The sequence below is a fragment of the Pelecanus crispus genome, chromosome 2 (assembly GCF_030463565.1).
Source record: "Pelecanus crispus isolate bPelCri1 chromosome 2, bPelCri1.pri, whole genome shotgun sequence".
In the NCBI taxonomy this organism is placed as follows: Eukaryota; Metazoa; Chordata; class Aves; order Pelecaniformes; family Pelecanidae; genus Pelecanus; species Pelecanus crispus.
In genome coordinates this window covers 35,668,759-35,740,847 of record NC_134644.1, presented here as the reverse complement: position 1 = coordinate 35,740,847, position 72,089 = coordinate 35,668,759, and the positions used below count along the sequence as shown (strand labels likewise).

The 72,089-nt window shown below is 40.2% G+C and overlaps 1 protein-coding gene across 1 annotated transcript; it reads right to left on the bottom strand.

Annotated features, from left to right (window-relative positions):
* Window positions 1–22,193: 22,193 nt before the first annotated feature.
* Window positions 22,194–64,273, bottom strand: ITGB8 (integrin subunit beta 8). The gene is made up of 14 exons (XM_075705600.1): window positions 64,144–64,273; window positions 49,749–49,834; window positions 46,913–47,087; window positions 43,924–44,170; window positions 41,972–42,137; window positions 39,094–39,252; window positions 34,017–34,112; window positions 33,833–33,922; window positions 31,056–31,190; window positions 27,674–28,079; window positions 25,411–25,636; window positions 23,699–23,802; window positions 22,410–22,573; window positions 22,194–22,316 (listed from the first exon to the last, which is right to left on the bottom strand). Exons 1-14 carry the CDS (start codon window positions 64,271–64,273, stop codon window positions 22,194–22,196), a joined length of 2,307 nt encoding a protein of 768 aa, XP_075561715.1.
* Window positions 64,274–72,089: the final 7,816 nt, after the last annotated feature.

Sequence of the window (72,089 nt, the reverse complement as noted above, 5' to 3'; positions counted from 1 at the left end):
AAGTGGGGATGATTTCTATAAGTCATAGCATGGAAGGATATGACATATGAAGTTTGCTTCCAGTGAGATACGTTACTAGTTACCCAAGTAGTATTTCAAGAAAAAAGCAGTCATATAAGTCTGATATTCAACCTTGGTAGAACAATAATACTACACAGCAACAGCAGCAGCACCCTTTTGATAGGCTTTACTGGCAGACTATTGCTCATATGGGACCTCTCCTCCCCAACTCCATTTTCAGCTGTGATTTTGACTGTTTTTTCATGGGGACATATAAACGCAGTGACAGCTGCAAAGTGGATGGGCACCATTGTTTGCCCAAATCAACCACAAAAAAAAAGCTTAAGAACTGCTGATTTAACTTTTATTGTGGTTTTCTAAAAAATAACTATAAAAAAAAAGCAGGAGAAAGAGAGATTTGCACAATCACATCATTTTTCAGCTGGCCACTTGCCTTTAATAACTTCTGAAAGATGACAGCAACCTACAGTTCTAAGATTTATCCTGGTTTGGGATGGAATAAAATGGTACCTGGGGACACAAGACATGGAAACAACAGCATTCCCTTACCCTTCTAAAAGCTGGCTGTTGCTGTCCTGTTGGCACACGAACCTGCCAATTGGCCATGCATTGCTTCAACCTCTGGTCTGCCAACCAAATAAACAGGGACATGAGAAGGGTGCTGGGGTTATCAGGGAAAGATGGAGAGGCTTCTGGTGGATGGAGAGCAACCAGACTTCATCGGATCCACGACTCATGCTTTTTAAACTTGTTTTAAAGTCTGAAAGGCACAATCAGATGCCTAGTTTCAGATGCACATCAAAAAAAGAGGAAATAAGTAAGTAACGATACCTGTGAAGTCTGTAGAAGCACAAAGCCACGATGGAAAGGCTGAGAGTAGCTCCATGTGGAAACGGTGGCATGTGGCCAGTTCCAAATCCCAGGGATGCCGCTCTCACAGCAAAGCAAATTCTTTAATAGGCATAATTCAAAAACAGAAGAATAAACAGTATTTGTATGAATAGCTGACCAGTTCATGTGTGGAGGAGGGATCCCCTTGATAGGGAAGAGGAGTAGTACTCCTGAGACCTAAAACCGTTGGATGAAACTGAAAAAAAGCCTGTACTTTAATATTATCAAAGACTCCTACACAAACCCAAGGCATAAGCATAAAGGAAGAGCTTGCTTTTCTGTAAGGAGAAGTCCTGGCACACGACCAGTCTCTAGCGCACAAGCCGGCTCTCCTATAGAAGGCATATGAGTTAGGCATCCTAATTCATTCTCCTCAGAGTGTATAAAATGCAGAAAAAGAGGCAAAGAGGAGTATGAAACACTAATAGAGAGGGCAGTGGCTGACTTGTGTGGGCGCTGCTGCTGCTGAGCAGAAGGGCCATGATGATGGGGCACTGGTCGCAGTGCCCAAATCCTGAGCTGGGCCCGGGATTCCCCTGTGGGGCTCCTCCTGATCTGGCTCTTGCTGGTCCTGGCCCCTGGCACTGTTATGCCACTCTCATCCCCCTCCTGCTTTATGAACCAGCTGCTACAGAAAGTGGGGAGGAAAGAATGACAGGGCAGAGAGATCCAGCCGGGGGGGTTTTGGCTGTGTGGGTCCTACCCGGCCCTCTACCCTCCTGCCCCCCCGCTGCTCTGCACGCCTCTGTGCCTGTCTGGGTGGCCCTACCCAAATGATGGAGAGTGGATTCCCACCCTGTCACTCTGGGACGCCCACCAAATGCCCCCAAACTAATGCTCCTCCTGTCCACGGCATCCCAAACAGATCATCCTGACTTCGATGGATGCCTGGGGTGGGGACTGTTTTTTTGTTTGGGGCTTGTGTTGCCCACGGCACAATGGGTGAGCAAAGAGGATCTTGGTTGCTCCTGCAGCATAACTAATAATCCTACTTTGAATGGAGTTAAAGGTACATGTGGAGTTCTTTGGACCTACTGAATCCACAGGCAAAATCAGCAGTTTTTTGGTGTGTCTGAAATTGAAGCTTTGTGGATAAAAGCCTTCCATTCTGTACATTCAGTGCTTATTTCTCATAAAGCATTTAAAGCAATTGTCAAGAGAATAGGGCCCATAGAATAAATATACTGTAGGCCCCTAATTTATTCTCAGAGCTTTACTGATGCCGCAACCCACAAACAGCAACAGATCCCTTTGTGTGAATGAAAGCTTATATTCGGTTACAACCATCTGTTTACAGTGCATAGCTTTGAGGCCTGATTCATTATGGCATAAGTCCAGTTTTATAAATGGCATTTAGAGTAACATTAGAATGATGTTGGATGAATCTGGCTTTTTAATGTTTTAATAGTTTGCTTTTCCTTAACTATCAGAGTTATTACGTGTTGAAAAAGTAACAGCTGAATGTAACTTTCATGGCTATGAGTCCACTAGAAGAAATGCACCACAGATCTCCTACCACTGCCTAAGAAAAGGACTGTGACTGTGGACTAAGAGTTGGGATATGTTATAAAACAGAAGTGCTGGGCAATATATTTGGGATAGTTAATATTTTTCATGGTGTGCTAATCTGTCATGTGAAGACTTAAATGTGTGATAGCTTTGTGGGATGTAAATACGGCATCCATAGGAAGTTCATGAGTGCATCTGTACTGGCAAGCTGGTGTCTTTCATGTTTTGCTCTGAAGCCGTGTTCTCCTGGTTACCCAGACAGCACATGTCCACCTGAAACAAGTCAACCGGCTCCTGAGGAGGGGAGACAGCCTTACTCATGGCACACTGCTGTTGCCTTTCCTGCAATGACAAAATGACAGGTCTGTGCTACTCAGCTTAGATGTGAACAACCCATGTGTCCTGGCTGGAGGCACAAAGGGCTCTTCTGACACTGGTGACAAAATAGCGCAAAGGAAACCGGGATGAGCTGTCCCTAAGTTGGCTACCTTCCTGAACTGAGTTTCTTAACCTGATGAAAGCACAGTGTTATTGACATAAGAGATCTGCTATTGATTTAAGTCCTGTCAGATATCACCCTTCCCTTTTACTATCCTGATGCAAAGTGAACAACGCAAACATCAGAACCTGCACCTTGCTGATATGGAGAGCACTGGTGTCAGGAGCAGTTTGCGTCTGTTATTCCCAGGTTAATACATAACCTGTTGCAGGATTAAGTTGTAAGAAAAAAAAGTTAAAAGTGTTCTTTTTTTTTTTTTTTTTTAAGAAATACCATCCCACCTCCAGGTATCTTCTGGGATCTTAAACTTCCTCCTATTCATTAAAGAAAGGAAATATCATAGACTGCAACCATGTGGTTTGCTATCATCATGACCTGCTGATAAAGATGTGGGTCAGTGGTCACCTCTTTAAGTCGTGCCCTTGCAGATCTGCCCAAGGAAGTATACTTTGACCCATTAGCCAGGAGTACTTGCAAAGAGACCAAGTTTTGTCAGATGTAGCTGTTGCACTCATGCTTGAAAATGTGGGAAAATGTAAGACAGTAAGTTGGTGTCATGTGTTTCTATAAATATATAATATATACTTTAAACATTGTGAAGTTAATTGCAACTCTGTTTTTTGTTAATTTCAATTCCTACAGGTATATATTGTATTATAGCTTGAATTTCAAGGAAGATTAAATCAATATGCATTGGTTTAGAATTTATTTTAAAGAACTTTTTATTGGAGCTATAGAAATACATCCTTTACAAATCAAGCTAATAGTGCAGATTATTGGAAATATTCAGTTTGTGTCTTAATCCAGACTTCTACCTTTCTCCTTGTTTGTTAAAAAAGTTAAAAAGCAATCTTAAAGCACCAGAGAAGGCACAGATGCAAAAGTTAAGTTAGACTCAATACTACTTTTCTTTAGCGTCACTCTTGACATTTTTATTACATAAAACGGGAAATTAACACCAGATTGAGGAATCTGCATTCTTTTTTTTTGCGTTTAAAATATCAACATTACTGTAGTTTCATTTTAGACTGTCAATCAGTCTATTTTTTTTGACAGGAAAAGAAAACCATTCATAAAAATACATATATATCTAGTGTCTTTTCCTTTTTCTTCCTATGAAATAAATCTACCTTCACTGCTGTAGTATCAGAGTGCCTTCCTAAAGTTATCATGAGTGGCATTACATTTTGCCTTGTTTATAGGATCTCTCTGTTATATTCCTCTGTTTATTATTTAAAATAGCTTGGAGCCTGCAATTTGATTCTGAAATGCAATAAAATACTTGACAGTGGATTAAGCTTTCTCATAATCATACTTTTCCCTGCCAAACTCTATTTTTTTATAAACTATCAGTCAGCAGTTAAGGGCTTAAGTCTCTCCCTCAGTTATAGCCATCCATGCAGTTGTTTTCACCTCAAAAATTTATGAGAAGAGTTTTCCCCTTAGGATCCCAATTTAATAAGAAAAATGTTACTGCTTCATCCCAATAGTTTGGGCAATATTATAGACGCCCAGAGCAGGAAAGCCAAACAAACAAAAAAGCAGAAAACATTTCTGTATGACCCTGAGCAACACGCATACCCATTTTATGGTTTCTATTGTATCGGTTCAAGGTTTTTACATGGAAAACTCGACTGGTTTTTCCTAGTCTGCTCAGTGTGTGTTAGCAATGACTTGTGGCCATACAACTCTGAGCTACAATCTCCTAATATCTTAATAGGGTCACGCCTGCTTGGTGTCTCAGTGAGAAACATCCAAGGAAAGTGAGGGTTTGGGAGGAGGTGGCGCTGGGGTCCCTGCCCCTGGCAGAGCAGTGGGGACAGAGCTGAAGAGACACGAACCAAGCACTTGCCACCAGCACCGAGGTGCCGTGCTCTCTGCTCAGCTGCCAGGCGGCTAAAGCTGGTGTGTTACCGATATATTCATCTTGTGGCATTGCAATCTCTCTAGTTACATTCTTGCAGCAATTCAGCCAGGAGAGCCTCTCTTTATAGCACGCCCTCCTCCAGCACAGCAGCGTTAGGCTGCGTTAGGCAGCTGCGGTGTTTCAAGATGAACGCGGCTGAGCTCAGCCCATGGAGACAGTCACGTCTCAGGATAACCCTGACACAAGCTTCGCTGTCGCTATTCCACTGCAGACAGAATACGGCTTAACAGTAAGTTACTAAGAGTAAATTTTAACTTAGAGTTTGTAAATACGCTTCAGGATCTTCTGGGCTGAACATGTTGCAGTTGGAAACAAGACGTTGCTGTAGTGTAAAAGCAGTCCACGCTGTGTTCCCTTCTGTGCTGCAAAGCAGAGGCACTTGCTTGTTGGGCATGAGGAAAGCGATGAGATGCTAGAATATGGGATACAGCATCTCTCCCCACTCCCCAGCACTTCCCAGTGTGCCTTGTGAGGGGCTACCCGAGTAAAGCACGGGCATGTGCGTGTGTAATCTCATCCCCTCCTCTCCCTGCCCTCTCCCCCTGCCTCCAAAGGCAAATCACACCTGATTTCACACCCACCGCAAACACTCTGGCAGGCAGACAGGGCGAGGACTGGTTCAGAATGGCTGTAGGGTTCAATTTTCAGGTTTTCATAGTCATAAGTGAATAATTCTGCATAATGACTTATGCATATCTAGAAAAACGGCATAGATGCCGGCTGTGTTTATTTTATAATATTTTATCTTGCCAGCTCTGTGGATACAGTCTGTACCTGGCCTTGGACACTGATCTTGTGTACACGTGAGGCTTTCCTTGGGAAAGTCACGGGAGCTATTCTCCCTGTGGAGCCAGCCCCGGCAAGATAAGGCCTAAGCACATTTTGTCCTGTGGTGTTATTTTCCTGTGCCTTGTGGCAGCCTCCAATTCTGCCCAATGTTGACACTGTATAGAAAATTTTCTATGCTGGTACTCCATGCTTTGCTGACATATGGTGGATGTTAGCCTGTTGTGAAGTTTCTCATACGTGTGCAATATATCCCCTTTAAAATCCCTATAAATTAACAATACTCTTCACTGTTTCGAAACTGAAGTGAACCAAGTTATGCTTTGCAACTTGGTGGATATGGATGGTGTTACGCTGGTGTAATGGACAAACTTCAGCTTAATGTTGGAAGGGGAAGATTGTGAGAAGGGACATTTTCCATAGGAAATGTGAGACTGGACTATATAAGGAACATTTGGCACTTCTCTGATATGTCATATATATTCCACAAGCTTTTCAAACCCAACTCATGAGTGGGAAGAGAGCATGAATTACAGCACAATTGCATAATATTTGGTCTAATATTGCTGCGTGACACTTTTGGCCTGAAGCAATCCTGTGAATTTGTATTGCAGATTACCCGTGGTCTTTCTCAAGAAATCTAATTAGACTTCAAAGATGTTCCCACTAAATCGAACTCCATAACTGCAACAACAGGAATGACATCAGAACCTTTGGAAAGGAAAAAGATGAATACTGCAAGAAGAAAAAAATGTAGGAAAAAAGCTTTTAGGAGGCTATTGACCATGGGCCAAACCATGCCCTTAGTTATGTATATGCTATTCCCATTGAAGCTAAGGGGATTTGTATATGCCTCAGAGCAGAATATGGTCCCTTGCTTTAGATGGCAAAACCCTTCCATGGCCAGATGAGAAATACACATTCAAAAATCAACATATGCTATAAATTTCACTGTATTGAGTTTCCTTATATAGCTATGTCTTCAGTGAAGAAGATCTGTCTGCTTTGTATAGGAGTTTGAAAATTGCAGCTTTTCCTTCCCAGCGGATTCTTAGTAAACCGTTGCTAGCAGTACCGCTTACCACTTGCATACAGTGCATACTCTTGAAGTAAATGCATTTAATACAGAAAGGAACAATAATGTCTTCTTGGGAGTTAACCAGGCTCCACATTTATCACAGGCTCACAGACCTATTCAGTTTGGAAGGGACCTTGCGAGGTGTCTAGTCCAACCTCCTGCTCAAGGGACAGTCAACACTGCATCAGACCAGTTTGCTCAGGACTTTGTCCAGCTGGGTTTTGAAAACACTGAAGGACAGACACCCCACAGCTTCTCTGAGCAACCTCTTCCAATGCTTAATTGCCCTCCGAATGAACGTTTTTCCTTAGATCCAGTCTCAATCTCCTGTTTCACCTTATGTCTGTTACCCCACCATGGACCTTGGTGAAGAGGCTAGCTCCGTCTTCTTGACAACCTCCCCATAGGCCCTGACAGGCTGCTTTTTGGTCCCCTGAAGTCATCTCTTCTCCAGGCTGAACAAGCCTAGATCCCTTGGCCTCTTCTCACTGGGCAAGTGCTGCAACCCCAATCATCTCAGTGGCCCTCTGCTGAACTTGCTCAAGGTTCTCAATGTCTTTCTTGTATTAAGGCCCCAAAAGTGGATGCAATATCTAGCTGTGGTCTAATGAGTGCTAAGTAAAGGGGGACAATCACTTCCATGATTTTACTCGCTACACCTCTGTTAATACAGCCCAGGATGCTCTTCCTGGTTTGCTTTGGTGCCAGGGCTCCCTGCTGTCTCACCTTCAGCTTGTGTCCACCAGGACTCCCAGATCCTTTCCAGCAGAGCTGCTCCCCAGCCAGGCAGACCCTGATGTGGATCAGTGCAAGGGGTTAGTCTGCCCCAGGTGCAGGACTTGGCATTTGCCCTTGCTGAATTTCATGAGGCTCCTCTTGGCCCATTCCTCCAGCCTGTCAAGTTGTCTACCTTAACCCAAATATTCACCCCATGTGGAAAAGCCTTAGAGATTCATACTGTGGAAAATATCTTAATAGATTTCTGCCGTGCTGACTCTTACTTTCAGAGTTATCCCAGTAGTCTTTTCTTGTTTTTTAATTTTCCACTTCTTGGGATTCAACAAACATAGGAGTGCATTTGGGCCTGTGCTGTGCCAAAAGTTGGGGGAATCTCTGCCAAAATTTTTAAGTTCAGAACTTTAGACTTTGAACAAAGCTTAGGAGTGAAATAATGATTTCCCATCCCCAAAAGACCATTTTTAAGGTGCTAGTCACTACAGTAGAGGGCATGATAATCCTTGTTTTAACTGTTTTCAGATGCACCCTTGTTTCAGTCTCATTTTAATTATTGTCTTAGAAACAATCCTTCCCGTTGCCATAGTTGTGTCTAATTAAAAATCCAGCTTATAATTCAGCGAGCCTCACTTACCAAATGACCTGGTTATCAGATGATATCATTTACAGGAAGACAGTGTAGGGCCCATATATAAAAACTTCATCTTCTATGTGACTCAGACGTAATCCCTTAACTCTGGCCCCCAAACCTTGAAAGCTTCTCAGATTTCTAGACCCTTTCTCTAAGATCTACCGAGTTTGAATTTAAGTTACCCAACCCCAGATTAAAGTTGGGGTTTTTTGTTTCCCCTTCCTCTGTCCCTCAAATATACTTTCGCAGAATTTCTGAAGATAGGAAGGGATAGATCCCAAAGGTTGCAGAATCAGTGCACAGGAAACCAGGCTTAGACACTGAAGAAGCTGTGCTATGAAGCAGGGGGAATGGACAGAGAAATTTAGCCAGGAGGCAGCAGATTTGCTGAGCAATTTTTGTGATTTTATAGGTACCTTCCCCATTGTGGGAAGTTGTGGACTGGCTAGTACATAGAAAAGCTAAAAAGAAGTAATAAGCTGAGCTAGGAGCTAAAGAACTTAGTTCTGTTACAGGAAAATTAGAAGTATTGCAATCCTTTCAGTTGTAAATCTTATCATCTCCTTAAATAAAATTTGTGTCCACATCCCTCTTACAACTCTGCAGCTCATAGGACTAATTCAATACCACATTTAAGAAATTTTCCCTTTTCAAGAAGTCTCTGTATAGAGCGAAGGTGCTAATTAGCCAATCAAATAGCCAACCAAAGGCATTCAAGGACAGCATCCCTGTCCGGGAAGAGTTGGGGGGGGGTGAGTGGGAGGACAGCCAGCCACAGGTATAAAACCAGAGGCAAGTCAAGGATGCCTTCCTCTGTTAAGGCCAGTTCTAGCATGGAGTGAGTAGGAGTCTAGAAGTAAGTGGCTGGACAGGATTTTTTTTGCTCTTGTAGAGACATAAGAGCAGAAGAGGTTGGTGGCTCTCTGTTTTTTGTGCTATGGGAGGTTAGTGGAAGAAGGAGCAGCTGGCAAAAGAGGCTGCTTTAGGAATTGTTCTTGCACCTATTCAGAAAGGTGAAATGAAGGAAGAACACTAGACGTACTTTTCCTGCAGGGAGAGAGGGAGACTTATATGAGTGCTTCCCCTGTGGGAAAGCCAGCATACGTGTGTATGGATGTCAGGGTACGATAGCTGATTCAGAGGAAAGTGGGCTAAGGGAGATATTCATTGAGGACACATTGAGGTTGCTGAACAGTTCAGTCTTCAAAAAAGCAATTTACTTCTGCTGAGACCTAGGCTGACAGAGGAGATGTCCAGGAATGTCATACCAGCAAGTGAAAGGAAACATGACTACAGTAACAGGTTTCTCTTAGCTGGATTATATATATGTGCCCTCTCCTAATACGAATGCCCTTCTGGAATTAGGATGTCCAGCAGGAAAGGAAGAAGGGGAAGATGCTTTCATCCAGCAAACAGATGTATGGGGGTTCAGACATACAGATGAACATAAAATTTGCCTACTTAGTGCAAAGCTGGTAAAACTCAGAGGCAGTGGGTTGCAGCTGGTAATATTCAGATGAGCATTAACCACATAAAGAAGATGGAAGGTAGGAAATTCTGGAAGCAAAAAATTTTTGCTCTGAAAAAAAGCTGGAGACCAGGACTTTGGTGGGAACTTTCTCTGAAATATTCACTGTGCCGTGTGCAGGACTGGAGAGAGTAGTAGAAAGGCAGAGCTGTAATGCTAGAAGAGTGGTATCTGGAGGAGATTTCTGCTTCACTAGGAATGGTGCTACTTGCAGACTAAGCAGAAGCTATCAAGAAGAGAGAGATTCTGCTTGAACCAAAGGGAAAGCAAACTGCTAGCATTTGCATTCAAGATAGCCGTGTGATCAGCTTTCCTTCATTTAGTGGTTTCAGAGCTGAACATGGTAGGATGGTAATTCAGTATAAGACCTCAGTAAGGAGAAAGACCTGATAATTCTGTATTAAGTGAAGTCATACAAATGTTAGGAAGTATTATAAAAGGAATAGGAAAAGACTCACATCAGTATATCCCTATGTAAATAGGTGGTTCATCTACATTTTGAGTCTTGAAAATAGCTCTACTCCCTCATCCTTAAGGAAGGAAAGGAGGATGCCAGTGATAGGAGAGAATCAGAGAAGGGCAGCAAAGATGATCAAAGATTAGGAAAGGCTTCGGTATAAACAATGACCATGTATGTTTGGACTCTGCAGTCTGGGAAAGGTGACTTGGGGAGATGTGACAAATTCTAGAGAAGAGAGTGACTGGGATTCAATATCCGCTCTGTTTCAATGTAGGAGCTATGGGCCACCAAGCAAAGTGCTGGGTTCAAAGCAAAAGGAAGCAGTTCTTCATGCAGCAGTTCCAACCTTGGTGGACTTTTTTTTTAAAGTATGTTCAATGGCACATACCTGAAAGTGAGGGTTACTGATTAAACAGACTAATCAGATGTAGGAAATTCCCTAATCTGAAAAATGATTGGAGGCTGGGGGACACTCAGGGAAGTAGTATACACTTGGAGGGTGTTTGTGCTTCCCATGGCAGCTTGTCTCCACTGCTGGAGATAGCTATGCTGGGCTAGATGGACTCTGGGTCTGAAAAAGTCTGGCTAGTCTCATGGGTGACTGGTATAAAAAGTAAATACTCTTGTCAGAACATGGTTCTGGTGCTGCGAGAGCACTTGTCACTTCTGTATCCCTGAGGTAAGGAAGGCACAGTGGCGCTCACCTTCCTTGTGAATACTGTAAATTAAATCCTATTTTAATGTCTTGTAGGGAGGCACCCTGGGGAAGTGAGGTATCTGAAAACTATCATTTCAAAGGACATCTCAAAAAGATTCTAATTTAAAAAAAAAAAAAAAGATTCTTCAAGCAAGTTCCTCATACAATTATCCTTAGCATTAGCAAGATTTTGGGTATGCTATACTGCTGACTTCAGGAGTAGCTGTGTATAAATTGACTATAAATTTTATATCCAATAAAACTTCAATAACCCAGGTGTTGTAATCATAGCAAAATTATAATACTGTCTTCTTTGCCAAAGCTTGCTCAAGAATAACAATTCCCTTATCTCACTCGTTCAAAGGACATTGCAGACTTCACTTTGTTGGCAAGCACCTGCATTGGCCTAGAGAAGCAGTAGTAACTAGTAAGTAGGGAGTAAAATTTGGCAAGGTAAAAGCACTTGAATTCTAAATGAACTAGGTCACCAAATGTATCAGCTTAAATGATAGCAATTAAACTCAGTAACACACTTTCCTCCAAGACATTTCAAGTGATGTTGACAGCCATTTGATTTCCTGGGTAGTACAGGAATTCACAGTGAATTATACATTGCATTATTTTCAGGTACTTCAAATCCAAACTATTTTTTTTTGGTGAGTGAAAAGGGGATAAATAGAAAATGTAATAATACTCTACAATAGTTGCTTACATAAATGCTTTGTGATCCAAGAGGGAACATCAGCTAAGACAATAAATAAAGCTTCTTATGTTTTGGCTTGCCAAATGGGTCCTGTAAGATATAGGTTTTTTTGAAGAAGGAATATAACGCATGTTACATTAACATTCCTAATCTGTTATATATCTGATCTCAAAGGGGACCTTATGGACTTGATATTCAAAGATGCTCAGCGTGTTCACTCCTAACAGGTCTTCAGCTGAACCGCAAGGGCCCAGCTATTTCACAGAATTGAACCTTGGACAAAATAGTTGAAACAAAAGTTAGCTTTGGGTGGTTTTGTTTGGGTTTTGGGGTTTTTTTGTTTGTTTGTTTTGGTTTGGTTTTTTTTCTGGAAAGTAATCTACTTGGTTTTCATTTTAGGCAGCATGAAACACTCTCAAGCTGTCATATGACAATAAAACTTCCTTCTGAGAATGCCACTCTTTTGGTTTGCAAAGTGATCTGACACTTTACCTTATCTTTCTTCTAATCTAATGATTCTTTCCTTTTTAAAAAGCAAGACCTCACTTTCAAAGGCATGAGGAATAAACTAGCTAAAGAAATATTAATTTATTATTTTTAACATTGTGATTAGAACCTATTCGTGAACCAAGAATCCCTGTGTAAGGTGCTGTGTCTGTCTTCCATGATTTAGGTTTAATGTGCAAGGCAGCGGCCAAAAAAGATAAAAGCACAAAGACTGAAGGAGGTGAACATTGGGGAACACTTCAAGACATGGTTTCAACATGATAGCAGCCTAGCCATTAACAGAAACTGGGATATTGTCCTGCTTTCGGCTGGGATAGAGTTAATTTTCTTCCTAGTAGCAGGCATAGTGCTGTGTTTTGGATTTAGTATGAGAAGAATTCTGATAACTCACTGATGTTTTAGTTGTTGCTGAGTACTGCTTATGCTAGTCAAGGACTTTGCAGCTTCCCATGCTCTGCCAGGTAAACAAGAAAACTGGGAGGGGGCACAGCCAGAATAGTTGATCCAAACTGATGAAAGGGCTATTCCATACCATATGACGTCATGCTCAGTATATAAACTGGGGGGAGCTGGCCGGGTAGAGTGATCGCTGCTCGGGAACTGTCTGGGTATCGGTCGGCGGGTGGTGAGCAATTGCATTGTGCATCACTTGCTTTGTATATTATTATTATATTGTTATTATTATCATTACTATTTTACTTTATTTCAATTATTAAACTGTTCTTACCTCAACCCAGGAGTGTTTCTCACTCTTACTCCTCCAATTCTCTCCCCCATCCCACTGGGGCAGGGGGAGTGAGCGAGCAGCTGCGTGGTTGCTGGCTGGGGCCAGCAGTTGCTGGCTGGGGCTAAACCACGACACATATGTATAGGAATTTTTAAAGGAAGATCTTGCTATGCATGAGAAGGTAGGGGAGGAATCCCATTTTAAATATGTACAAAAAAGGTATGTGAAAATATATCTATATACATAGTACATGTATTTATATGGTACCTGTATTTATATGGTACCTGTATTTAAATAGTTTTGTCTGACAGTCTATTTAGCAATCAGAGATGGACTTCTTGATGATAAAGACAAGTTAATTTGGATGGAATATGCAGACACACACATAAATATATACATGACGAGATATTTACAAATTATAAAAATTGTCATCAGAATGGTGGTACTGGAAGGGAAATCTGTCTCTGGGTTCAGAAGCTGTGAGGGTATCAGATTTAAAGGTTACAGCAGGAAAATCCCCGTGGGTATCTGAGGACTAGCTAGTTCATCAAGAAATAGCCCTGACTTCTTCACATTGGAAAGAAGCAGAGGAATATGACTGCATCTTCCCAGGTTTGGAGATGCTCTGTTTAGCTTCACACTACAGACTTTAACTTGTTCCTGTCTGCCCCAAAAATAAAAAAGCTCTCCTCATCAGCTGGTCGCTGATGAAGCCCTCTGATTCAGTGTCTGCGATTTTCAAAGACACAGTGAAGAGAATTTTCTCTGATAGCTCAATTTAGATATGGAGAAATGCACAAGAAGCTGAGAAAGACTGGAAGTATTTATTTTAGCTGGCTTTTTTTTTTTTTTTTTCACAGGAGCCTGGGCATAGCTACAGAATCATTCACGGATAGAAGCCAAACCACAAGCTGTACACCTTAAACACTGCTGAAGACAAAGAATCTAGGTACAGAGCACCACATCTAGTTGTAGAAGTCTTTAACATTCCTGCTTTGTCTAAAGCAGAGTAAAATGAAGGTGTGTCTAAAAACTCTGTGGGAAAGCCATCCACTGACATGTCCCCTGTCTTCTCAGCAGTTCAGCCACTATCCTGCAGCCTCGGTGATGCTTTCAGAATGGATGTGTTAAGGCTATGGTCAAAGGCTAAAGAGTCAGAAAGAGGTTTGTGGGAGAGGCTGCTCCTGTGAGCAGCTTTGAGAGCAGAGGAACCCCACTCAGGAACAGGTTCTGGGCTCTCCAGATTGCCGAGGCATAAACAAGAGGCTTAGGATGAGGCTTAGGGCCCCAAAAGGGGGACTTGGCAAGCTTCAAAGCTGAAAGAAATACATCACATGCAGTGATTTCAATAAGCATATGTGACATAACTTGGCAATATTATGCTTTTGTGGTTAATAATTCAGTTTTATCAGCTTGCATACACATCATCTTTATTAAAGAGTAACTGTCCTTCATGAATCATGCAGTTCAAGGCCAAGAAAATAATCAGAGGCCATATTATGCTCTGGGTTGAGTAGATGATAGAATGGTTTGCAAAAAGGAAGACACTGCTTTCTGCCACCCGCACTGTTTCCCTGGGATGAGGGGCCAGGAGATGATAATGTCAGGGCCTCTTTAGTGCTAATAAATCAGAGTGGCAGCCTATGTCTAGGTAACATGAATTCTGTACAGTCCAACCCAACTTGGACCACCCCAAGACTCCCAAGCAGAAGATGAGCAGCCAGAAGCCCCCACACCACACTGACAGTACCTGTGCGTTAAACACAGCTTCAGACCATTTGGGTTTCTGTAAAACTAGACTTTTTATTTAATTCATACAATACATTTAAACTGTTTGGCTTTAAACCCAGGGTAGCAGGAATGTATTTCCAAGCTTCTTGTCTTTGTTGTAGACCTGAAAGCAGAAGAAACGACCCACTTTTCAGATTAACTCCTTACTAGCTAAAATCAATCCGTTAACAAGGATTTTATTCTTAATTCTAATTATTGCCTTTTGGTTGTCATCATGCATATTCGGATCTTCACTCAAACCAACTGTCCCTAATGCTGAACTGTTCTCCCATCCTCTCTGTATATTGGATCAAACTCTCCACCTACCACAAAGGGAATCATGCAGGGAGAGAAATTCTGTAATAGTGTGCACCTACATGACTGGTGTCAAAAAAGTGGTTGAAATCAGGATGTCTTTCCTCCTCCGGCTTTAGAGGCTGTAACTTAGGTTTCTTTCCTCTTTGGAGAGACTGAGCAGCAAGCCTTTTTCTTGTCAATGGTATCTGCAACAAAATAGCAGTTGCGTTACATTAGAGCCAAATTAGGGCACTGTTGTGCCTTCACTGACAACTTTGTGGATGTGAATAAAAAGTGGCTAAATAACAATGCCACTAGTGTCAAACCCCCTATCTGTCATCTGGACATTTTAAGATATATAGGCATGATTTAGTTGCTGGATTTCAGGACATAGGAAGAAAAACTTCATACAAATGACTTACCATCATTCCACAACATATGCAACACATGCATATAGGTATGCATGGGTATGCAACACATCTTGGTGCCAGGATCATTGTCTACAGGAGACTTAAGTTATAACACTAACCTTAGTTTCAAGATTACTATCAAATGGCAAAATGAAGCCCTATGTCTATAGCTCAAGTTATATGCTTAAATTATGTATCTGAAATTCCTATCTAGGTTTATGTTTACTCTGAGTTGTTGACAACATTAATGTTCCCTCAATAAAGAGCTTTCCAGGAAAGTGTGTATTTCTCAGTTTGTAGGACTGGTTGCATGTGCTTGCTCTGTGTGTCAGTGAAGGCTGATGACTCCTGCCTCTGTAAAAGGACATTTCTTAGCCTCAATCTCATCAGGCATATATTAGGAGTATGTTCTTTGCTTTGATAGAAGGAGCAACAAAGATGAACAGATTGTCCTTGTGATATTTACTTGTTTTTCTTTCTAGTTTTGCTGCACACCTTTTCCCAGATTTTTCTATTGTGGTGTTAAGTCCTGGACACTGATGTGATGACTGAGTATACATCAGTTGTCACTTGATTCTAGCTCGCTCTCTCATCCCCAGAGCAAAAACTGGATCATGCTAGAAGCACGAACAGCTAGTTTTACCAGTGACGTCTGTCAGGTGTCTTAGGTGCCACAGCTGTCTCTTACTGAGGCATCATGGTCTTGCAGCACAAATTTTGAATGTCCTTACACACAGCGTGTCTGAAGTCCTTTTCATGAGAAATTTCATGGCATTGTACAAAGCAAATGCTATTATTGATTCTGCTCGAGAACAGAATGTGTGTCACCTTCCCATTCTAGTGATGCATTTTCACCACTTAGTGCTCCTGAACCAACCTAAGCCTGCAGTGAGTGGCACAGATGAGGCATCTGCAGAGAGATTTACCCATTCCCAGAAAACCAGCTCGTCTACCACCCAACAGAGCAAAGCAGAAGAAAGGCTACCGTAACCAGCTACCAATCTATAAATTATATTTCTGCAAGAAGTATCTTCTTGTCCCCCACAAAGTGCTAACACCTCCTGCTGCATTCATGTTTCAGTTGGGTTGGGCAAGGTAAACGAGTTGCATCTCCAAACTGCTAACTGCTACCATGTTCCTTCCCATCTTCTCAATGTTCATCCCAAACGTGCATTCACCCATTTGCCTACATCTGATAAATATGGTATTCTTTGTATTTTATCTCTCCCAACACAGTATTATTCCATTTAAAAATTACTGTAATCATATGCTTCCCTTTGCAGACATTTGTGCACCTTAATGAAAGTGCTTTGTATTCTTAAAAGTTGGTGAGCATCTCTTCTTTAACTTATCACAGACATATTAAACATTAAAAATATGAAAAATCCATATGGATTAAATATTGATTTTATTTTTTAGAGAGCAAGTACAATGATGTTGCATTAAAATAATGCTATGTCACAGTTGTTACAGCTCTGATAGAAAAATAAACATCTCAATATACTACAGTGTCAACTCATTAATAAATATCAAAATAGAAGTTAGTAGTCAACTGAAATTAATAAACAGCTATATAAGTATACTATTTTAAATAATAAAATATTCAGTATACTTCCAGACAAACAAAAGTAGTGATTTAAAAGTATCATTTAAAATGTAAAATGAACAGTAAGAAGTTATAAATTTATTTAAAACCTCTTCCCTTACTAACATTGTCTATGCATAAAATCTAGAGAAACATTATTTATCTGTATATACGTTTTTTACAAAAGGTAGTATATGTTAAATAGAAAGTTAAAAACTGTAGTATTATTAATTGCTGTCACACCATTGCTAGATAAGACATTTTAAAGTAGCTTTATTTTTTGAAGCAGTAGTAGGTAAAAGTGAAGAAGACGTAGCACAGTGAATTCATCCATCATTAATGCCTTCCCAAAAGAACCTTTCATCTTTCAACATCTCCCTTCAAAATATAACTGAAACAGCCCAAACACGATATAGGTATCAGGATGAAATGTTAGGATTTGGGTAGAAGCCATTATTTTAACAAATGCCAGACATTTTAATTATTTTTTTTTAATAAGTAGGTACCTTTTTTTTAAGAGTGTGTGCAGAAAAGGAAACAAAAAGAACATGCAATCCAGAGCAGCATTTCTAAAGCTTAAGATCTGCTAATTTTAGTTATCTTCTTTTTCTCCTGCGCTCTCCCCCCTGCCTCCCCCCCCCCCCCCCCGAAAGGCCAACCATTCTAGCTGGCTTGCACTCAGTGAAACCCCTCTGATTTGGCTTGCTGTAGGACTGCATTCACGCTGGCTAATTTTAACCTTTTTTCCCTCTCCATGAATTTCAGTTCTCTGTAAGATCCATGAGACGTCCGTGCATCGGAGCAGTGTCAAGATCATAATTAAAAAGTAGTGTTCTTCTTAACTACTGCTCCATTTCTGCTTAGCAAATAAATCTTTCCCCTCTCTTGCAAATGGACAGCCAGGACACTGGCACTACACTTCACTCAATAGTCAGAGCAAAGTGTCACCCAGCACTGACTCAGCACGAATGCCTCTAGAAGAAGTGCCCTTTCCCAGCTACAGCTTACATTCCTCAAGGTTGGCTGGGGAAGATCCTGGGGCTGGTGGGAAGTCAACGGGCAGATGCCCAAAGACTTCCCAGAAGCTTTAATGGAGGTCCGCAGCATCCAGGTTTACAGTACGTACTGGCACAGGCGGCCCCTTGCCATGTTACACGCAAGCACTTTTTCACGAGTAAAGATGCAAAAAGCCAGCAGTGCTGAGGATAGCATCTGGCCAAGTGCCTAGGACAGAAACTGCACCACCTCTGCCAAGCCAATCTACTCTGAAGAGGCTTCCTGCCCTCACAAATGGAGAAGTGTGGTCTCAGAGCACCATCTCTGTAGGGATGCTGTAGGATCATTCCCAATTCGGGGAACTGTAGGATGCATTGCACCTGCTGAGGATGCCATCCCTCTACAAGTCCCTACACAGGCAGCAGTACCCTTGCATCTCTCTGCCTTGGGCATCACTAGGCCTTACGGCTATTTTAGGACTAAGGCTTGCTTGAAGCTGCCTCACACGTTCGCTCCCACAGTTTGCAACATGTGTACGTTTAGACATGCACGCTAAGCAGGAAACAAATATTATACATGAACAGACTGGGAAAACATTTTTTTTCCACTGCAGTCTGAGGAATACTTTACATAGCAGGTTTTCATGACACCATAGAGAGGAAAAAATAAATCCAGTTGAAAATAATGGATAAAATGTAAACTATGGCTATACAAACGTCCTTCCGTTTTAAGGTTCAGTTTCAACATTCCTTGTGAACGTAAGGGAATTTCAGCTGGGCACAATGAAAATTCCTTGCATACCACGTGCACGTTTTCTGGATGAAACAGCTATTTTCCCACACACTTCTGTAGCAATGTACTCATGATGTTTGGAAATAATCAATTCATAGTATTTCTTTGTTTTACAGTCTTTAAAAAAATCTGAAGTAAAATGCATGCTTTTTAATTGCACAAACACGTCATTTCTGAAATGTTAGACAAATAACCAGTTAAAGGTAAAAAAAGTGGGATTAGAATTTGAAAATTATACATACGGATTTTAGTGTTAATGAATGTGCTGTGAAAAGTCATGCACATAGTCTGTTTGTGGGAGCAAATCTAAAAACAAGTCCCCAAACCAATGATGAGATGCAACAGTATCTGCTGGTATATTTTTGGGTGTAGGCATGCAGTCGAATTATTTGAATTTTTTTTCATTTTTTGAAGAAGTCTAGTACAAGAAGCTTTATTTAAGAAGTTTGGAACATTCTATTCTGAGGCTAGATATTTTTTCCCCTATTTTTACGAGCATCTTTGACGCACAATACATTGAAAACTAATATCAACTAATTTGTCTTTAATATCTCCCATATTAAGCACTATAGGAAGCCGAGTCCTTCTGCAATAGCTGAGGAAATTCCTTGTGAATTACAGGCTGCTTTCTCATTTAAGGTCATGTGCTGAGGGAACACAGCTCCCTAAATAGTGAGGCTTTTGTTGGGCTATTCATCTCCTGCAGCAGCTCTTCTGAAAAACATGGTCAAAGGCAGAGGGAAACAAGTACCAAGCAAAGCCAGAGTTTCTCATGGATAGATTCCATCCCTAGAAACAAAGCCTCCTCCCAAGGATCCTGCTCTGTATAAGCTCCCCATGGGCCTTCTAAAAGCCTTGACCTGTCACATTAGCAGCAGCTTATTCTTTTTCACTAGCCTCCTCCACAATACAGCAAAACATGAGGGAGATGCAAAAAAGCTTTTTTTTTCTTTTTTTCTTAAACCCCCTTTTTTTTTTGTTTAAAATCATTTTTTTTTTTTAACCTCAGGACAGCAAGCAGCTTACAGTGCAATTTGTCCTGTGAGCCTGCTCTATTTGACCAGAGCATTTTAAACATTCAGGCAGGTGTCTGATAAGGAAATACTGGCCATGCCCCTTCACAGGCAGCACTGCAGAAGAAAAGTAGTAGCAGTGTGATGTCTGTGGAAGATAGGTGATACAGCTCAAATCTTTTTCCCACAAAGAACCCAGCTCCATTGTCCTCTGCCCACATAATTTAACTCCCTCTAACAGTGAAAAGTAATTTCTAAAGCAAAAACATTAGCTATCACTTCAGTAAATGCTTTCAGGGCCATTATGGGAAATAGATCTGAGGAATCTTTTTTGCTAAAAAAATAATTTATCACACAGTTTAAAGAACACAATCACATCTTTTGTTATATACGCAGATATTCTCTGCTGAGTTTTAATATTTGTTTTGTTTTGTTAAGTGAAACAGATACCCAGAGACTTTGTTTCCTACTCACTTAAAAATACTAATGAATTGTGACAAGGCCAACAGCAGGTAAACCTTTATCAATCTTTTATCTTAATCTCACTGAAACCAATGGTTTGGAATCTGTGAATTTACATAGGAGGAAAATGGTTCTACGTGTTTTAAAAGAAAATAGAAGTTTAAGGTATACTTGATAGATTACAGAATTACTCTGTAATTAAGATATTACAACGGAGCCATCACTAAAATCAGGGTCAGTGTAAGGAAACCCCCTTTTCTTTAAATGAGACACTTTTACCTATATGGTAGAAAGCTCAGGGACTACTTTGAAGACTGCTTTAGAAACATTTAATAGCCTAGTTTACATTTTTTTTTTAAACAAGCCCTAAAATCTAAAGCTTTTATGACAATTTAATGGAAAGCTCACTGTCACTATACTATTTTTCTCAATCCCTCACTTGATCCACAACCCAATAAATTAATTGTGAACACTTACATAACACTTGTCATTTGTTCTGCATCCTGCCTTCCTTTCACATGTATACTCCTCAGATTTCAGTGGGAATTTGCAGAAAAAATACAGAATAGGAAATACAAATGTATACTAATTTCTAAAAACTGCATATAGAGGTCCAGCTTTGTTTCTGTAACTTACCTATGACGAGTACAAACCAATATTTAGTTATCAGTAATTAATGTTGCTAAAATCATACTCTGCATACTCCCTTCTGAGATGATTTTTTTTTTTTTACCAGCAAGATTTTAGCGCATTAGAGGTTGATCAGATTTTCATAGACTTTCAGCAGCATAAAGTTAGTAAATCAGACTGTTGGCTGACTCTTCCAACTAGCATGTAACAATAAGACATCTTCTACCACTGTAGCTGGGTTCAGGGGTAGGAAAATGCTTCTGCTTGACCTTGTAGCTCAAATTCTGCTCTCAGATAAGTTCATATTGGTCCTGCTGTGTTTAGAAGAGTTTTGCCCATTTCTGAAGGCAGAATTTGATCCCACATTTATGAAGTCAATGAACGTGTTCTGTTGAGAAAAAGACTCCTGTTTGCCTCACCTTCTTCCAAATTGCAAGTTCTTTTCCACATCACACTGGACACATTTCTCAATGCGCAGGCACAAAAACTGAAGTGATTACGTAAGGATTCACGAAATCTAATCCTGTCAACTAATTTACATAGGAAAAAAGAGCACGTGTAAAATCAGACTTATGTCTGACATCATACAAAAAGGACAAAGGCCTTACTTGGCAAAACACTGATATGTAGCTAGCAAACCAAACACAGCTCTGCTGTAATTTATCTGCTTGCAATGGAGTTGATGCTGCTGACTCCAAAGGTGAAGTCAGCCAGCAGTGATCATCATATAGACTATGCTGTTGGACAGAGGAACTCTCTCATTTTCTGTAGCCACTCAGTTTCCAAATACCTTAAAATTCACGTATAAATTTTTATGTTGAAACAAGTAAAAAAGCTAAAAATTACTCTTTATCAGATATAAATTATCTTTAAGTGACATCATAATGTATAAAAAACTCTCTATATAAAATTTATCTGTGTGTGTGCGCATGCTTGTGTATGTGTACACACACAATTATACATCCACACCAGTAACTAAGCACTCATTTAATCCAGTCATTTTTATTAAGTAATGAGGAGAAGCTAAGAGGCTAAAGGAGACAAATCAGTGGAATTTAGTCAACTGAGAGAACTATAAAAGTACCGTTTACTCTATTTAAGAGTGTTTGAACAGTTTTATCTATTGCTATAATATACAGCAATGTTAATATTTCAGTCACAGCTTTTGTCCATTCCCACAGAGCACATCAGTACTAGCTACATGTAGAGTGAGATCAGTGCTTTGTCAGATGGGTTCATATCTACATTCTAGGCCATAACTAAATAAATTAGAATATGCTAAAGTGCTACATCAACACTAATGTTCCTGAACAGTAGTAACGCACATTTCTCTTTCAAAAATAAAAAAAATACAGCAGCTATAGTTTCAAACATAGTCACATTATGTGAATATGCTTACATGTCACTTTGTTACAGTATTCAACAAAATGCAAGACACAAAACCATACGGCAACAGTCAAGACTCTGACAGAGTACAAAAGGCAACTTTTTAAAAGTCGAGCATGACGGAAATAGACTTTTGCAGAAAACACACTGTCTTCAGAATTCACACTTGAAAGTTTCGTTTAATCGTAACTTGCTGATGTCGATATTTATTTCCTCTGGTTTGTCACGTCTGTATGTTACTGTTCTTGTACAAACAGTAGGCAAAAACATCTTATCCTTGAAGGAGAAGATACAATTTTTATCAACAATTAGCTAACTTTTATGTACAAGAAAAAGATTACTGAATATGATGGCTCTGAAATCAATTACCTTCTTTGTTGCAGATACTCTGTAATCAGCTGAAGATTTAACTTTATTGCTACTCCCCTGCAGAATTATCTGCCTGATGATAAGGACAACAAGCAACCCGATCAGAAAGGTAACTATACAGATTATGGAAAAGACTCTAAAGTAGCTTCGTCCAGAGAAACATTCTGCAACAAAAGGAAAACACATGTGTAAAGCCTAATGTATGAAATTGGCACATTCCTCAAACGCAGTTACATCTACCACTGCATAGCAATGTTGCATAATGTAACATGAGCCTGATAAAAGTTAAGGGAAAATAACTTTAAAGAAGTTAAGGGGAAAAGTTGCTATATGCAAGCTTTTAAAGCAGAGCATATAATGAAAGGCAATTCCAATTAAGATCCACTGCAGAAAAATGGTGAAACTATTATTCCTTTAATCTACAGAGCTAAGACCCAGGCTTCATTGTGTTGGCCACTGTAAATTCTCTGTAAGCTGGTGAGTTTATAGCTGAAATAGAGAGGATGAATAGGTAGAGATTTATGGGGCCAAGACAGGTTAACCTTCACAAGATTACAGTTCGGATCATCGGCAAAATATGAAAGAAAATGTGGTTTCTTGAATCTTTGTCCAGAGCTCTCCTCACTGGTAAACCTCTCTCACATAGCAAGCTTTCCTTTAATTAACACTAAAGTTATGAGAAAAGTATTTATAGTTAGTTTTCTTATTTATGAACAACTGTAAGATAAAAAGATGTACAAAAATGTGAAGTGACAAAAGGAAACCATTTACCTGCATTTTTGTTGCAGTGTGGACTGATTAAGCTTTATGAGATTTTACAAGAAAAAAAAATTATTCATCCACAGCCTTCAGAACTGTGCAGTTTTTTATACTTGAAAGGAATATTTAAACATTACTGAATGTGAGGTAAGCCTTCTACTTCATTCTTCCTCATTTCTGGTAATGTCAGATAATGTAAGCATATCCAAAGTAATAAAACATACAGGTGCCATAACAGATTTTTAGAAATATTTCTTTAAGCATTGCTCAGGCAGGATTCATTATTATTAGATGTGACTTCGCAAGGAGCTGGGAAATCTGATTTAGCAATGCTTGCCAATCACATTTCCCGTTATTATTTAGCTTTTACTTTCCGTGAAGCTATGAGTTATTTTTCTCTTTTTCCTGCTTGCTTTGTTATTGAAATGATATGACACACTTTTGAAAGACATAGTAACAGTGGTGAATTCAATTATTAATCCCAACAGATTTTCCTCTCTTAATAAAATTACCTTGAAAATGTCACATACCTGAAGTTTGGTCAATGTAATGCAGCAGGTAAGCGCATGAGGTTGTGCACTGGTCAAGTTTAGCTTGAGATGCATTGTTAGAATGATGGCACTGAACACAATTCCTGTAAAATGAAAATGAATTAAAAACCTATGTCTTTCCCTGCACTTCCCTTAAAGAGGCTGACATATTGCTTGCATATAATGCTTTCCTGTTGTTAGTAAAAACATTGCGGCATTTATTTATTTGTTTCTGAAATGTGATGCCTCTCTTAGCATTTTATCCCTGTGATGCTTCTCAGAACCAAGTAGTCAGAAGTCGTAAAGTAAAACGTATCTTTGGCTTCGAGCCACCTTCATCTGGCTCCTGCTCTGCATTTTGTGATGTGTGCTTTTCAGGGGGTGTAGCTAAGGGTCCAGCACTTTTTCTCCAGCAGTCAGCCTCTAGTTCAGTCCTAGTGTTTCTTATCTATCGGTCTCACTGGGATACATGCTGGGACTGAAGAGAAGAGATAGGTGTAGGAAACACAGCTTTGTTAATTTCTTGGATGCTATGTTATGACAAAGCCATGCAAGGTCCCGCTGCTGGGCAGTTCAGGAGGTCAACAGCACAGTGGGAGGCAGCAGTGTCAGTCTTCCCATCTTCACTTTACAGCCTTGCAGAAGGTGAACATCACAAGTGATCCTGAAAAAGCCCTGACTGAATTTTTAATGAAGCTATGCCATATTCTGAATTTATTAAAGACACGCATTTCACAGCAACTTTGAACAAGTGTAAGCCAGCAAGGCTAACTGCGTTTTATCTAGTGAAGTCTTAGCAGTCACCTTTTCAGACATGGCCCAGCTTTTCTCTCCAGTATATTCACCAGATGAGCTATAATTCAAATGAATACAAACAAACAACAATTCTGTTTTGATGACAATTCCCTTTCCAACTAAAGGCTAATCTCACCCTCTCAGCCACAGTGAGATGCAGAAGATTACATGTGCTGACAGAAGAGTGTAGAAGAGCCGTGGCCAAAGACAGGGCTTCATTGACACTCTAAGCCAGCACCAGCCAGCGTGCCACTGACAGCTTGGTCTAGCCTCTCTACTCCTTGGGCTCCTCATTTTGACCTCCACACTGTCCCTTCCTTTACATGGGTAAGGAAAAGGGGCATGCTTTAAAACTAGCACAGCAAAGACTAAGTGGTTTAAAACTGAGTAACAGAGAATGTTGTTCTCTGGATAAGACCAGCTCTGCTCTGCTGACCGATGGTAGTGATAATGCGCAGGTACCGACACCTCCTTCTTTCAGCTGAGGAGCACAAGGACTGTGCAAAAACAAATTTGGAGAATATTATTGGACTTGGTGGAATTCAAGAGTAGGATCTACTGTCCATTTTTAAAACTCCAAATTCATGGGCTTTATTTCCTACCCAGAAGATTTCATATGAAGAACCATCTTTTAATAAATATTTGAAAAAAAAAGATACTCATAGGAGACACCTCCTTTGACTTCAGAAAGCTGAAAGTTGGACACGGATTGGTGAACACAGATACGGACATGCAATTCTCTTAATTGGCAGTGTGAACCCCACAGTTACATAGAGAGAAGTCTCAAATATGAATTGTTTCAATTTTCTACACTCTAAATATCTAAGAAATACAGCACACATCTAAGCAAGCAGAAATATTTCTCCTTGTTTCAACACTGCAGAGTTAAAAAGTCAAGTCTAGCACAAGAAACGTACCAGTTTTCTTCACAGGCTTTGTTACAAGTAGGGCAATATTCACACAAACGGCCAAAGCTTCTTGGATCTGTGCACTCACACTTTCCACATACACATTTTCCTCTTCCACTGCAAATCTGGCCCTTTGAATTCAGGCAGTGCTTTTCTGATTGTAACGAGCACTGGCAACGGTCACCTTCCCAGCCAGCAAAGCATTTGCATTTACCAGCTTCACATTCACCATTACCTACAACATCAGATAGCCTTGAGTCATATGCTTTTACGAAAACATAGAAAGTCAATTTTTATATGCATACATTTGTATTGCTGGTGCTTTACGTTAAACAGAACTTATTTAGACCTTGGCTTGCTAATTAGTTTTTAAGTTAACAATTTGGGCTGAAATTACCAGCATGATACATATTTATGGCTGCTGTTTGTTCTTAAGTTGAGCAAAGGCTGCTACCTTGATGTCATCCTAAAACATTTTACTAGAACTTTCCCTGTTGCCTTGGATCAAAGCAGCAAGGATTAAAAATTACACAACGACCAGGAAAACAGTCTTCAGGCAAACTCAACAAACTTCTCTTTAGCAAGAAAGCATTCAATTCAAATAAACAGCAAGATTCAGTGGAGAAAGGAGCACCAAGTTCATGTCCATATGCCATGTTAGTTTTTTTTCTTTTCTTTTCAGAAGCACGCATGACAGCACTGCTTTTCTGCCTTTCTAAAGGACAGATGACTAAGCCAGACAGGTGGGTATGCTGTGCGTATGAAGTGTAGGTTGTTTAATAAGAACTTAAAACGCACAGCCTCAAGGATTCAAAGGCTTTGAAGAACCTCCGGTGGCCTTTACAATTTTCCAGGCAAAGCAGTGTGAGCTTTAGGGCAAAATCCATATGTTTTCCATGTCATAGCACATTTAGGCAGGCGTACAACTGACGTGCTGACAACGTTTAGCCACATTTTTACACTGTGTGAGAGCAGGCTGCCTCTTTTTTTGCCTGGGCTGGGCAAAATGGAGGAGGGAAGTGGATCGATCATAGGACATCTCAGAGCAAGGCTCTGCACTGGAAAATATCCCACGAAGAGGCACACTGCTCAGCCACAGCCCGGGCAGCAGGTTCCCCTTGTGGTACCCTAGGGCAGGACTCCATCACAGGTGACAGTCTGCAACACCTCTTAGACAGAGATCTCCCTGTCTCCTCGGCCGACCAGGGCACCTCATCTCAGGATTTAGGAGCTTATAAGTTTGAAAGGTCTGCTTACGGTAAATTTGCAAAGTTGCTTGGCAGGAGGGAAGAAGAGTGAGAAGACCCATAATTCTTTATATGTCGGAATGAAATATTTAAAGGATTAGGTAACATTATTTCTCTTCATTTCATGTAAAGTTCACAGTCACCAGCAGAGCAAAACCAAAATAACTCTACTAAAGTCCGTAATATTACTCTAAATGTATCCAACTGTCGTCAAAAAAATTGGTCCCTCAATTCACTCATTGGTGAGTATAGAGTGAAATGAAAGGATGCAGCAGTATGGATTTTTAAATATTTAATCACTTCTGAGGGAAAAAAAAAATATTCTGGTAGAGATACAGTAATGATACCAATTCAATCCCATTTTTCCTTAATAACTCTAACTTAAAAGTACATATTTTGTATTTTGTTCATATGCAATTTTCATTTGTGTGCTTTCTTTAGAAAACATAAAGTAGGCTAGAAAAAGAATAAGAATTTCTAACAACTGTCCCTGTTTATGTTTTACTTCCACTCTCCTTTCTGGAGCAGGTGTTCTGAACAGTGTTAGCATATATAACACCATTTGAAATCAAGTGTCACTGTATCTCTCACAAGACTGATTTAGGGTATTAGAAAATCAGAACCTCATCTGAAAGTTATGATTCCTCCTAATCTCTTAGTATCTGATATTCCCATTAGATTAAAATGTATCAACTTCCTGGAATCATTTTACTGTTTTCTCAGTATCATTACTTCTAAAGAAGTTTGAGATTTAAATCTTAAAATAGCTAAACTTAGAAAAAAATCAATAAATCCCCCCAAAAGCAGTGCTGAAGTTTAGAAGACAGTGCATACCTCTGTGGTGAAGAAAGCCCAGGAGTAAGAATTCCTACCAGGCTGTTCAGGACATTTCACACACTAATTCTGCATACACAATTCTTGTACTTGACAGCCTTGTATCATTGTTTTCAGCTGCATCGTGTATATAAGCTTCAGAAAACCAAACCAAACCAAACCAAAATACAGACGTAAACTCTGCAGCTTACCAGAGCATAAGTTTCCCTGGTGATAGGGGCAGGAAAAATCATCCATTTCACAGTACTTGCCATACACCTTGCCTAGCTTGTTTTTGTAGCAGAAACATTTTCCATCTATGCAATTTCCTTGACCACTGCAGATGGGCTGGTCCTGGTGTTGTCTGCACCTCTCAGAAGGAAGCATATCTCTGTCAGAGCTACAATTACTGTCACTGCAATGGGACTGTTTGCCATCAGAAAAAGTTTCATCTGCCCATACTCTTTTGTGCCTTGCACTGTCTCCGTACTGGCAGGCACAGCTTTTCTGCACATTAACGATGGCGGTTTCATTGAAACCAATAGGCTTAAGTATTGCATATTTTCTTCCTCCAGTTGTACCACATCCTTTCATTGTAACTGACACATTGAAAAGTACCTAAGAAGAAATAAAGACAGATTTTACATCATTATTATTTTCTATAAATTACTTAAAATTTTTAACACATAAATAAAGCAGAATCTTACACTATGTATGACTGTACAATAGCTAATAATAACAAAATACACAGTGGCCATGTGTCAAATATGATATATTAGTAATGACAGGCATCACAAATACAGTTAAAACCCTCACACTAGAAGATTGACAGCAGTCTACTTTTCATGTGAAGAAAGCATAGTTCCAGAAGACAAGTTTAATACACGTTAAATAGTCATAGAACTACCATCATCACCCTCCTGATCTTATTTGATGTGTACATTCTGTGCATGTTCTAGAAATACTCAGATGAAAACTGGCACTAGATTGATCAATACAATACACAAAGAGACACTCTTCATAAAAAGAACCTATAATGAATGTTCTTGCTGCAGAAATGGTCTGTGCAAATAGAAACCACACAGTTGTTTTGGATGTCCTTATCTACTCTACTAAAACAAAGAAATATCTCACACCTTAGCAGCAGCTTATTTTTGCCATTCCTACAGCGGGGACTGGGGATGGAGCAAGAGAGTCTTGCTGTTCTTGCTGTGGCCCTGGGCAGACCAAGTGCTGCTTTGGGGTGGACCCAGTGCCTATCTCTTGGCCACATCATGGCCATCACCACCATGCTCCAGCACCTCACCCTTGTAGCGCCCGATGCAGCAGCAGCTCCTGTGGCTTTCCAGAGTCCTGGCACAGGACCCCGGGTTGTTTTGGTGGTTAGGTGACTGCCATAAAGTTTGCAAAACTGTTTGAGAGCTCTGACATCTCTGATACTTTCACTGGATAGCAGTCTTCTATTTCACGACTGGTTTTTGTTTGGTTTTTTTTGACTGGTAGGCTTCTGACAGGGTATTTAGGCTATTTAGCCTGCTGACAGAAAACAACTCTTCTTTGCCTCCTCACAGAGAAAATATAATCAAGAGGAAAAGGCGAGAAAGGAGCCCAACAGAAGCAAATACCTTCACTCTTTACCACCAAAGAACAAAGATTTCCAAATAAAAAAAAAAAAGAGAAAACCTAAGAAACTGACTACATACGAGGTTGAAACTACCCGCAAAGACTAAGATCATTCATTTCTCATTGCTGTCTCCCCCTCCCGCTGCACCCCCACACGAGAGCAGCCGAACCCTTGGGGACAATGGTGGCTTTGTGGCGAGCAGGGCTGCGGCTGCCTACACAGACAACAGGAGAAGAATGCTGTGCAGAAGCATGTGCTTCTTAATGTTGTATTGAGGGGGCACACAGGCTTTGTCTTGCCCTTTGCTTTTCTTCTTCTCGTTTCTTAAATGCGCCACTACACACATAACCCCTCAGTTGCCTACACTCTCTGTGCATGAGACTTCTTCCCTTTGGTTACGGGACAAAAGTGTGGCTATGCACTACTTAATTCATACGGCAGGTGTGTATCACATGGGGAAGACAGGCTGCAGCTAGAGAATGTGCTTTTTATTCAACGCAGAGCCCTGCTAGAAAACATCACCTTCATGTACAACACACTACTGGAGGAATGGCAGGGAGATGGAAGGAAAGGGCAAATCATGTCTTGCATATGAGTTGTGAAATTTGATGGGTCTGAACACAGCGGCAGAAAGATTAAACATATTGCACCTAAATAATTACACCACTGTGAACACTGACACTCGCTAATAGCCAAAGTTAGTTTTGCACCCTGAAGAGGCCGTAGGATTCTTCCAGAATATAGTACACTTTGTGTTTTGGTAAGAAAGGGAAGGAAGAAGGATTAGACAATGAAAGGAATGTGAGAATTAAGGAAAAGCATTTTGCCTATAAACAAATACTGAAAGGAGGATTTACGGTTAAAATAAATTAATCTCTTGAGGATGGCTCATTTTCAACAGCAGCAGAGGTTTAGGACCACATGCAATCTTTAACAATCAACTGGCTTGGCTTTTTATTAAAAAGAAACAGATATAAATATTTTTCTTTTCATTAAACAGAACGAATTCCAGCCCTATTTCTTATGACATGCACAGGGAACAACACTGGAGAAGAGATGAGTTAAGAAGAAAAACACAGCAAATCTCCCTTAAACTGTAGAAGCTAATCAGCAGCAAATCATTCAGACAAATTCAGAAGAGCATAAAATATATCTAAATGAACATATTTAAAATTCACACATTTAATCTACTGATTTGTTTTGCTATTTATACTCAAAGACACAAGTAAAATCACACCAGCTGAGACGTATGTACATGTCAAGAAGGAAAGAACTCCTTGACCCTGCTGTCCAGAAACACAGACCTCTTCCTGGCAAGCTAAATGAATTACTCTACTAGTCCAAGCAATTAAATAAATATATCAAGGCACAGAGAAGTTGTTCTGGGAAGAAAACCATGTTCTTTATATTAGCCAGACATCTTCCCCCGCATTTTCACGGTGCATGATGCTCCAGTTTTACAAACTGTTTCATTCAGTAGGTGGCACTGATCCAAATGGGTATAAATAATTATATTAATTTGATTTATAAAATAAACTAATTACCCACAACGTTGAGTGTACATGAAGACTACTAGGGCAAGGAGAGGGAAAGGTGGCATCTTGTACAGACCCAAGGAACACAAATTCCAGTGATTCTTTTCCACCGGGTGATTATCTTTCAACCTCTTTATGTACAGATTTCATCACAATGAACATGGCCATTGTGCCCAGTGGAGGACAAAGGAGGAGAGTTTTAATGGACGCTAGCTTTCAGGAAAAGCTTTGAGCCTTAGTTCCATGAGATTAGTGAGAATTAAAATAAGATTCAGGAAAAATAAAACCAGAGAATAATAGAGAGTCTGTGATCATTAATCACATAAATCCATTTTCAGTTTAAGCAAATCCCTAGAGGATTTCATACCATTGAAACCCAACCAAACAGAAAAATAAGTATTCCAGTTCCTTGAAGAACGAGAACTATCAACATACTTCTTCATTATGCCCCACATTTTTACATCCTTCCATGCCAGTTTTTTTACTCCCATCGGGACAGATTGCAGTGATATTGAAATGAAGACCTTGGATCTGGTTATCCACTTGAATTTTCACTTCAGAGATTAGTTTCTGTAACCAGAAAACAAGTTTTAGTCATATTGCATCTCGGCATATAATGTGCATTAGTGAGTAACACCAAGTATGGCTACTACGTCTGACTAAAAATGAAGAAAGCTTGTGTCTGTATGAATAAAGGAATGAATTAAAGCATTGTTTCCCATATAAAGACACGATTACATTCCAAATATACACAACCAGTGAACTGGTAAGTCTGATAAAGAGGATTACGTTTTCCAGATAAAAATGTTTTCAGCTTTTCTAAAATGGTTTTGAGACTGTATTTTTGGCAATTTGAAAATCTATTCTAACAACTGTGTGCAACAAAAACTGCTTATTGTTTGAGAGACTACACTGCCTTTTAGCCACACATTTAAAATAAAACAGTAAACATACATACAACTATTGTTATCCAGCAGAAAAGGTACCTAATTGACTTCACACTTTATAAACTTCTGATATTTTGCATCTGTCTTGGAAAAGTTTTCTCTGAACAAACCTTAGGGTGATCTAAAGGCTATTGGGATTATTCTTACGGATTTACTTGGGTCAGCTAGGGCTATATAAGTCAATATCTGGTTGATTTTCCACTAGGGCTTTTTACAATATAAAATAATGAAAAAGCCAGCTACTTTGTAACTTGTATTTACTGCATGCTCTAAAATCCTACTTCCTTCCAAGAAGGAATACTGCTTCTTGACCTTTTAAAAATTTATTAAAGCTCTGCACAAACTGAGCTGAAAACTGCACAAAGAGATTATTAAAATTCCTGGCATATCAGTATTTAAAAAATTAGTTTAGTGGGATATTTTTACTACTAAAAATGGAAATTTAATTACATGAATCTGAACATATGTTTATCTTAGTAACTTTTTGAAAATTAGTGACTCATCTTTGGCTTTCTAGCCAGGGAATTTCAGCCAGGGTTTTCCACAACTAAGCCTACGGTTTCCCTGGCTAGAACAAGAGTGCAAGAGGCCCACTGTCATCAAACATCAACACTAAATTTATTTCCTTATCTAAGTACTTTTGCTTTCAAGAAAGCAAAACATTCAAGCCCTGCTCACTGTGTGTGTGTATATTACAACCCCCTAAAACTATGATAAAAATCTCGAAGTATCAAATCCAATGAAGTTTAGGATGGGGAGGAAGATACTGTGTAAAAAATGAAAATAAGGCAAGAGCAAACTGGGGTGGCTGGAGCAGGAAAGTCCCACAGAATCTTCCATTGAACTAAATTATTATTTTGTAAATTTTCATTTCCTCTCCTTGAATGTTTGCCCTGCACTGTGCTCTAAAAACAGGGATACAGTCTAGGACGGACAGTGTAAAAGTGGCATACAAAAGGACTATGATCTTCAAATTTTTTTTTGCCAGCAATTTCCTGCAAACCTCCATGCCCAAAATGAGATTTCTTGGTTTTATAAGAGAAAGTACAATACCAGTGAGAACTTCTCTGCAATTTGATTACACCTAACCTCCTCTGTTTTGAGTATCTGCCTTCTGCACAATGTTTCCAACATGACAGTGAGAAAAATGTGCACAAACCCACTCCACTGACTAGGAACAGCCATGGGACTTGGCTCTTCATTATAGCCAATCTGCTGAAAGCAAATAGCCTGATTTAGATGGTTAACCTAGTACAATGGATAATTTCAGCCTCCCTTGTCCAACTAATTAAAAATAATGTGATACATGTTGACACCTTGCATATAACTTTGTAACTGATTTTTCAACTTTTAGAACTTGCATGTTTGTGTAACTTGCGTACCTTAACACCATTCAACCATCTAACCCATCATGTTCATTTTGATGCTGCTCTGTGGCCTTGCTGTGCTCTAGTACATTAAATGTATACTACTTGGCTTCATTTTCAAAGCTGTTTATGCCCCCTCTTACCAGGATATCTTTCATTCACTATCAAGATGCCAATTTCCACTTTCAAGCTGCCATTCCCTGTCAATCATTTGTGGAAAATTACTTTATGCTCTTTCCCACACTATTACTTTCTCTTTCCCATACTATTACTTTCAGTTGAGAACTCCGGGCAAGAGTTCACAAAGCCATTTCCATTGTTCTCTCCCAAATCTCTATCAGAACTGTTCTTCACTGCCATGCCTCAACCCCCCGAGTCATTACACTGCTTTGTACAGTGTAAATCCTGCTTTCCACAATATCCACTGTTGTCAAACTACATCCTTGTAAATTCCCACCTGTTGTCTATTTTCTAAGAATTATGCTGTAAAACCCTCTAGATGCTGCACTATCTTTTTGATCTGAATTTCTATGGTGCCTTGACAGTGGTGTCTGGTCTGTAACTGAAGATCTGAAATGCCAAAATTCAAATAAGTCAGACATTTCTTTTGAAGTTACACATCAACAGGTGCAGAAAATCAAACAGCATATTTAGAAGCATCCTTAGAAAACAAAAAAGTGCTAGCTCTTGGCTTTGAGACCCTGACAGCTTGGGAATTTGAGAGCTATAGTGGGATAGTGTCACCCATCAACACCAACCTGGACATTCAGAAAAGTAGGGAACTTATCCTCGTGAGCTTCAGATAGAAGCCAAGATCCTGGAAATTTCAACTTTAGGCTATGAAAGGTGAAAAAACCCTATACAAATAAGGCATACAACATTGTCACTCTCATCATACCTGATAGGCTTCTACCACCAAATCGTTGAGATTTGCTGCTTGTGATTCTATCTGTCTTGCAACAGTACCAGGCAACAGAGGTAACAGATCCTATGAAAAACACAATCATTTATGCACAGTTTTAATTTTTTATATAAATATTATGCTTTCAAAATTGGAAAAATAAATCAGGTTTCTAACCTACTTTATACCAATGGAACTGGCTTCCTTGAACTGCAAAAATAACATTGATGTTATTGTCAATCAATTTTTCAGAGAGCTGCCCAAGAGATGGATGCTCCTGCAAAATACAACAGAAAAGAGAAGATGGCAGATTAGTAAGGAAAAACATTACATTTTACATATGACACAATACAGGATTCCAAAACCACCCCAATCCTTATTTCTAAAGGTACAGAGAAATGCTAGGCCTACATCCAAAAGAAGGTGGGACCAACCAAATAAATAGATCATTGCAAAAAAATCATCAGGGCATCAGCCAGACTGTGACAGGCTTATCTGTTGTCAGCTATGCAGGGGTGCTACACAGTGGGAGGACTAACTCATACAGTACTATTTTGTTCGTTTGAGTCAGATGCGTAAGAAATATGGATGTGATGTTGTCCATGGTCCATCCAGAAGAATAACAAGATTCCTGAGAATGACAGGCGGGTTCTTGTGCAAAAGTCAGGGAGGAAGTACAACATGAGGGCACTGAGATGAGGTGTGCTTCTGGGAACAGCAAGGTGAGTAATTAAAAGTTTGTTTCTCAGAAATATATTTTGGCACCAGGGATCAGACACATCAGCTAAATGCAGCCACTGGGTCAGGTTGCAGCAATGTCAGTATTCTGTACATATCTTACTTATGGCTGACAGCTTTCTCCTTCTCTGTATGTCCAAGACCTGCCTTAGGAGTAATGCCTCCAGTCCTCACTGTGATGACCTGCTACATTTTCTTAAGCACGCTTGTGCTTGATGAAGCACAAGTTTCATATCTCTCTCCAGTAATGACATTGCTCTATTTGGTGAAGTACCTATGACGGCATGTCCTGTGCCAGTGACCTGCCCTTCTACACTTCTCATTGAGAGATCTGACATGGATTCAAGAACAAGAGCTGTGTTGCTATCCCTTCATCTAAGATCTGGGGAAGCACAAGGGTGTCTGTGTGGTCCCAGTGGGCTTTGTAAACCTGGGCTATGTGAGATCCCTCCAGCTCCAATACTCTAAAACAAACTGTATCTGAAAGTCACCACTTATTTACCATACATCTGTGAATACTTCTCAAGAAGTAAATTCAACACTTAAAATTCATGACTAAACATAGGGAAGCGACTGGGGCTTTGGCCTGTGTTTCCCCTTACAGAGATTTCATCTGGACACCTCCACTTACGTCAGGTCCTTCAACCTCTTTCCCCCATATACTTCTGCTGTCTTTCTCTTCCTGATATTTTTCACCATCTGCCCCATATTGTCTCTCTCTTGCACAAACACACTCTGTTTCCCTGCACAATTCATTTCGCCTCAGAGTGCCACTTGTTACTCAAGGCACCCTGCAAGTCAACTGCTCTCCTGACAGTAATCTGCATGCCAAGACAGATGAGACATAGTTACGCAAGGGGGCAAAATCCATTTTCCATCATATTGCACCATTGTAAAAAGCCTCGTACAGAAAGAACAAAGGAGTTTCTTGCTGCAGTTTGATCTTAGCCAGGGTCCACGCCTCTCTCAACTTTTCTACCCCTTGATATTATATTCCTTAAGATAAGTGATGAAAGGTAGCAATAAATGTGCCTTCTTACAGCTGCAGCTGGGGAGTGTGCCATATGTGAAGGTACAGTGAGCATGCATTCCCACCCCACAGCAGTTGTGGGTGAACTGCAGCAGCAGTGGCTTTGTTGCCATTCTCAATAGCCTGCAACACAGTACTACAGCATCCTGCCTTCTCCATGACCACAGACCACAGTGGTGTGGCCTCCATTGAGCTGCACAACCCCACAGGCTACATGCAACTGTCTGGCAGATCACAGACACAACAGGTGGTCCCAGGACACAGGTGAGTGAAGCCAGACGTTCTGCAAATACCTCCTGCACTATAACTGTGTGAAAGACGGGGGCAGTGTTGAGGGACCATGAGATGGTGGTTAAATAAGTCATTCTTCCTGCTTAACGCAGGACACTAGGCACGTCTGAATTCCAGCAAAGTGGCCCTCCAACATCTCCGCAAGTAATGGCAAAACTCTGAGATCAGTGGTATCAGAAATGGGTTTCCAAGCCCTCATGAAACAAAAACTTATTCAAATGGAACTTAGTGAAGTCAAGAGATGACATACCTAGATGTGCAAGGGTTGCAGGGACTAGAGGACTAGATCCCCAAACTACCCAGTCTGCTTACAAGTATACTTGTCAGCTCTAACTCACTAGTGTCCAGCTTGGTTAGCAGTACATTAAAGTCTCACTTCAGACTAGAAAGAAAATTTTCTTTTTTATTAGAAGAGATTTTTAAAAAAAAAAAGCATCAACAGACCCACACTATCTTTTTCATTTTAAGCAGGTAAAGAGATGACAAGGAACTGTTGGTCACTCATGGAGCCTCATCTTGCTTGCTGTAAAAACCTTGCTGTACTTTATGTATATTTACCTTATTTTTATCTTATCTCTTCTTTTGCTCGGGCAAATGTACTTTCATTTTAGATCATCTTTCTTGTTCCAGTTACATAATTCATTTTATTATTTCAACCTACTGTGTTAAGCTGAAAAGATAACTAATACAGACGTTAAGTATTTCAAAAAGGGAGTTAAACAACCACAGATCTAATTAAAATGGACTAGATTTCTTTCCTGTCTTATACTTTTTTGCTGACCTCTGCGTGACTGCTTAGCAAAAGTTAGAAACAGGCAGAAAAGTGACTAACTGGAAACACTGCTGATGTAAAGGTTAAGCTTATGCAAATAAATAAAGCAAAATCCTCTTAACTGGCACAAGGAGGAAATAAAAATATGCCAAAATGCAATCTTCTCACGACTACCAGAAGCTAAGAATCAAAGTAGGAAAACAATGTGATTACAGATGGCTCTTAAATTTAGCATAGCACAACAAAATTGCATTGATAAGGAAAAAAAAAGCAAAAATATGTTTCATATGATGTATTTTTTAAAAAGCTGACAGCCTTTCATGACATTTCATTTAAATATCAAATAGTCTTTTTTCCTCCCCGATTTTACTTGTTCATTTGAAGTTTCTTTATGGATTTCTATAAAGAAAACAATCACAGGTTATATATCACTGAGAGGAAAAAAAGCAGGAAACCAGTACACCTACCCTTACAGACACTATTGTGTTATCATGTCAAATCTACTCCAGAAAATACCTAATACGGAGAAAGATTTCCGTTCTACCCCTTTTCTATTACTAAGTGCATGCCCACTATTACACATGGGCATGCAAGAATTAGCCTGTGGTTGAAAAAGATAACACATGGGCCAAAACGTGTCACCACAGATCTAAGCATCTTTCAAGGTCATTTCATTTGGGTGGCGAAAAAGACTACCTCATTTCACAAAAGGCATCAATAGCAATAATCATGGAGATTTCTTATTCTATATGGGACAGTAAAATCATGATCTTTCAGCCCAGAATCCAGAAAACACTTTCTTCAGTCAGACATTCAATCAGTCATAGTTCCTTAGAAAGAGATTAATTAATTTTGTCTGTATTTTATATTGGTGAGGTTTTGCAGCTGAAACAGAAGTTAATTTCTCAAGTTGGACAGAAGATAAATATAGTTGTAGTTGTTTTTCTTTTTTTTTCTGAAACAGACAATATCTTCATTACCAAAGGAATCCTGAACACTGGAATAGGATTTGTACCTTCAGCAATTGTTAGTAAGCAGAACAAAATTCCTCTCATTTATAGCACTGAATTGAAGGAAAAAAAAATAAAAGAAAAATAGAGATAGGGACACCATAACCTGTGAGTATGCTCTGCTTTGGGAAAGTTTTGGGATTATTTGCTTTAAGCAGAATAAAGGAAGGGGTTGTTTTTATCCCAGGGACACTGTAGAGATACTGAAACTGAACAGACTGGCTAGAGGGAAATAAATTATCCTGACATCTGTGAGGGAATATCCAAGAGGTGACAGAGGGAGTATATGAATGCAAGAATATCAGATAATCGGAAATCCAAACCACCTTCCTGTTAGCACATGCTCAGCTCCCTCCTCCACTCAGCAAGGTCCCGAACACCCACTGATTCCCAGAAACCTCCCTTATTTCATGATCACACACCATACGGCGGCTGCTTCCTGCTGCCCCACCATCCTTGTGAACACCAGTTGCTGGTATTAAATTCAGGTCTAGCCTAACTCACACTTAGCCCTCACTGACTTTACTAGCACATTGCTGGCTTGGGCAGGACATAGGCTATATACTTCAACTAAGTGCAGCTAGCACTGAGAATAAAACTGTAATGTGCTCTAATGATACCACAGTTCATAATTCTGTTTTCTGGTGATTACATGGCAATTAAGTAGCGATTCCTGTTTCTTAAATAAATGATTCATATTTATTTAAGGAAATAGCCAAAGTGATTAAAAAATATAAACCTTCAAAAAAAAAAAAAGCCTGTCTTCACTCATGACTATTTTATACATTATTGAAGAAATTATTTTGAAAGCTAAAAATATCTGCTGAAAGCATATTATTCTGCTACAGCGGATTTGATGCAACTTTTTGCACAGGTGTGTATTACCACACATTGGTTTTATGCTGTGAGATTCAAGTGCATTTAATGCTATATTACCACAGCAAAGCTTTGTGGCACAAGAATATTTTCTAGTCCATCATGGTTGAGTTAGCTCATTGCTGTTGTACATCTTCTGTTTTACTCTTATCAAGCCGTTTTAATCAATGCAGCTATGCATCTTCTGACCATAAAGCATGACCACTACCTTTGTCTCATTAGCAGGATCATGCAATCCTTACATATGCATGTAAGAATTGCTCATCATTATGAAAAGGTAATAAAAAACCACACCAAACACAGCAACATATTCTCCTCTGCTGTGTCGCAGACTCCAAAATACTTTATGCCAGACAAAAACAATGTCAATAGTTCCTGGTGATTGATTCTTCATGTCACATCATGCCTACCTGGGAAAATACTGATATTTTATATATACAATAACTGACTTAAAAGCAATTCTTTGGCTGCAATCTAAAAACCTCATTTATGCAGTTTTACACCACTTCTCTGAAAGCAGAATGCATGACATATACCTTACCATACTCGTAGCTTTGACGTACACATTATCTTTCAAATGACAGTTTCCATCATGGGGAACTACAATCCCTGCTAATTTACTATCAAGAGCCAGATGGGAAGTTTGATCTGTCATCACAAGAAGCAGTCGCTTTGCTTCTTTGCGCCATCCAATATGGCTCTAAAAAGAAAACAAAATTAAGCATAAGAAAGCAGTAACTACCTATTTTCTAAAATAATAAACAAAATGAAAAATGAATGTGAAAGTCTGCTTTCAGATATTACACTGCTTAGCAGCACTGAGTTTTTAAACCAGGCTATTTAAAGCATTTTGTGTAGAAACATATATCATGTCCTACATCTGAAAACTACTACTGTGAGTCAGAGATCCACTCACCACTTTCTTTGCTTTTTGAAGAAAGGTCTCTCTAAAAGATATAGAAGTTATGCATTTTATAGTGGGCTTGGGTAACAGCTGCCACATTGTGTGTGTCACTATTACATACAAATGCAAATGCATAGCATTTGTGTAATTCTTTGGGATCCAAAAAGTATTACAGCCAACAAATATGCCTTCATTTGTATTGGTACTTGGTGCCCTCTTCTATTTTTACTTTATATTTATTTACTTTATATTCTCATCATTCTATAATTTCCTTTTCCTACGCAGCTTTCCAGAAAGGACATTGGTATGTGATTAACCAATAAACTAAAGTCTGAGTGTCCTCATGCACCTGCAAATTAAGAAATTCTTTGTTATGCAGTAAAATACTACATCTATCCACCACCCTAAAGGATTAATAGCAAAGTGGCATCCGCAAGGGTGAATTTAATGTGTTTTAGGAATTCAGTGATTGAAGGAGGTAGCAGGGTAAGCTTATATCCATACTGGGTTAGGTGCCAATTTGTATTTCCATAACATTTATTTCCCTACAAGGAATAAACAGCTGCTTCAAATCAAACTTTAGGGGCACATATGAATCACCTCATATTCTTTTTCATTATTCCCTCTCTCGATTATTCCATCGGCTTCTTCACTAATTGTATTTTTCCTCCTTTTTTCTCCTTCCTTGCTCCTCCTCCCTACAATGCTGTCTCATCTCTACCATTTATCTTAACTCTGACAGGCATCTTTCATCTCATGTGAAATGTGTATCCGCAATACTGTCCATGTATCCAGCCAGGCTTCATGACTCATTCTCTACCTTTTCTTTCTTTGCTTTGCAAAGAGGGATTTAGCTCCCTTCTCAGGCTCATTTCCTGCTAGCTCTGAATGGGGAAGGATTACCTCATAACAGTAGGGATAATAAGTACAGAAGGGTATGGTGTCTTTTCCAGCTTACACATTAGGCATCAGGCTCCCTCAGGCAACCCCAGACAGCATTCCCCTAAAGAAGGGGTATTTTAAGTTTTATTTATAAACACATTATATCTTAAATAATCTCAAGTTCTCCTCCAGCACTGTAGAAACTTCTTGCTCCTAAGACTCCATCATTTCACTTTGTCACCTCAAGACTCCCACCTACATACGTCACAGCAACCAAAATTTTAAAGAAGCTTCATGTCCTAACCTGCTAGTGCTTGCAACAGGGATGTATTGGTTAAAGCAAGATGGAGCAAGTTATAAAGTTCTATTGCAGGCAAAATGAGTGCACATTAATATAAATTATAGTTCATGGTGGTAGTTATGAATTGCACATTTTTCTCATCCATTTTGGTTCACAACTCAGTTAGCAGCAAAGCCTCCCCATTCTAGTGAATGTTTCCATTCTATTGTTTTTGAAAGCATATATTATTATAGAGCTCACATGTCCTAAGTGTGGAATGTGTCCAATGAGAAACACTGATTCTAAGGAATTTTTCCAAAGCTTCAGAACTGTTTTTTATAACAGCTGTGATCACAGTTACTGTGAAGAGTGGCTTTTATTTACCTGTTTTCCAGCTCATCAAAATCTGAAAATAAAATTGGGGCCAAAGTATTAATTTTTAACACAGTTTGGATTCCTTTTTGGCCTTGATTCATTCTAGTGCTCCAAAAGAGAATGTGAAGATGGACAAGATAAAGAATTGTCCTGACATCATCCCAAGAGATGAGAAACACCAAGCCTGTGATTTGGACAGGAGTTGAATTACTTTCTTTAAGAGCACCAGAAAGAGTATCTCATAGAGCATTAGCAAACCCATGAATCAGCCAACTTTCAAAATTTCTATTGCACCACTATGCATAGAAGAAAAACAACATGCAAAAGAGCCCTTTAGAGCAAACAAATTCTTATTATTTAATATGCTTATAGCTTGGGAACTACTGATGCAGATCTTTTCCATCTTTTTCTGCATGGGAGAGATGGTGATGAAATTTTATCAATATACAAAAGTTAATTTTTAGTTGATTTGTATTGTTTTTAAATTCTTTAAAGATGAGATAACACTGAAGTGTGTTTGTTTTCCTTACCTACATGAGCAGATATGTAACTGATCCTTCAGTTTTCAAATACATTTTTAAGTAGAAGAAATGTCAAATGGTATGTCTTCACTTAGGAACACAAGGAGGGCTTTAATAATTTTTGAAATGAATTTTGTAATTGGCTGAAATCAATACATCTGCCTGTTCAAGCAAGAAACAGTTGCTTTCATTGTCCCTCCTATTTGATTAGGCTGGTTAAAGATCATTATTAACCAACAGTGAAAAAAATTTCCTTATGCTCTCCTTTATCAGTTTCAATGGGAAACAGAAATGTATAGCTAAAGGGGAAATAATGGAAAAGGAGGAAGAAATCTTAGTATTATCAGTCCTAGAACTGACATTTTGTATTCAGAAACACTGAGCACTGTTGTACCAATATATATATATTTATCTGTGTCTGAACTACCATCTAGTCTTTTGTTAATAAGCTCCTTACCTGGCACACAGCTGCTTGGAGCATCGCATCAAAACCCCCTTCAGGTGTATCAATATTCCCAGAAATCTTTTGTTTATTCACTGCATTTCTGAATTCTGCTATATTGTCAGTCAGGGATAGCACATGAATATAACCGTGAGGAGGCATACAATCTAAATTATAATCACTGTACAAAAACAAACAAAACAAAAGTCTAACACATTCCATATTATCCATCAACATTCCATATTTTCCATCAACCTATAAAATCCTGTTACTAATGAGGAGGTACACAGACACAGTAAAAGAAATACTTAAAGAAAGAAAAATAACTTAAAGTGAGATTAAGTTCAGTGGGGTTAGTTTGAATTTACTATGAACAACAGATTTTTTTGGTATGTTATAGAAATGTATACAATATAATTTAGTTCATATAGTAACAGTACATATGTAGTGTTTCTTTACAGAGCGAGAAGATGATGTGATGGTGTGATCTCAGAGAGTATATCATCCCTTGTGGAACATCTACGGAGCAGTACAGCTTTGGTTTTCATTATCCTGAGAAAGGGCTATTACACCATAGCATTAAGATCCTTTAATAGCTCAATACATGGGCTACTGGATCAAAACTAAAATAAAATTTAAGTTCCTAAATCCAGTATTAGTAAGCAAATGTACATAAAACTAATGTTGAGTGACAGTTACCTCAGTAAATGGATGGGAAACTCCATTTACTGTATTATGTTAGTTGTAAATTACACGAAATTATATATAAGGGGAGAAAGGATGAAGTCTGACGTAAGTAAGCTAATGCCATAGCACTTGTACAGGATGCTGCTCTGTGACCTATTTAGGGCAGTGGAATTTACGGCACAAGCTGAGGTGCTCATCTGATTCAGAGATGCTGGGCAGATTTCATCTCACTTACCTTCCGTTGCATACGGTGTAGGCATCTGGACTATTACCTGCCTGCCCCCAACTAAATTTACAGTCAATGAAGAGAAACTGGCACTGTAAGGATTAATACCTCTGCAGATGTCTACTTTTAGGCAAAATGAATTGTGTCCTGGCAGTGCTAACTGATCTCCACTGACTATACAGACTACAGGACTACTACAGACATAGACATTTAACTTTATCTAATGAATTCCACTACTAATGCCCAATTTTAAAATCACTGAAATCAAAAAAGATACTTATGGACTTCACAGAACTTCACACATCTCTTCCCAGGAAAGAAAACAATGAGCAAGAAGGTATGAATAGTTAATATTCACTTTTCCAAGTATTACAGTATATACAGACTTGATTATGAATAATCTTGTTCTCCAGAAGGTTTTGGAAGTGATCCCTCACTTTATGTAAGTGTTGAATGCAAGGTATAAAAGACATGGCATGAAAAAAGAAATGCAAGCCAGAACACCTTTCTTATTTAAAATGGGAGTTCATCCATATTACAACTGTGGAATTAGATCAGAGGATTGCTTTTGTTCATTAAATGAGCTGAAAGAAACTGCATCACATCAACAAAAGTAGAGTTTTATGAAAAGAGTTAATGAATACATGACCACACACCAGAAGAGAAGCCCTAGGTCAAAAAGTACAAAAATTTGTGATTAATCTAGGCAACATATATCCAAAAAAATAACTAAGAATACAAGAGTTGACTATAAAATTAAATGCAAAACATATGCAAATATACCAAAGCAGCATGTTGTTTGACTTGTTTTGCTAAAGAAAATATTGCCCATTTTTTCTGATACAGAAAGTTTTTCTGAAATCACTCACCAGATATTTCAGAAGTAATCATTGTACAGTAATTTTCAGCATTTTCTTAGGAACTTTGCTGGAGAACCAAGGTATAATGAAACAAAGACAGATTCTGAAGAGCTTTAAAAATAAATATGCATAATGCATATTTGCATAATTAAATAGTTTCTTGGTGTTACAGGAAATATACAAAGACTACATACCTGCACTGGTTATGGATTCTACCTGGATGAATACTAATATAAGGTGACACAGTTTTATCCACATAGGATCCAAATCCAAGTCGAAAATCAAGAGAAATATTCGCCATCTTCTTAGATAAAGCAAATCCAACGGAATTTAGTTTTTCTATATTGTTGTGCATAGAGGCTGAGACATCAACTAAATAATAAAGATCCACAGGGTATTTCTCTAGAGGACGAACTTTTAACATAAAGTTTGCTTCACTTCCTGATTCAAAGGAAACAAATAAGTTTATTTAGTATTTTTGAATGGACACTCTTAAAAATACAGTTATTTTTGCAGCAACCTCAGCACAAAGTTGTCTGTGTCAGCAAACAGAAAAACAAACACACACGGAAACCTCCTAAGAGTAAATGAAAATTTGAAGCATCTTTCAAAAGTAAGCCATAAAGGGGCTCTTTGTAGAACATCTTGATTTTTTTTCTTGCAGGAGCACTGTGCAATTTATGGTAAAAATCTGACTTCTCCCCATTTTCTTTTATATTCCTGGTTATGCAATCCCTTTGGCATTATAACAGAAAGCAGTTATGACTCACAAAGGACACAGATCTGCATACAAATTTTGGTCAGTCACTCCAAGGTTGACACTTCTAAGTATGTAAGTGTATCCTGCAAATAGTTTGTCATATGAGTCTAAAACTACATGTGTACAATAAAGACAGCACAGCCTGAAAAACTCACGTAAATTATGCTTCAAGTTTATACCAATCTACTTCCAAAGATTCAATGAGAAAACCCAGTAGGATCAAAATATTTTTTTAGAAAAAGAGGTTTTAATATTAAAAAAATCCATCTTTTGGTGTATATAAAACAGAACTGTTCTTTCAGGATGATAAATGTCTGTCTCTCCTGCAGAACCACATCACACTCTCATATGTAGTAAAAAGGTTAATGCTTCGGAAGCCACTAAAAATAGTCCCTACATTTTTGCTTGCCTAATAGTCTGTAACGCCAGCAAAAAGAGTAAAGTGACTGGAGTATGGGCCACGTAGGTATGGTAATGCATGACTTCAAATTGTTCACCCAAAGTGTGAGCTCACAGAAGAAATGAGGGAGTAGGATCTTTGTGTGATGAGTGCAGAATGCAATTCAGTATTATGCAATGAAGATACAGCAAAGGACAGAAGGAAGGGAGACATTATAGAAGAATTATGCAGGTTTTCAATAAAAGATATCTAAACACATTCAGAAACAGATTTACTAAAAAAACCACCTGAAATGTGACTTATCTATTCATGACATTTACTAGTGCATATGACATTGCTAGATAGCATAATTAAAGTACATGTAACAAAGATCTGACCCAGAGAAGTTAAACGTGCAAAGTACTTTCTTCCAATGGTCTTTGAACATAATCCACCTGAAAATTTCAGAATTTCTCTGTATCAGGTCTTACATGGAGAAAACAGAATTTCAGTGTGCTGTAACTTATGTGTTTCCTCTTTGCCAATGTAAATCAAATTACTTTTTATAAAAGACCCTTGCAGGTCTCCAGTTTGCATATAGTGAGATGCTGAGTGCAGCTTTTCTTTTTTCCCACATAAATCCTGACAGTTGGGTATATGTAAACAGTGACAAAACCCCCCAGTATCAAAACAAAAACATCTTTGTCTGCATGATTATACTGTATCAAATTTCTGTTTTCAGGCACAACTATAGCTGTATATCTGTGTATTTCCCTGGGGAATAAAATACAGGCAGGATGTCTGTATATCAAAACTTAGTATCCTGGAGTCCTCAGAATTTCAGTCTTCTGCCTCCCTGATGCAAGAGCTTCAGCAAAGCATATGGAACCCCAAACTTAATTTCAGTATTTACTGGCAAAAACGTTCATTAAACCAAATTTTAGAAAGCTAAATGTTTTCTATGAATCCAGTATGCCTTTGGAAATAAATGTGGTTACAGACACTTCCAGAGCTAGCTCAGTTTCTGAGACCATTTCTCAGTACAAAGCAAGAGTACCAGTCATTTCTTTGGAAGGGGAAAGGAGAGGAAGTGCTGATGTTACTTTCTTGGTTTTATTATTATAAAGATGGAAAACCAGAGTTCCTTTGTGCTTTACGCTCATGCAGATCCTTTCTTTTTCCCTTGTAATTGACAGAAAATTATCTTTTATACAGTGAAGATCAGCAAGATATGATAACTCTGACTTTTCCTATTAAAGTTTTTCTACAAAAGATTGATCCCTTTTAAATAACATATTTCTTTCTCCAGCTATCATTTGCAAAAGAAAGAAATAAATTAAATTTTATGATATGAAATATACCCTGCATCCCTTTATCTTATCTCCAACTTCTGCTGTTGGCTACAGCTCTTTTAGAGACAGAGAACATACATTGATTTAACTCGAGTTCAGCTGAGGGCAAATAGAGATATACCAGAAAATCTCAGATCCATAAAGGGACTTGTAGATTCTATTAGGACCAGGTGTCTCACATTTTATAAATGAAATGTTAGGCAGTGAATACCTAAGTCACCTTTAGGAATCCAGTCCTTTCTTATATACTGGCTTTGGTGTCTTCATAGTTGTCTAGTCAATGCACTTAAAAGGAACCAAAAAAATCAAGAAGCTTATCAAATTATGAATTTAGGAATTCTAATCTAATTTACTTTCAGTAAGGAATATAGTTTATATGCATGTAAGGGAAAACTATTTGTGTAAGTGGCTAAAGAAAAAGAATCAAGAAACCACAACAGAAAAGACTATCTAAAATCCCTTTTCCACTTATTATTTGCATTATTCTGACCTTCAGCTGTGTTTGACAGAAACACTTCTTGCTGAAGACCATACTTGAATATGGGAGCAACACCATCATAGTCCTACAATATAATGTTACAGCATCATTCTTCAAAATAATTATTCCAGCTCCTTCACAAAATATTTGTACTTCATATTATTGTATTTAGTTTTAATTGACTATAATATCAATGTGTTAGAGACAACCCAACCTGGACGCAGTTGGACTGAAACTTTTCCTGGTGTCACTTGTGTATTTGTTTCATGGTCACTGGGTATTGTGACACGAACTGTGGGATTTTCTACAAAATCTGACTGGCAGCCTCTTTTCATTAAGTTGAAAACAGTGTCACAGCGTCCCTTCTGTGTTGCATCGGCCATGAAATCCTGTTTTATGAGAGACAAAAAGTATAAAACAATCTGAGCTGAAAAAAACCAACTGTAATATCTTCAAAGGAAAGAGAAAAACAAAGTAATAGTCTTTGAAACAATAAAATATGCTACTATAATTGCACAAATTGTAGAATGAGCTCATGGAAGCCATATGTTTTTAATAAGGGCAATGACAAAATATTTAAATTAGAAGTTAAACCTAATTGCCACAATGACTTTTTTCTACAAAGCACAAAACTTTTGTATGAGAAAGAGGATCTTGCACAATCAGAACAAGCTGACTTTTGAGAAAAAGGAAACTATGTACTGTCACTATGTCACCAAAAAATGTTCTGTGCTATGCTATGAGTTAGTTATACCAAGAAAGTGTCATTCACAGGACATCAAAACAGGTTAGTTTTCAGAGGAATCCACTGGCAATGTTACTTAGCTAATATTGAAAAGTAGCTGCAGAAGTCGGCTTTAGATTTATCTAACCTGAATTTGTCTATCACAAACGTTTAAGTTTTACCCCATACCCTACACCAAATCCAAAGACCAGCTGGACTATATAATTTCAATCCCCGGAAAGAGGAAGCTACGTAGTACAAGACTGGACAGTTTAAGATGCCACCAACATAAAAAAGCCCTTGTAACAACAGGAAAGTGATTAGTAGTAGGATGATCTCAGAAGCAGCACATCCTTTGTTGCAGTGAAAGGGCAAAGTTGCCAAAATTGTGCCAACATGATCCAATGCAAAATTCCTTACTGGCCACAAATCTGATGATTAACGTGATCCTGATCATGCAAGAAAAAAAAAGACAAGATCCTTTGTACTCTTTCAAAGCATTGGTCCATCCCAGCCACAGCTGGAGACCAAACAATGGACAATCTCTGATATTTCAGAGGCAGATGGGGAAAATAAACAATCAAAAAGTGCATACAGCCAACTGTGTATTAGAGAACAGTCATCCAGACCCTGAAAAGACCAGAGAAAGTCCCTGAAGAATGAGACTCAACAGTCATGTATCTTGTTTTCCAAGTCCCAACTCATTTTTGTAGTCTACCTGATATATTTTTTCCATAACCTTCCTTAACGTACACAACGGAGACTACTTGTTGGGTTACTGCTATTTATATACCCTTTTTGATGTATATACAGGTCAAAAAGGTAGATTTTTAAATGTATAAAGAGCTTAGCTACTCTCATTGTTATCACTAACAACTGATAGATATATTGTGTTTTCTGAAGTTTGCTGTGTGGGGTTATAAAGTCAAAGTGTCTCAAGTGTTCCTCAGGGCAGATTTTCTCATTAAAAACATTCTTTAGATGAAGCAGGCATGCTAAGCTGAAAACTGCTGCTGTAACTCTACTCTGGAAAATTTCTATCTGCAGTAATATGGGTTTTGCCATTCCACAACCATGGATGGTGCATAGGTGAACCAGCTATCAAAGCATGGTCTAAGAGGGTTTGACAAACCCCTGGCTTTCCTGAACAGCTCTTGGGATTGGCATGAGAAGTGAAGCAAGAGAAGCAGGGCAGAAGTGAAACCTGGCCAAATCTGAGCACCTAGTTACGAGGAGACCTACTGCAGTTCCATAGCACTGGAAAGCTAAGTGCTGTTCCGTGATAAATACCGATGTAGCAGGATAAAATTGTGCCCTTTGTAAGACAAGACATCAGGCCACAATAATGGACCACTCCACATTGCAATCCATTGTGCCATCTACATTTACCCTAAGGCTCCTCTTGGAAAACAAGCTCTCCATGCCTCTATTGCATTACTTTTCCTTATACTCTTTTCAGACTCAGTTAATCATTCCAAGACACAATATCTCAGATAAAGTTACACCAGTGCCTTACACTCCTTATCTCTTCCAGGCACACTCTAGTGATTTACCTACCTTCTCTGCTAATGAAAGCTACTACAGATAATTTGCATGTGACCTTCAAGAGCATATGAGTTTGTAATTGCCAGTGATATTCTTAAAAACCTTGCTTCTCTGAAGTGCTTAAAATGCCCCAGTCTTACTCGAAATCGTGTAATCAACTGTTTTTTCTGTCAAACAAAACCAGAAATTCCTATATTCTTACAGATTGCAAAGCGATAACAATTTCAGAATAATTCTTGCTACCTAAGATCTATCTTCTGTGACAAGTCTCAGAACTGATAGTTTCAAGTTTCAAAATAAGAAAAATACAATTTTTTTCCATTTGTGACAGGGTCATGATATATGGTGAAGTCAAAGTTAACTCCACTGTTAGTCAAACCTTTTGCTAAATGTAATAGGCATATATGTATAGAATCGCTCTGATATATAATGAGGACTTAATATAAATTACTGATAAGTAATTTTGCTTTTGAAGCCAAAAACTGTTGAACTCTGAAAGTTACTGTAAGTCTGCCAAAGCTGTCTACAAAGCAGATGGAACTCATTAAAAAGTTCTCACTTTATTTAAAATTACTGCAATTTTCCAAATAAAAGATTGTATTTTCTCCTTCGGAAACAAAATATATTTCACATGATTTCTCAGGTTCTGTCTCCAGAGGTCATTTAAAGATTTTCTTGCTAGTTCTCACTATAATTTTCACAGTTTAAAAGTCTTTTATCTTTATAAAGATCTGAAGCAGCTAAAATATAAAGTCAAAAGCAAATAAGCAAAATGCCATACCTCTTGAGCACACCATCCACACTCTGGACCCAAAGCAAGACACTTTGTGCATGTTACTGCATTTGAAGTGGCACATCTGTTTTCCGCTGCAATGAAATATAAAACCAAACATTCATGATTTATGATGATATGTGGGAATTGTAAAATACCTAATTTGAAACCAAGATTTCAAAAATTACTTCACCAGATTAAGAGTGATGACAACGTATCCAAACAGAAGTAAAACAGAACAAAGGCAGCCTGGTGAGGGAATACTTGCAGTATGTTTTTTTATCTACAGTCTAGAACTATATGTACAGATTGAATAAACTCCATTCTCAAGGCCAAATTTTTAAGATCCTGATTTAGAATAATTTTGAAGTGAAAGTTTATTTTTGGCATGCACCTTGCTGACTTACTGCCTAACAGATAAAATCTACCAGGTAGCTTATCTCTTCGTAGACATTTTCCTTTTAAGTCATTTACACTTGACTGAGTTATTCATTATTCACTCTGCATGGAACCCAAAATATTTTCTCACCTTCTATAAATATTCCCTCTCTGCATTTTCTGGAATGAAGAGTTTCCCAGAAGAGGCAGATTTTTTTTCAGAAGCGAATACAAATTTATCCAACATTACGTGTGTCACAGATTGAAGACACATCATGCTGTACTAACAACTGCAAAAATTGTGCCTACTAACAGGTCTGTCAGCAAAGCCCTTTATACCCTTTTCACAGCTTTGTTTTATAGGTCACTGCTTAAGTTACTACTCTTTGCTACAAAACTTTGGCAGTCAGAATTGAGGAGAAGAGATAGCCTTTCCAAGGGACTTGGTCAGCTCAACTTCAATGTCAGCATTAGCGTATCCTTTCAGCACGTTCAGCACAAGGCTCTTGCAGACCAGCGTGCCTCTACATGAGACAGAATTCGCCTGCCAAGAGCTATGAGGAAGGCACATAATATGACTTCAGTGCACAGCACAGCAGTAGTGCTGTTTAACAACACTGCTTAGTGGCATATTCAGCATGGCATATTATATGATTATAAAACATACTGGAAACAAAATTGAATGAACTACTGCATACTGGAAAGGCTACATCTCTTGATTGGCCCATCATGATAATTTGTGTATCATTATACCAAAACAGTTTGAAGAAAGGTTTGTTTTTCATCCGAACTTTTGGCTACATGTACTGTCTCTCAGATTATTGCTTTCCAACCTGCAATAATGCAAACCATCTCTCGTTTTAGAGTGATGAGAGCAACTTCCCACAGTGAAAAGCTGTATTAGGAAAACATGTACTAAAGTATCTTTTTTATCTTTATGTAACTGATTTCAGCTATGGATGAAGCTAAAGATGAGGTCCTGTATCACATGAACAGCTAGTCCTTAATAGGTCACTTTGAATAACTGATGATCCAAGGAACTAATCACAGCTTGCAAGTTATTAGTATCAACAACATATATACCATTATCAGTATTAACAAGATAGAAAAGCCTAGTACAGCACAATTGCAGCATTATACCGATAACATATAGGTCAGTGGCAATTTCATTAATTTCAAACCTATATTTCTATTTCATATAAACTGCTCTTGACAATTTTTGCTATGCAGGCAATGTGAGAAAAGAAATGTATACGAAAGGCAGAGAAACTCTTACTGATATGATAGAAGCAATAAGCCGAAAAGCAGCCCAGGAAGGTGCTGAAACAGAGGAAAAACTGATTGAAGGGTGGGAGAGGTGGGCAAGGACAAATAATGGAGGAGTTGCTAAGGAGAGAGAAAGAACAAGACAAAATCCAAAAGGTTTTTGTTTATTTGTTACAAAAACAAACACAGCAAGTTTGACTTGGATGTGAAATGCGAGCAAGCTCATTCGGCACTGACACATTAAAACATCTTTGCATTTATAAGAAGATGGCAACAGCACCTTATGTTCTGCACTTTGAAAGAGCAGACCTGGAGGCCATGGAAAAAGTTACTGCAAACCGCAGGAGAGGAGAACAAGGGTGAGGATTCCAGGTGGGTACTGACATGCACAGTGTTGCAGAGCTTGCCACAGATCCCTTTCTAGACAGTATTGGTAAAGCGCAAAGACACAGGATGAAAAGTTGTTGAAGGAGTAAAAATAAAAGGAATGTAATTGTTCTTGGCACAGAAACATCACTCCCATCTTCAGCTGGATACCAAAGACAGCAGAGATGAAAGACATTACACGAAAAAGAGAGTAAAGTGATGAATTAAGTAAAAGTGTCAAAGGACAAGGAAAGATAAGAATCTGATGTGCAGTATAATGGTGGGTAAAGGCCACCACGGGACAAAACAGGGAGAAGATGATGTATACTTTGAAGTTACCGATCGAGTAACATCCGCCATAAGAGACAGAGCTGTTCTGATAAGAATAAATAGTTGACAGGAAGAAATGAGAGACCTGTGTATCTAGCTATACAGATAAGGAATAAGCCAAATTAATTCCTGGTCATCGTAATCAGTAAACCAAAGTAAACCAAATAATGAGTTTGGCCTAATTAATTTCCTGCAGTAATTTCTGAGACTCCTTTCTTAAAATATATAATCCTATCTGTATAACACACATTTCCCCATATTAAATGCCATTGACCATGTAACAAAACATTCATGTCTTATTGTAATGTGCACTTGCTAAAAAAACATAGTATGTGTCATTGACTGGAACATGTACCATATTTCCAGATGCATCAGAAAACTGACAAAAATAATTGTCCCAATTTTTTTCTTTCTGTATGGTTCGTTTAGGTACTGAATCTACTGAAGCTTGATTTAGTTTATTAATACAACCTATGTGGTAAAATTTTGGGGGAAGGGGGAGTATGTCTTTCTAAACTGCTAAGGCAGAAGACAAGATCTTAAAATCCAATTTGGGTTTCCAGTGTGATCATGGCAGATGAAATGCTTTAACAAATGAGATATACACTTCTGCTGGATGCAAATCTCTTTGCTGATAACTCTCCAGTCTCAAGAGTCCCATTTTCACAACATGAAGTCACAGATTGGCAGTTGACAACCTTGGTACCATTGGCTCAAAAAGATGATTTCTTTGGACTAAAGGGAAACTTGAAAAAGGTTTATTAATGCCCAAGACACATTCTGGCTACATCACTACTGTGGTTCCCAAGTACATAGTCCCTTACAGCAGTAACATTTATGGACATGCTTTCATTCACCAAATATTTATTATTTAGTTATAAGACTACTCTAAAACCATAACTGATTTAGTATAAACTTCTCAGTTTCTTTTAAAAATCATATTCTAAAGCAAGAAACATTTTTTTTATGAGTTGGCTGAAGAAAGAACTAAGATTTTTCCTGCCACTTCACCAAAAACAGAGTCCAGACAAGACTGAGTTACTGTTCAGCCAAAGTTAAGGGCAAGTTTCTACTGGCTTAGTTATAACTGATGTATGCCAGAAGGTATTTTCAACAAGGGCCAAATTTTGTGCTGGGAACTGCACAGGCATATGCATATAATAAAAAGTGAGTGCAGCAGGTTAAACTGCACTTTTCCAGCCTCCTCCACAAAATACAACTGTGCTCCAACTACTGCAGCTATTTACAGTGATCACAGGTGTGGCAAGCCTAAACTCTCAGCAACAAGAAGGATCAAGGCAAGACAAATATCATATATGTTATAATCATATCCTGCCTCCCTATTATGAAAATAACTTTATCAGGATCAGGATATTTATCTCAGAGATGGAATAACAAAAATGCACACTGGCGTTTGAGAGGGGATGTTAAACAGGTTTTCAAACACACAGCACTTTGTTCAAGTACAGCCAAGAATTTGAATTTATATCAACTTCACTGTTGGTACACGTTTGTGCTGTTTTTGGAGGGTGTACCATTTGCTTTCTTAAAAGAGAAAGCCAAAATATAACTAGAAGCTTATACTCCCTGATCATGGTCCTCAGACTGTTGAACATTATTTAGGGCAAGAAGATACAAAATTACCTAGCCTCTACAGAGCTTTTCTCCTTAAATTCCGTATCAGATCTTGTTCTTGGGCAGCAATCAGCCACGCTATCCCTCTCCACAGATAATGTGGCCTTCAGTAACTTGGGCGTAGCATCACTTCTGAGGAAAGTTGCAGCTTTTATGCAGTATACTGCAGTTATCTTCACCTTTCTGTCTGTCTTCAGGTACTAAACATGACTCCTGCAGAGGGGACAGGCAGTAACTGTCCCAGCTAAGACACAGCTTCTCAATTCACTTTGGCTGAATGCGCAGATACAATGAAAAGCATTGTAAAAATGTTACAGAGGGGGAATTTTTTCCATGATTATTGTGTCTGACACTTACTTGCTCAGATTACAAGGAAAAAATGAGTGTCTGTGCTTTAACTGCCAATCCTAAAACCTAATCCTGGAATTAGGGTTTTTTCCCCCCTTTTTCCAAGCAAGCAATAATTCTCTCGACCCTTTGTGCACAATGCCATGCTTTAAAAACACACTTTGTCACCCCCAATTTTTCCAAGAGGGTTACAAGGTACGCCTCGGAATCAGCTTTAAGAGGTCCTCACCCTTGACCAGAAAAGGAGATTTCAACTTGAAAACTGTACACCTATTATGCTTTATAATAAATTCCTAAGACTACTTGAGCAAAAATACCAGACAACTTTTCTTCCCTCTCCCTTTTTTCTATTACATACTAGATTTGTTAATTGGTTTCACTTCTCTGTTAATGGTTGTCCACTTTAGTTTCACTATTCCGACAGGAGCTAAGCTGCACATTGATTTGAAAAGATCCTTCACCATCAAGAGAGGCAGCAGTAAACTAAAACTCAGCATGGAAGAGACACGTGTTTTCTAAGAAAAAGATGATGTGCAAAAGAAAGGTACAAAACATGACTGGCACTGTTAAATCCTGAGTCCTGGAAAAATACTTCTGTAAACCTGGCAAGTGAGTAAAACCACCTTTCCATTAAAACAAACAAGCAAACAAAAAAATACCCAAACAAAAAAAACACCCTAGACCTTCTTTTTCTACTAGTCATTAAAAAAAAAAATCAAGTCGTACAGTGTTCCTAAAAAGAAAAATGGAGTATACTGGAAAAGATAAACCATAATGCAGTTATAGAGAAGATAAGAGATATGAGACATAAATGAGAAGGACACATGCACATCTGGATAAATGCAGTGAAAAGCATCACTAGTGAACAAGTCCTGATGACTGATACGGGCTTCCATTCCTAACTCTGCCAATATCCCCCTGATACTTTCGGGGTTCCCCAATTAATCTGCATTACCATATGAACACAGTATCCTATGAATATGAGTGGCATTACTGAGAGTGACAAAAACGATATAAAAAGCCATCAAAATGCAAAGTAATGCAGCAGTCTGCCTCATTGTGAGTTCATGCCTTTGCAAATTATACAGCAAAATAACCAAGATCTTCCTTTTTTGCACATTGTGCAAGCTCTGAGTGACACCACTCAAGAGAACTGATGCTGGATATCAGCTGAACAAGGCAAAGGCAAAGGGGGAGGAGGAAAAGAGGGAGACCTCTGTCAACACAGGATTAGGCAAGCTCTGGCAGAAAAGCATCAGCAGTCATAGATGATGCTGGAAGACAGCAAATGCTAACAGAAGTCTGCTGTGTAACGGCACGCGGAGACGGAGTTCCCAAGCAGTGTATATACGCTTCCATAATTAGGGAATGATATAGACACTAGGCTTCAAGGAAGTACTCCTGACACCCCTCTGAGCCTACATGGGTCTGTCTTAGCCTCATCTCTCTGAAAAGTTCCATCACCTATGTGAATGTTGCACACCATTCAAGAGGAAAACTTGGAGAACAGAAGCCTCACACAGATGCATATAAATGCAAGTTTTTCATGTACATATATCAGTTTGGAGGATTTTTTTATTTTGTCAGAAAGATGCATATAGCAGCATTTTGGAAAAGGTACTACCCAAAATAGCTACTGGTATAGCAGTTAGGACTCACAAACACAACATTCAAACCACAGCCTCAAACATGACCTTGACTGTGGGAGACAGCTATTGACTACTCCAGACTGACTTTGTTCCCAAGCCGCAATATAGAATGAAAACAAGCAATGTAACCTTGAAATTTTTCACAACACAATTTTTGTTTCTTGGCCAACTTTACTTGTAGCCTCTCCTTTCTATGAAACTTCCTGCTTTTACGGGAGATGGTTAAATGTTGTTGATGCAATCCATGCCTGCAAACAATGAGTCAAAGACTGTTTGGCTTCTGAAACCAACCTATGCTGCCTCTTGCAAAACAAAAACATGCAGGACAATTTACTCTGGTTATATCATTAGAAGAGACTCATTTCCCACAGCTGTTAGCTTTTATGGCACAGCTTTGCACCAATAAAATTGCACAGCATATGGAACCAGAGAGCTTAAATCTTTTTTCGTTAAATCCCTTGATTTAAAGGGAACTTTGGGATGTGTGGAGCTGTGTTAATTCCCTTGTTTCCTAGGATGGAACATGGGCATAAGAATCGTTGTACACTAGTCGTTTCCAGCTGCTAGAATCTCCCTTGGAGTTGGCGAGCTTGGATACAGTCATGCTGCTCGAGCGAAGCCTTGAGCGAAGTAGCGAAGCGACTGCCATATTTCATTGTTAATTTAATTTCTTGTGTATTAGTAAGCACTGCTAGCAAGTAGCACATCAACAGCCTAGAATGTCCAGCATAGTCCTGTGTACCCTATGAAGTCTTTACCTAAACATGAGGTCATGATGAATATAAAGGTAGTCACAAATGACTATTTTTTGCCTGCTTAAGAAGTTCAACCTTGAATAAAAGACAAGTCCAAGCTGTATCTCCCACTACCTTCTATAGCTCCACCTCCTCAAACCAGGCCCTCAACCCCCAATCGCCTCCCTAATCTACGTTTCTATTGCATATCTAGTATTCTCCAGATTCTTGCTTTCCACCTTATAAAAGCACTACTTCTTCCTGCCGCTGTCCTTTCATTCACAAACCCAGAAGCAGTGCAGAGGATGGGCAACAGCTCAGAGCTAATTCTTCCCAAGGAGTGTCACCATAGACCACCTGATCCACAGGTTCTTAGTCCATAGCAATGCAAACAGCTCAATTCACTTACTTTTATCTGCATACATTGCAAGTTGGAACAAACCTACTCTGTATTTCAGACCGTAATTCTCAAAGCTGAAAACCTAATGGAACCAGTCCCTCAATTCTGAACACAAAATAACACTGAATTGTGCTTCTACAGAAGTTTTTCCTGAAACAAATCTGAAAGCCCCAAACCACAAACTGTGCGCATGTTTGTATTAGGAAGACATGTCAGGGTTAAAACAAAACATTGAACACAAAATTCATAGTTTACACTCACAATGAGAAAACTGCAAGAATACTAAATAAACGCTAAGACTGGTATCAGAGAGGATAACCACCACTCTTTAAGGACTTGTAGTATGTAGTGCACAAGTTTGGGAGGAGCATTTATTCAGCAAGGCTACTTTAAAAACGTTATTGCCTTCTGGAATACAAAGTGTTTGGTATTTGTTATTTCAGTAATTTGCTTTTCAATAGGGTTTTCAATCTCCAAACATGGTTATTGGCCCTGAGACAAACGGAATGTGGTAAAAACTTTCTGGATTTTCTTCTAAATTATTTTTGTTACTTTTATGCTCTTTGAAAGCAGAAACAGTTAGATGTCATTTTAATTAACTGTGCGCTAACACAGCACAAAAGACTCTTAAGATCCCATTTGATGATTAACAGCTGAATTAAAAAGTCCTTCAAAGGTGAGTCAAACTACAGCGCTTTTCTGAATATATAGATCAAAAATGGGTGAACACAAAGATCTTCTAATAGAATACTGAGAAGTTAGTTTCTCAAATAGGAGATACATGCCTTGTTCACAAACAAAAAACCCGAAATCCAACCACACCTGCCTAGGAACAGACAACTGGCCAACCTCCATTTTAGGTTTATATAAGCCTGTTAGGTTTTTATAATTTGGGGGCAAAGATTACACAAAATATGAATGCAAGCTATAAAATATGCAGACTCACATACTAACTATAACTACTGGTGCACACATTATTGTTTGAATGCAAGCTTCTGCTTGTGCTTCTGCAAGTAAGTATTCACATATGTGTATGGTCTGCAGGTGCAGTTTAAATGCTCTGTAAGGGACAGCCTTCAAACATGCAAATTCAAGATTTTAAACAGGTAGTGGTTTATTTAATCTTCTGAAGTAATGCCACAACATTTTTGACAGCAAAATGCAATCCAACAGTTTTGCTTAGATTGGAAGAGCATGCTTGCTGATGTCACTAGTCTTATTTAGGTAATTTTGCATCATTTGTGCCAGAGTATAAGTTGTCTCAAGTTTTCTTATTTCCTGGGAGTCCTGTTTGTACAAGAAGATGGAATCTTGGTTCAGCTTTCCAGCCAGAAGCTTCCATCTGAAAGAAGCAAGCTATCCTCAGCACAGTACTAACCCCTGTCACCCTGTAGAGATTACATGGAAATAAATCGTACTCTTAAGTACAGTTGAACAAGTGGAATTCACTTAGCCTAATTCCCTTGAACACCGAGAAGGAACAGACTTTATTCTGGAAAGGACAGTTACTGGTTTAATCAGACTTGGACTACTTTTGTGATGCCACCATACATCATGCGGCTGTATTCATAACATAGCTACAACAACAGCAAAATACTAAAAATACTTAAGTTTTCAAGATTTGAACCCAATGAAATACTGCTGCTAACAAGTTAACTCGCAAGTCAGTGGGCAGAGAAGGGGCCTGAAGAAAAACAAAGATTGAGCATCCAGGAACATCATTCCATCTGCCTAAAGCTACAGAATTTTCCTACTCCAATAATTGTAGGTAAAATCTCTATCTTAGTATCTTTTGATAATTATAAATACTTCAGACTCATTACTGTCACCATGGGTAACAGCAGTTAAGAAGTCACTGCAGGCATATGACAATGAAATCATGGAAAGCATAGAAACATATGAAGAAAAAAGTCAATTATGAGCTTTGCAAACTTTTCAATTTAGGCAAATATAGCCTCAGCTAGAAGTTGCCTTTCTGGCAGCTTTCTAATGCTGTAAATTCCGATCATCCTGAAACACTTACATTTTGCTCAAGGGGTTATTCTTGTTCTACCACCAGAACAAGGGGGAATCCTGAATGGCTGGCAAGAAGCTTACTTTTCTTATTGAAGAAAAGGTTCCATTACAGTGGACAGTGAACTAATTCATTAGAGCCCTACTTCCTTCCCAAAAGCTAAACTAAATAGCCCAAGCCCATTTATGTAAACTGCCAAAAGAAAAAAAACTTTTAATAAAGTTCAAGTGCTTAGAAAAGAATAACAGACTATATCCTACTTTGTCCATCATAAATTATGCCTATTTAAGCAGATCAGAAAGAATTATTACATCTTTCCACTGGTTAGACAGAAGTCAGCCATTAGTAATGGACACATACAGAAGCTTTGAAGACAGATTTTGCTGGAAAGGAGGACATAAGTAGAAAGAGAAACACCAAGGCCTTAAGAATTTGATTAAAAAAACCACGAAAAGTTTATTAACACAAAGGAATTTATATTCTTCTCCAGAATTTTGTTTTCACTACATTCAACTTGAGAAGCCAGATTTATACCAAGACGTCTGCACTACCAGTTAAAGCACGGGATAGTTCACATATACGATTCTTGAAAACGTAACATATGATTTTAGTGTCATTAATGTATTTTAAGAACACTGAGCAAACTTTAAAGCTCAGGACACAAAGCCATTCCACTGTCCTTCTTACCCTGACAGAACTCATTAAATCCCAATTACTGCCCAAGATACACCTACCCCAATACTAAAAAAGTATGGTTTTGCTATATGCAGTTTTAAAAATGTACATTGGTGATAAATAAAATAATTCATGTATGTAGTGTACATTTTATTTGTACAATAAGGTTAATGTTTCTTACGTCAGGTCTATTCTAAGGAACTGAGATCCCTAGCTTCTAAGGACTTACTTCCAAAAACAATGATGATGAATCTGACTTTCTGAAAAAGTCTTGATAAATAGCAGCATCCCACGTCAACTTACGCAATTTGTAAATATAATATCTTATGTTTCTCTTCCCATACGTCCTACTGTAGATTCGTAACTAATACAAATTGTCCCAAATTCAAGACACAAGTAACATGGACATGTCATCATGAGTTCTTTCCAAGGACTTGAAAAATATTACCAGCATTTATGCACTTTGTGAAGTAAAAGGGAGATTATAATCTGGAGTTTTAATGTCCTCTTGTTGAACATACAAGCAGATGAGGGCTTATTTGATGAAGACTTTCTTAAGCTTCCATACAGCTCACATTCTGACATCTTTCTGATGCTCTGGGGAGGTAAATTAAAATTACATTGTACTTTAATGGAAAAATCAAATACATTCATTCAGGCCTCTTGACTAGTGGGGTATAATTCCTGCTTAGTCAGTTGCAGTTCCAGCCCTTGAAAGTTTAAGGACCAGAAAAGAAGCTACTGCCTCTTCAAACGGCTATGCAGAGTATTCCTGCTGCATGCAATCTTCAGGCTGCCTTCACAACTTCCTTCAGCAAGAGCATGTCTTAAATGACATAGAGACAACTTCCCAGAGCACCAAGGGTATGGTTATTGCTCTTCTAGTTGGTACAGTGCCCACCTCCTCTTTTCCCAGTCTCACCCCATCTCAAACATCTGTAGCATGGAAACATTGTAAGTACTGTACATGCAACAACCAGTAGCATTCAACTTGCAAAAACCATAAAATAAAAAATCCTACCACATAAAACCCCTGAAGAAACATGAAATTGCAACAGATTATGAGAAGTGTACAATCTGCAAAGCAAATTTATGCATACCATTGGCATAATATGCTCCTTGGGCAATGTGCAGATAAGCAAACCTCCCCCTCACTATTCCTCAGAACTACAACCTACAGCCCTCTGAAACACCCAGGTTGGCTTTCCCAAAGATGGTCCAGTACCCCTAGGGAACAGATCACCCACGCAGACTCAGGAAATTAAAAATGTTTTTTCTTTTCTTCTTGGATTGTTTTAAGCCTTAGGAAAAGCAGAACTGTCTCAGTGCTGAGTATCCCATACACCACAGCTTCTTCCACTGAACCCCAAAAGGAAATGGGCCAGCACAGAAGAGAAAGCAACAGACAAACACTGATTAAAGCTATCACGACATATCATTTAATTCAGACTTTTTATGTGTGTGCAGGGATATTTCCTGACCACCCCTCTTCAAAAACAGTTCTTCCATGGGTGGTTTGAATGACTTTTCCTATTCCTTTGAGAGGTAACACAGTAATGATTTATGAAACTTTCTAACTAGAGGGAACGCACATGAGAATCTGATGTGACAAGACTGGCAAAACCCCAAAGACCCAGATGAGGGAACATTAATGAATCTGTTTGGCATCAGAAATCATGCTGTTGGGATAAATCAATTAACAGTTGTCCCTGCCACGATAACAGATCCTCTACTTTCCCAACCCCCCTAACTGGTCTTTCCAAACGACACTCCGAAGGCGGATGAAAATACCAACTTTTAAAGGGTCAAGAGATTTGTCAACAAAAACTATGTAACAGAACTGTTGTGTGACTGTTCTCCAACTCTTAAATTAGAGACAAAGATTTTCACACCATCCCTGTGTGCACATCTGAGACACTGCCGAGATTTGAACCAATGTCCTCTGTTAACCCTGAACAATCAGCCATTCCTCAGTATTTAAGCCCTACATATTCTGTATGCTTACACAGCAGATAAAAACTAAAGAGTTTCAACAGTTTAGTTTCTGAACAAGGCAAGCGAACTGTCTCCACTGAAGTGAGAACTTACACAACTGGGTAACACAATGCATACACATGCTCTCACTGTAGAATCCAGCTTTTACTCAGTTCACTGGTTTACATCTTTAGGGGTTTGTCAGCTTTTAATGTTCAAATATAAATTTGGGATCTGTAGAAATCACTGTGGAACTAGCTCCATTCTTATGTCAGGTATTTGTTTTAGTTGGCTTAGTGAACTGCAAGTTTCCTTTGGAGAGACTTACCGAACAAGGGGTCCTTTGTAGAAGGTGGCAACACTAGCCTTTTTATCTGAGCTTACAGAACCTTTAATTTGGGACTTGCAACTTTACAGCGTTGTGAGATTTCCTTTTGTGCTCCTCGTAACTCCAAACCTGGGGCCAAATTCTACCTTTACTTATCCCCAAGCAGTAACTCACATCTCAAACTGCAGCTTGCAGAACAAATACCTCAGGTAGCATCAAACCGTCCATTCTTCAATGAGAAGAGCCACAAATGCTCCAACAAGAATGAATAAACTTGAGTTCCATGTGCAATTCATATTAATTCCACTCTCTTTCAGAACTGGAGATTCAATGCAACAGATATGCAGGTTCTGCCAACTGCACATAAACAAACTGAACTTGCTGATGGCACGGGAACAGCACGATGCTCTTCGCCATGCCCAGCACTGTCAATGCAGAAGCAAAGAGGAGTGGCTGCTTCAAGAAAGCTGTGCTGCCAAATAGCTGTACAAGGAGCTGCTGCCCAGAGTCTCTCTTGGAGCAGCCTTCAGAAGTTCAAAGAATCCAGGTGGTGCTGCACTGGCTGATACAGCTATCACAACCAAAAGTAAAAAGCACACAACAACGACGACGACGACGACAATAATAATAATGAAAAACTTTGTGTGTTCATTCAGAGAAAAACAAAACAAAACACTCTTCTTGCTTCAACTGTGGCTCTAGGCTGTAAAGTGATTATGTATGAAGGAAAGAATTCAGTATGACTTTCAGCTTTCATGAATTAGCAGAGGTTTCAAATGAAGAGGAAAAAACAAAGTCTATCTGAGTTACAGTCTGCCCAATCTGGGAGGTGCTGTCACAATAAACACATAACCCATGACGTATCACCCATGTATATTTTCACTGTCAAGCACAACAAAGACAGCAAGCATCCTTTGGCGCAAAAGCCCCATGCAAAATTGTCCCCTATGGCATTCTGTTCTGATGCATTATTTGCACTAGTGTGTACCCAGGAGCTACACTCACGAGCAAGCACAACACTGCACTCAGGCACAGAGCTATCCTCTCCATAAAGTTTCAATTACCCTTTCAACTCAATTACACTGCATAAAAAAGAATCTGGGATACTAAATACAAGATGTCATGTTTCATAGGAAATTTAATAATATTCTATTTTATTTTTCCTATTGACATTTGGTTTGGTTTTGAAGTCAAAATACGAAGCCAAAAAGCAAAATACATTATCCTATGAAAGTTAACAAATTATTCCGCTGTTTTTAATAGCACTGGGCAAATCACGCTGAATTAGGCATGAATTTGTCACATGCATTAAAGAACTTAAGACTAATACATTGTTCCCATTGTGAATCTTATTTTTAGAGGTTACATGTTAACATTTTAAATTAACTCCAGGCTTAAACTTGGAACATGCAATTATTCCACAAGGGGGGGGCGGGGGGGGGGGGAGGAAAGGTGATTGACAACTTGATCTGCTTTTCTGACCACTACTAGTTAAATAAGATCCTTTATGAAATACTTGGCTAACCTGATAGCTCGCTCTGATCAACTGCTGTACTATCTGAGGTACATTTGCACAAACTCCTCTCAGCCTGCATGCATCAAAACTGACGCCCGGGGGGTTTGGGAAGCCCTTCCACAATTTGAGGGGTTACCGACATTTACCAGAGCCTTTGCCACCACCAGTACCATAGCTGCCAGGGAACTGTCAGCATACAGTTACCCCAAGGGAAAGAGAAGACAACCTTCCCGTAACTCTGTCCATTTAAAACCCTGCCGCTAAATGCCATATAAACGATGTAAACCCGAGTGTTTTCACTCCAAAGAACTGTCCGCCCGCAGTCTGTGACCCCCCCCGGGGGGTCTGCGTGCCGCTTCTCGGAGGCCGGCGGAGGGTGCCGGGGCAGAGCAGGACCCGCAGCAGGCTGCTGCGCGGCGCTCCCCGCGGGCTGGCTCCCCACGCTCCCGGGGAGCTGCCACGGCTCCGTCACGGCTGGCCGCCCCCGGGACGGACGATTAAATCACGGGCTCGCACTAGCGGCATGCAGGCAGTGTGAAGTTTGGGCAGGGGCCAGCCGCTCCAGCCCGGCTCTCCCCGCAGGTACCCGCCAGCTCCGCCCGGCCGGCCGGGGCGGTGTGTGCGCCCGCGGCGCCCGGCGGCCCCCGCTGTCAGGGGCTGCGCCCCGGGGGCAGCCGCCGAGCCTGGGCATGCCCTCCGCCCGCGCCCGGCCCCCGCGCCAAAACCGAGCCCAACCACGACCCCAACCAGCCGAGGGCACGGCGAGCAGCCCGAGGGGCTCGGCAACTTACGGCGCTGGCAGAGTCCCGGCACGGCCGCCAGCAGCCGGGCCGCCCCCAGGAGGGGTCCGGGGCCGCGCTGGTACTTGGGCACGGAGACGATCCCCGCGGTGAGGCACGCCAGCAGCGGCACCCACATCATGCGCCGCGGGCGGCACCGCTCCCGCTCCCGCTCCCTCGCCCTCTCCTCGGGGCCACGTCTCGGCGCCGCGGCGCGCTCAGTCCCGGCCCCCGCGGGGGCGGCGGCGGCGGCGGCGGCGGGGCCGGGGGAGGGGCGGCGGCGGCGGCGGGCCCGGCACAGGTAGGGCGTGCGGCGGCGGCGGCGGGGCGGGCGCGGGCCGCCGCATCTCAGGGGCAGCGCCCGCCGCGCCCCCGCGCCCCGCGAGGGGCGGCCCCCCGCCGGCAGCGGCGGCGGCGGCGGGGCCCCGGCCGAGCGCGGAGAGCGGCTCCCTCCATCCGCCTCCAGCCCGGCGCGCAAGGGGCGCCCCGCCGCCCGCCCTGCCCGGCCGCGGGGAGGCACTTGGCACGGCGCGGGGAGCGGCGGCGGCGGCCCCGCACCTCCCTCGGGGAAACAACCGCCCGGCGGCTGTCCCCGCCCCCCCCGGCTGCCGCCCCCCGCCCGCCCCCGCCGCGCACCCCCGCCGGGGCGCCGCGCCGCCAGGTGGACGCTGCTCCCCGCCGTCCCGAGCCGCCGCCGGGGCCGCTTCTCCGCGCCGCGGGGCCGGGGCCGGGGTCGGTGGCGGGGGGGCGGGGGGGGGAGGCACGGGAGCGCGGCCGGCGGCGCTGCGCCGCCGCTGCCGCCCAAGGCCGCCCGCAGAGCCCTCGGGCCCCGCCGCGGTCGGTGCGCGCCGGGCCCGCGGGTCGCCACCCCCCCCCCCCCCGGTTGCTAGGAGACGGCAGCGGGGCAGGTTCCGCGGCCGGGGGCGGGCCCGGGCCCGGCGGTGAAGTCACTGCGCCCGCCCGCGCCTCTTTGTTCGGCGGCGGCTCGCGCGCCCATTGTTCGCACCGCCGCTGCCCCCCGGCGGCGCCAACGGCCGCCGCGGGGAGGCGGGCGAAGGCGGCGGGCGCAGCGCTGCGCCGCCCACCCCCCCCCGCCCCAGCCCCGCCGCCCCTCGCCCGCCGCCCCGGCCCTGTCCGCGGCCCCGCGCCCCTCGCTGCGGGTGAAGCCGGCCGCCGCCACCGGGCGCTCGTGCCACCCTCCCTCCCGCCCCCTCATCCTCACCCCCGCGTCGCTGCCCCCGACCTCAGACCCGATCGCCCCCCCCCACCCTCCACGACCCGGTGCCAGCAGCGCGCAAACAGCCCTCCCACAGCGCACCCCCTCACCCCGCGCCGCCGCCGATTACTTCACGTTACCTAAAAACACCTCCCCTCCTTTTATCGCTCCTATCGCCCTCCCCGAGTAGTTTCTACTCGGAGTTTCCACCCCTTCGGGCGAAGTGGGAGTAACGCAAAGGTTAACCGTGCTCAGGGCCGGGCGGAAAGTACCTCGCAGTGCGGGCCAGGAAAGCCCCGCCGGGCCTAGGTGCGTTCTCCTGCCCGCCCGCACCGCCCAGCCCCGCTCCGCTTCCCTTCCCCGCTCTCCCGTCGTTTAATTTTATTGTTTTCCCCTCGAGGGCTCCGCTCCCAGAGGAGGCGGTGGGTGGCGTTTTCCCGGCAGGTGAAACGCACCTGGGCACCTGGGCCTGCCACCCCGGCCTCCGCGCCCCACGGCGGGGGTAGGTGTGCCGGCCTCGGGCCTTGGGGCCTCTGGGCTGAGCGCGGAGGCAGCGATAGGCATCGCTGTGTCATCGCTTCAGCTGCCACCCAACAGCTGTCGGTGCGCGCAGGATCCCAAAATAGCATCTTGACGCAGTGTCCGAGTCTGCCTGTGCAGGTTGCGACGTTAATAAATCATGCAAATGCGACCAGTGTAAATAGCGCGCTGCCGCACGGCCTTCACGAACGAGCGGCCGTCGAAGCGTATCCAGACCCCGCGCTAAGCCTCGCGGCGCTGAGGTAAGGTTGGTTTATCATCGGCGCGTCAAAGGTCAGAAACGGAACGCATGCTGGGTTTGTTCAAGGTCGCTGCGGAAGAGACGGCAACCGAGCGGACCTACACTCCCACTCTTGTGAGTTTTTAAACATGCATCATCTTTCTGCTTCATCTTGGAAAAATCCCCTATTTCAGACGTTTCAGTGTCATCCCTGAAGCGGCCACAGCCCAAACGGGGATATGGTATGTGAGAAAGCCGTATGCGGTGGTGGTAACGTAAAAGGGTAGCATCTACATGACTTCAAGTATTGTGGCATTCTTGACCTACAAGCTCTATGATTTCAGAGCTCACAATTTGCAAATACGCAGGTGGTGAGCTACACGTCCCGTGGGAGCCCAGCTGGGTGCTGTTCTTTGAAATGGGACGCACTTTTGACAGGTGAACTAAGCTCAGTTTACTCCTATTTGCCACTGTAATGTCTGACTCCTGCGTCATGATGTTGCAAATTCACAGTCATTCAAATGTATCTGGAAAAAAGGGTCCAGGATGAGACATAAAGAAATTCAAGGAAATTTCTTTAAATGAAATCCCTGCAGAAGCAAAAGTTGCTGAAACTGAGCTCTCTCTACTTGAGATTTTCGCCTGCAGAGTCTAAGTAGCGTTGATGGGAGGAAGAATACAGCTAATACTCCATATGGATATAGTCTGTATGAATCTCTTTTTCAGACCAGAATTTAAATTATCATAAGCATCATAAAGAAAATGTCTTTGTTCTCAACAGCATGAATTATCTTGTGAATGTCTAAACATAGGCTGTTCACCATACAAATAGGAAATGTAGTCCTTGCACGTGCTACTCCTTATGAGAATGATGTCCAAAGATTTGGCATTCTGTGCAGAAAGACAATACCTCCATTCTAATGTGGAAGGAAAAAAAAAGGAATAATTTTGAATATAAAATCCGAGAATAAGGTAACAAAAATGAACACGCTCTATTCATTAAACACTGGGGAAAAGGATGCCAGTATTGGGTGAGAACTATGCACTCTGAATAGTAAAAGTCACCAGTATCAGCAGTAACAAGCCAAGAGCTGAAGGTGCCAATAGTTGAGGCCTCTGTCAGTTGAGGCCACTGTAACTGCTCAAAATATTCTGCTGGTTTATGAAAAATGCAGCTTCTCCCTATTTCTTTAGCTTCATTCCTCCCGTGGTGGAAGCCAAGGACTTAAAAATATTTACTTTGCAGCGATAGCATCTTTGCATATATTGTTATTTAGACAGTGTTTATAATGCAGTAATATCAGCCGCATCTCAAAGAACATTACGCAAGAGATTTGAATAGTAATTCTAGTTTTACAAATGGAGAAACTGAGTCATCTAAGGTCACATAAGAGACTTTTAACAAGGAATTTAAGACCACTGGAACTGAATTTAAGTGTCAATCCATTGTCCTATGCACAGGGCCATGAATGCTTGAAGTAATGTGGTTGTGGGATATCCATCCTTGGAGATATTTGAAACTCAGCTGAACAAGTCCCCAAGCAGCCTGACCTAATTGGACCTGTTTTGAGCGGAGGGCTGGTTGGGCCTCTGGAGGCTTTTTCCAACCTAAGTTATTCTACGAATTTTTATGGTGGAAAGTGTGTAATACTATGTTCTTATATGACATGTATACCCAATTTCTTGAAGTGTTATAAGAGTGCTTTCTTTCCATCATTTACATTTGTTTTATTGAAAACAAAATATAATTGTCTGTCACAGTGCTGGCAAATAGCCTCTCTCTTCAGGAAACAGTTTTGAAAATGTTGCATCTGCAATGAATGTTCACGAGAGCTGGTCAAAAAACCCAAAGCATTTCTTACAAAAACCACGTTCCTTTTTTGGTTTAATATTTCCAGCCATTTTGATGTGCCATTTCATGGGGGAGAGTCCAAACCGAGATTGCAAAGGGAAGAGTGATGGTGTTTTACAACTTCTAATATCAAAACTTTTTTGAAATGAAAAATGCTTTACGTATTCAGTAGCCTGTCATGTTATTTCTTACATTATCATGGCATCTTAGACACAATTAAAATCCCCATAGAAAGCATACTTAAATTAATTGCAGTTTCCTCCAACCTCCCTATTTTACTAACTTTAAGTCTTGCTGGAGTATAGTAATTGTTTTGGATTTGGTGGCTTCACTTGGTCCCAGTGACATGCAAATTGTATTTCTTTGCTATATAACTAAATAAAAGGATCACATACTTGTCTGTCAGATACAATTGCATTTGGTATAGCTTGGGTTCTTTCTTTTACACAACATTTCAATCTAAACTGCATCTGTTTCATATAAAGAAGTCAGTGTATTTTGCAAATCTTTCATAACCCATCGATTTAAAATGATGGAACAATTCAAATTCAATAGCTGTTCCCAAGAAACAGATTGGCAAGGAATCATAGGCCCCGCTGTGCGGACTATGAATGATCCACCTATGCTGGTTTTTATATCCAGTAAAATTATGTATATATATCCAGCAAAATTCTATATAAAATTCCAACTGCCCTGTGCAATACACAAAATTTTTAACAAAATGTAATTTTGTCATTTTGACCAAGTTGTGATGCATTTCCATATAAGATATTGAAACAATGCACGTTGTTTCTCATTTCTAGGCTCAGTTCTCACTGTGAAAACTGGTAATGTCAACTTTCAAAATATAACATTTACTCCCCAAATTAGTATTTTTCACGATCTTTTCTTCATTAATGCCTACCTTAGTTACCCGTCCACACTACTGAACTTCCTGATGCACATAGCGCAAAGATAAAATGGTGCATTTTAAGGAAAAGCAATAATCCAAGATGACTGATAGTCTAAGAGTTTTTCATGAAGGGTTCCATTGATTTCACATGGGCATTTCATGTAGGCTTACAAATCTTGCTTGGGTTTGCAACTTCAGTGGCTTCAGTAGGCCCGCATGAAACAATCTGGCAACATCTAAAGCATTATCTTTTTGCATTTACCTTCCTGACACTAACAGTTTGGTTCGATGTTAGGTAGAGACAGGTGGAATAACACCTTCTATTTTCCATACATTCAGCCTGGTGACTTGTGTATACTGTCTCTAACTGTTGTTCTTATTCATCATTTATTTGTATGTGTTTAACAAGAAGATGATTTTTTTTCTGGTCTAAGTGCCAGCAATATTCCGTCCCTTCTGCTTTTCTGTAGAGAATTATTTGCAAAACCCCAGCGGTACAGTTCTCTTCCTTTTTTATATAACCAATCAGATTATAAAATTTATATATTAAAAATGGAGTATGTAGTCCTTTAGAAATCCCAGCTCTTGGTCTTGTGTGCTTCAGTGCTTGCCAGAAGCCCCCTGAGGAAGTCTGTCTTATAAGACAATACACCTGAGATATTTCACGCCGTTGCAAGAAAAAAAATTGCAATCCAGATGGATTCTCAACCGAAATGGTCAGCATGCAGTTGAGGCAGAGGCAGCAGTGGCTTCTCAGGTGAGAAGGTATCAGGCTGTTTAGGGTTTACTAGGTCAAAACCAATGCTTTAAGCTCTATACAGGCACTCATTTCCTAGGACATCTATGGTACAGACAGCTGATCTGTAAATTAGCATTGAGGGGGCCTCAGTGGAGGTGCCCTTGTCCTCTGTTTAAGAAAGAGTAGGATGATTTTTCTAGAGACGAGCAAGCGTAAGAAATTATCTATCTAATCCAACTAAGATGCTCAAAACCATAAAACCATGTATTGTAACAAGTGGTCAAAGCTTAGGGTTGTTTACTGAAATGCTCTAATAATGTCTTTCTGGAAGTATTTACCAAAAAAACCCCAGCAGTATATTAAGTTGAACAGATGTATTCTGAAAGAAGAACATTTTAATTGTTGTCACATGCAGAGTTTTAAAGAACACTTTTACACTAAGATTTTTCGGTACTTCCACTCTGCTTTTTTATGTGACGGAACTGGTATTTCAGATAGAAGTGTTTTCTTCCTTTTGACAAATAAACTTGTGGTGTGCTTTGAGAGGCTTTCTGACTTCAGACAGAAGAGCTCCCCTGTGGCCTGTCTTTAAAGTATAAAATGTACCTGGGGTTCTTCTTAATGCTGTCATTAATATTTTCCAGATATTACATCACAGATTTGCAGACACTGCGGCTTGATTTACTGGAAGGAATAGGATAGGAGAGTAGTAAGCCAGATAAATTATTTCATTAATCTTATTTCAGTGGGGCTTTTGCCTGAAGGACTGAAGACCATGCCCTGTGTTACTAATCTTTGTACCATTTTCCTGTTTTCCTTCAGTGACTAACAGGGAATGAAGAGCGTATCATTTTACTTAGTTTTATGTTCACAAAGGACTGCAGCCCACCCCAAAGCAGTCATTACAATTTTGATGCTAACTGTATGGTTTTCCAGCTCCACGGAGGATGGGTGAAGGTCAGGTTTTTGTCTTGATACATGTAGGTGTAGATCTATGGGTGCTAAGGCTGCTGAGCTCCTCTGGAAACATACATTTCAAAGGAGAGTTTGTGACATAAACAAATAGCATTTTCATATCAACAGAGGAGCAACAGCCACTGTGACGTTAAGCAACAGTCATGCACTTTTATTGGATATTTTTGGTATTGTTGCAAGCTGAAACTATCTGCATTACGCTGGCATTCTATGTGTTTTTCTTTCTTTTACCATTTCTTTCTGTTCTTGTTGCCCGTCTCTTACCTTTCTCTCTGGTATTTGAAAAAGGCATGTAATCTCCTCTTACTGCTGAGAGCCAACTTAGGTGCCAATCAAGTGGCTGTGTTACACCTTGGGTTTTTTAATTTTCTTCTTCCTCAAAATTTAGTTTTTCCTCTTTTTTGCATTGAAGACTGTTACTCCCATCCTGCCTCCCTCCTCGTGTGCATTAAAATTATTTTTTTACTCTTTCTTCTCATGTTTTTTTTGGTTTTTTTCCCCCCAGTCACTTCAGATGGATCCTCAGATACTTTACAGGCCTCTTGCTTTCCCCATCTTCCCCCTCTCTGCTTCTCTCACTTCCCTAATGGAGTCCCAAGGTCATGATGGCTGCTGCAGCCATCTCAAGCAGCGCTGCAGATTCTCCCTCATCCTCTCTCCAGGATGATTTCAGCCCTTCTCCGTCCCCAGGATTTAAGATATTGGGTTACCAAAGGGGGAGATGAAATATTCCATAATAATACAGCAGGCCTGACAACATCTTGGAAAGTTTTCAGAGAAAATTCCCAGGTAAGCCCCTGTCACCATTAGCTCACTCATATTTCTCAGAGGTTTCCTATGTAATGTTTCATAAGGAACTAGTAGAAAGAAAAAGGTAGAATATACTGGAGAAATACTAGGAAATATTTCTTGGGATTTCTGAAAGATTAAAGTTCCTCCTGAGAAACTATTGAGGAAATTAAGTGTTAGACGTTGAAAGGGAAAGTTAAGTTGTGGTTTAGAAACAGCACTAGTATTTAACAGAAATTAAAGTTCATTTTTAGCACAGTATAGCCTCTATAGATCAGACTCAAAAGTATCCTGTAGTTACAATGCAGAAGTTTGTAACTGGGTGATTGAAGACTATAAATAATTTCTCCTGTCCGTAGCTAAACTGTTCAATCCGATGCATTGAGTGATGGCTGATGAGTGGAAAAATCCCACAGGCAAATTCTGTGTGTGCGTGGCAGAAGAGGGAAGTGGGAGGGGTGGGGAACAGGGGCACAGACGGTGTGTTTTTCCAGAATTATCAAAGGTTTTGAGCCTCTCTGATAGGATTTTGTCTGGTCTTGTCTTCAGTTTTGAAACATGGTGTGCATATTACAGCCAGGATGCTCTCTATGGGGTATTTATCTGCATATCCCCTCCCCTCTCTCACCAGATCCCTGCTCAAGACTCACTGCTAATGTGACAACTACAATTAATCAAAAAATATTTAATGGTGAAATTGAGAAAGAATGGAGGCAGACAGGTGCATTTAGAAAT

Coding starts and splice junctions, on each gene's coding strand:
- ITGB8 (XM_075705600.1), bottom strand. CDS start 64,273: ATGATGTGGGTGCCGCTGCTGGCGTGCCTCACCGCGGGGATCGTCTCC. Junction 44,171..46,912: donor TTCAGTCCAACTGCGTCCAG/GTTGGGTTGTCT, acceptor CCTTTGAATCAG/GAAGTGAAGCAAACTTTATG. Junction 42,138..43,923: donor AGAATCCATAACCAGTGCAG/GTATGTAGTCTT, acceptor GTTTTTGTACAG/TGATTATAATTTAGATTGTA.